At 29.2% G+C, this 72,089-nt stretch overlaps 8 protein-coding genes across 8 annotated transcripts; 3 read left to right on the top strand and 5 right to left on the bottom strand.

Moving 5' to 3' along the window:
* The first annotated feature begins 515 nt into the window (after positions 1–515).
* On the top strand, positions 516–1,926 carry LOC124943942 (tabersonine-19-hydroxy-O-acetyltransferase-like). The gene is made up of 2 exons (XM_047484398.1): positions 516–863; positions 952–1,926. Exons 1-2 carry the CDS (start codon positions 516–518, stop codon positions 1,924–1,926), a joined length of 1,323 nt encoding a protein of 440 aa, XP_047340354.1.
* Positions 1,927–17,828: 15,902 nt separating this feature from the next.
* Positions 17,829–19,218, top strand: LOC124943941 (pelargonidin 3-O-(6-caffeoylglucoside) 5-O-(6-O-malonylglucoside) 4'''-malonyltransferase-like). The gene is made up of 2 exons (XM_047484397.1): positions 17,829–18,173; positions 18,250–19,218. The coding sequence occupies exons 1-2, from the start codon at positions 17,829–17,831 to the stop codon at positions 19,216–19,218; spliced, it is 1,314 nt and encodes a 437-aa protein (XP_047340353.1).
* Positions 19,219–23,193: 3,975 nt separating this feature from the next.
* Positions 23,194–24,225, bottom strand: LOC124943940. The gene has a single exon (XM_047484396.1). The coding sequence runs from the start codon at positions 24,223–24,225 to the stop codon at positions 23,194–23,196; it is 1,032 nt and encodes a 343-aa protein (XP_047340352.1).
* A 4,607-nt stretch (positions 24,226–28,832) lies between these two features.
* LOC124943939 lies at positions 28,833–29,777 on the bottom strand. The gene is made up of 3 exons (XM_047484395.1): positions 29,311–29,777; positions 29,196–29,259; positions 28,833–29,009 (listed from the first exon to the last, which is right to left on the bottom strand). Exons 1-3 carry the CDS (start codon positions 29,775–29,777, stop codon positions 28,833–28,835), a joined length of 708 nt encoding a protein of 235 aa, XP_047340351.1.
* A 15,377-nt stretch (positions 29,778–45,154) lies between these two features.
* LOC124943938 (E3 ubiquitin-protein ligase RING1-like) lies at positions 45,155–45,928 on the bottom strand. The gene has a single exon (XM_047484394.1). The coding sequence runs from the start codon at positions 45,926–45,928 to the stop codon at positions 45,155–45,157; it is 774 nt and encodes a 257-aa protein (XP_047340350.1).
* Positions 45,929–50,852: 4,924 nt separating this feature from the next.
* LOC124942825 lies at positions 50,853–51,378 on the bottom strand. Its single transcript, XM_047483389.1, has one exon. The coding sequence runs from the start codon at positions 51,342–51,344 to the stop codon at positions 50,919–50,921; it is 426 nt and encodes a 141-aa protein (XP_047339345.1). The 5' UTR covers positions 51,345–51,378; the 3' UTR covers positions 50,853–50,918.
* Positions 51,379–56,761: 5,383 nt separating this feature from the next.
* On the top strand, positions 56,762–58,791 carry LOC124943937 (non-specific lipid transfer protein GPI-anchored 14-like). The gene is made up of 4 exons (XM_047484393.1): positions 56,762–57,109; positions 57,193–57,327; positions 58,596–58,681; positions 58,783–58,791. Exons 1-4 carry the CDS (start codon positions 56,782–56,784, stop codon positions 58,789–58,791), a joined length of 558 nt encoding a protein of 185 aa, XP_047340349.1. The 5' UTR covers positions 56,762–56,781.
* Positions 58,792–61,810: 3,019 nt separating this feature from the next.
* LOC124941809 lies at positions 61,811–64,138 on the bottom strand. The gene is made up of 6 exons (XM_047482162.1): positions 63,811–64,138; positions 63,630–63,716; positions 63,255–63,545; positions 62,950–63,171; positions 62,722–62,868; positions 61,811–62,308 (listed from the first exon to the last, which is right to left on the bottom strand). Exons 1-6 carry the CDS (start codon positions 63,991–63,993, stop codon positions 61,931–61,933), a joined length of 1,308 nt encoding a protein of 435 aa, XP_047338118.1. The 5' UTR covers positions 63,994–64,138; the 3' UTR covers positions 61,811–61,930.
* Positions 64,139–72,089: the final 7,951 nt, after the last annotated feature.

Genomic DNA, 72,089 nt, shown 5'->3' with positions numbered 1-72,089 from the left:
ATATTAAGGATAAAAAATAATAAAATTATTATATTAGATATAATATGGAGAGAAAAAATTGTTATATTATATATAATAAAGAGATAAGTAATATATTATTATATAATATTGAGAAAAAATTTTATTATTATATATAATATTGAGAGAAAATAATTATTATATTATAAAAAATTAAATATAAAAAGAATAAATAAAATATGATATTATAATAGATATTTTATAATATATAATTAATAATATAGATAATAATATTTTATACTTGGAAAATTTTGACCCCTCTGATATGCCTCGAAACCCATATTTTGGGTCTTAAAACTCTTATTTCGGGACCAGAATATATTTCTTTATCCAAAATGAGCCTAAACATTTTTCTTTTTTATGAAATTTTTGTTGAGTTTAACCTTTTTCATAAAAAAAAATATAAATTTAAAAGGGGTTGGTTTGATGAAGAATTCAAAGGTTATATATGAACCAGTATATTTTTAGGTTTCCTCGTCTCTCTCATTCATTCATCAATGGCAGCAACGAAAAAGAAGATTCCTACAGTCGAGATTATCTCAAAGGAGATGATAAAACCATCATTACCCACTCCCTCTCATCTCCGCTCCTACCAAATCTCTTCCCTCGATCAAATGTTCAATCTCAGCTACGTCCGGGTCGTTTTCTTCTACAATCGTCCACTCGCCGGCGAGACTAATGATGTAATTGTTCAAGTTCTTAAAAGTTCACTATCCGAAACCTTGACCCATTACTACCCTCTTGCCGGAAAGTTCGTGCCGGAGGATGACTTGATTGACTGCGACGACTCCGGCGCTGAGTTTACCACCGCCGTCATTGTCGGCGGCGATGATGGTGTTTTTTTGGTGAGTTTTGATAATATTGAGTTTTAGTTTTAAGATTTGGTAATTAATATGGGTTATAGATGATTATTGTTTCAAACTTTTATAATAGGGTGCAATAGAGAATCCAGATATAGATTTCCTTGATAAACTAGTTAGTAAGGAGAATGATGATAGATTGAAATCAGAGGAGGAGGATGTGATTCTAGCTATTAGAATAACGCGATTTCCTGGAGGTGAAATCGCCGTCGGAGTTTGTATTTGTCACAAGATATCAGACGCAGCCACTTTATGCTCTTTCATGAAATTATGGTCGGCGGCAGCAAAAATCTTAATCTCCGGCGAAACGAGTTTCAAAGAATTGACCGGACCTGTTTTCGATGCTCCGAGGTTATGGCCTTCCGTTCCCGGATTTACCCGTCCATCAAGCAGCCTCAAAAAAGAGAAAATAATAATGAAAAAGTTTGTTTTCAATTCTTCAAGTCTAACAAGACTGAAATCGGAGTTGTCGAAAGTAGAAGGAGTGGACATCGTTCCAACGAGAGTAACATCTATGATGGCTCTCATTTGGCACGCCGTAATGAATTCTTCATCCGAACCGCCAACGAATCACGTGCTTGCATTGCCAGTAAACATTCGTAAAAAAATGTCTCCACCTCTGCCCGATAACACATTAGGGAACGTAATAAAATCAGTGGCGGTTGCGAATAGTGTGGGTGGTGTTACTCTTGGAGTGGTTTTGGGTCTGATAAAGGAGGCGATTGGGAAAGTGGATGAAGAATATGCTAAGAAGAAAGGGGTGCCATTACATGAACCATTTTCGAAAGTGTTTTCTTCTTTGTCTAAAATGAATATGACTATAATGATAAGTTGGTGTTGGTTTCCTTTTTATGAGGTTGATTTGGGACTAGGCAGGCCGGTTTGGATGACTTGTTTAAGACATGCTGCTTTATCAGACATTTTATTAATTGATGGACCGGATGGAGGAATTGATGCACTGATTGGGCTAAATGTGGAGACAATGGAGAAGTTTGAGAAGAACCCTAATATCATTTCTTTTTGTGATCACTCCATTGCTTATGGATGATTAATTGTTTTGGAGATTCTTGTTTGTTTTAATCATGTTTTTATAATTTGGGTTTTATGTTGATGTATTTTAGAATTTGGGTATGATGCAACTTGTGTTATCTAATCTAAATTCCTAATAAAATCATGGGATTCGACTATTCATAGATAAATGTAATACTAATTACAATGGAGATTGAAAATATGTTTTAACCTAAGTAATTAGGTCATTGGAATGTAGAAGATTCCAACAGTGGCATTTTTCTTATTATTTCTGTTAAGACAAATTGATGTTTTTGAGACTCAATAATTCATTATGAGAAACCTTATTAATTTTTAATAATTTTTTTTACAATTTTAAATAAACTTTTGATTTTACGAATTTATCTTGCCCGGCACCATATGCTAAAACATTAGTGTTTTTAAAGCAAATATAATTACCCGATGATTTCAAGTGCACTGTTTTCAAGTCCCAACTTATTTCTTTAATTTTTTCCCTATATTTCTCTGCCCAAAATAATAATAAAGCCGAGCATAACATTAATTTAATCCCTTAGTCCAAAGCATCACTTTAAACCAAGCCCTCTCCAAAGCTTAAACTCTGTTCTTTTGGACCTTTAATTAATATATTTTCAAATGAATCTAAGTAAATGACGGATGGTTAAGCTAAATTTGTAGCAATTTAAAAGAAAAAATTAGACAAATTTTCTTTGTTTTTCTAATAATATGATATGAAAGTACCTGCAGAAAAATAAAGCATAATAACTTGATATTATTATGTTTGAAATTTGTTTTTTATCAATTCAATTTAATCTTAAGTAATGTTATTTGTTAATAAAATGTTATATTAATCTGTTTTAAAAAATAAAATTTCATAAAAGAAAAAATAGAAACTTCGGTTCATAACTTACTTAAGACTTACAACTAAGAAGATATAATTATTTTTAAAATACAATTAAATGAAGTTAGGTTTTAATTAACAACATTGTTTAGGGGTATTAATTACACTACTTTGTTAAAAAAACAAATGAAGTTAAAGGAAATTTTGTTTAATAAAATAACGTTATTAGTTTTTTTAATATATAAATATAATTAAATATATTATAAACATCGTCTTATAGAAATTAATATTGTACTTAAAAAATGTTTTAAATTTTTTATAATTTTCACACAAAACCAAGTGATCATAACCTTGTATAGTCGTGACCTAATTTGTTTTCTAATTTTTCGGGATTTTTAGATTTAGAGTCTAAAAATTACAAAAAAAAAAAAATAATAATTTTGGATTTTGAAAAGTGGAACTAAACAAGTCATAGGACTGGAGTCCTAGGGTTTGGGTTCAATTTTATCGGTCTGGGTCCGGAGACCGTCGATCTGGACTCGGGAGCTCTCGGTCGAGGTGCTAAGGACTCTCGGCCTTAGCTGGTCTTACTAGTCTAGGTGTAAAAAATTATCGGTCCTGGACTAGCCTGGGGCTATGTTTCTCGTTCGAGGTGTATAAACCTCTCGGTTCGGGGCTAGCTCTAGGCTAAGTTCCTCATTTTTTGACTCTATCCCAAGGTTAGACCTCTCGGTCCTAGGTCCTGGGAGTCTCGATCTCAGGTTTGGATTTTTTGTTCATGAGTCATGAGAGTCTTGGTCCCAAGTCAGACCTTTCGATCCTAGGTTCGGACTTTATCGGTCTTAGGTCCGAACTTTATCGGTCCTAGGTCGGGCCTCTCAGTCCTAGGTGAGAATCCTCGGTCGAATTCATCGGTCTTAGCTCAAGAACATCGATCATAGGCCTCGATCCTAACTCAAGCACATTGGTCATAGGTCTCGGTCCTAGCTTGTTTTTATCGGTCCTTGGTTTCGGTCTAGACCGAGGATCCTCGGTCAGATCTCTCGGTCATAGGCTCACAAGCCTTAGTCATCAAGAACACAAGTGCATGTTTTTTTTAAAATTAGTTTGTTTAGCTCTAATTCTTTGATCTAAGAACTTGGGTAACTTCACAAAACTTCCAGTAACATGTTGATCATCATTTTAAGGTATGGATCGACCTAGATGATGATCAATTTGTTCAAAACATTTTATGATCAAAAAATCGGGTTTTTGATTTTAAGGCTATTTTGAAGTGTAAAGAGTTATCCAACAAATTCATTATACTATATATACTTGATTGGTACCAAAACAAGAACATTGGCTGTTCGTTTTGACCAAATTAAGAACTCAAAATTTTTATTTATTTTGAAAATTTTGATATTGATCAAACATGATCGGGATGGATCAAACACGATTCAAATTAATGTCCAACATGTTTACAATCATGTTGGGAAGCTTTCAGGGCTGTGATTCAATCGAATTAACCCAAAAACAACAAACCCGATTTTTTAATTTTTGAAATTCAAATTTGAGTTTTTGTTATTTAGATCGATTGATCGGTTCTATCATATCCAGATAGTTTATAGATCATCTATGGATGAATTCTCAACCATAAAACATCATAAACAACAAGTATACAAGTTTATGCAATTTGAAATATACAAATTTCAAATTCAAACTATAAGTATGAATTAGAAGTTGATTGTAACCTTACCCAGGATTGAAGAACACTCTTTGATCTTTAGGAAAGCTTTTTGAATGCACAGATCCAAGTTTTAATGCCTAAAACGGAAAATTCAAAAATTTTGAAGTTCTGAAGCTTTAATGGCGCATTTTGATTTTCTTCGATTTGAGGCTTCTATATTGGTATGGAGAAATGATCACCATCATAGGATGATCGTTTCAGGCTTTAAATGAGCCGAAATGGTAGACTATGGAGGAAGTTCCAAAAAGGAGAAATCATCCAAGGTTGTTCAGGTTTATCTAGACGGCGTTCGCGTTGGAGACAAAGGTGGCGCTCAAAAGAACGTCGTTTTGAGTGCTTTACAGCGTTGCGTTTGCGTTCCGTCAGTGTTTGGAGGAACGAAGCTAACGTTCGTGTTAGCTGATCCCCTGCAGCCCGGGCGCACATTTCTCCGGATAAAACCGGTTACGTGGGATGTTCTTGGGCGCTAGATGAAAATCCAACGCTTATACGATGGCCATAAATCCTGTTCAGCGAATCTTCCAGATTTCGACTACACTGGATTATTGATTTATTTATTTTTATTAAAACCTTAAGAGATTATTTGAAACTGATTTTTCTTTCATCCTTTTGGCTTTAATTTTGATCTTTTCAAATACACAAATATTAAAATAAATATAAAAAATATTTTACCAATTTATTTTATTTTATATTTTTAGGATTTATAAATAATTCTCTTTAGATTAAATGGATACAAAAATTCATCAAAATTATTTATTTTTGTCCTTTAATTTTTCTAAAATTATTTTGAGACATTATGGGTACAACATTTATCCCAAATAATTTATTTTTTGATTTTTGCCTTAACTCTTAATTAATTTGATTAATTAACATAATAATTAATCATAATTAATTGTTTTAAATAGGTTTTGACCATGTGGTTAATTATTTTGATCTTATTTATTTAAAAATAATTCAAAATAATTATTTTAATATTTTAAATTGGAGTGTAGATTTTTAGTGGTTACAATGACAACGCAATATTAAAAATATGATAATACAGTATTAAAAATATGACAACGCAATATTAATAACATAACAACACAGTTATAAAAATACATGACAACGCAATATTAATAACATGAAAACACAATATTAAAATCATGACAATATAATAGTAAAAATGTGACAACACATTATTAAAAACATGACAACACAATAGTAAAAATATGACAACGCAATATTAAAAACATGACAATATAGTAGTAAAAACATGACAACACAATATTAAAAACATGACAACGCGGTAGTAAAAAAATATTTAAAACATGACAATGTAATATTTATAACATGACATTTTCAAGTATTAATAACAATATCATAAACATGACAATCAAATATTAATAGCAACACAATGAAGTATTATAAACATGACAATCAAGACAATTTAATATTGTTGTTATTTGAGTGCAAGATTCTCTTAATATAATGATTACTCAACCAATGAAGCTTTTTCTTCGAATTTACAAACGTGATGCCACACTGCCAATTATTTGCCTCACCCTTATAGATGGTATTATATTGCCATGGTATAGTTATCATCTTCATCTTGTACGTGGAGAGCATATCAGCAATGTGAGATCCTATGAACTTCAAAAAATCTATTAGCTTCTTCAATATGGTTAGAATCAGGCGAAATTTGTTCTCGGGGACTGTCTTAATGTCAATTATTTCAATTTGTTGTTTATTTTTTTGTATACGGGAAGTAGAAATAAGAACATGCACATAGAGGCACAAAAATATGCACACAAACAACATCGCAACTTAGTTAATAAAGCATGACGATGCAGTTTAAACAACATGATAATGCAATTAATAAAACATGACAAAGAATTTTTAATCCTTACAAGGTCTTGATCGAGGTCTTAAAGCGTAATATTGAATGCCTTAACTTCATGGGATAATGAATCATTATATAAACTGTCTTCACATTCAAAGATGTCCTATGAAATATAAAGAACATGTTAAAAACCATATAGGTGCAACAAAATGAAATGACATTTGGAGTATGGAGTATAACTTACATTTTGTATGGATGAAAAAAAGATTATTCGATTGCTAGTGCTGACCTAGTTTGTGCATCTACGTTCATTTCCATTTTCCATGCATCAATTATATTTTTGTTTAGCAAATTGAATATATATATATATATATATATATATATATATATATATATATATATATATATATATATATATATATATATATATATATATATATATATATATATATATACTACTTTATTATCTTTTTATTAAGGGTCTATTTTAAAAGTAAAATTTTAACATTTTAATTTTTATTTTCCATGCATCAATTATATTTTTGTTTAGCAAATTGAATATATATATATATATATATTAATGTTTACTTTATTATCTTTTTATTAAGGGTCTATTTTAAAAGTAAAATTTTAATATTTTAATTTTTAATAAACATAACTAAGTTGATTGGTTAATCATAAAGTGGTCTCATATATTCATTATAAATAATATTCTTTGTTAATTTGATTTATATATTAGGTATAATTTGTTAATCATTAAAAGATGAAATTATAAGGTTTAAAAATATTAATTTGACAATTAAAATGAAGAAAATATTGATTTTTTAAAACTATTTTCGAATTCAGATCACTTCTTTAAGTTTGATAAGATTTTAATTAATATAATTTTTGCGATTTATTAATTTTATTTTATAAAAGTAAGAAATTAGCGTGATCCATACTTGAACTACCTTAGTGAATTTGTGGTTTGTTTGTTAAAAAAAATTTTAATCGGCCCTCAATATAAATTATGTTATTATATAATATGAATAATTTGTTATTTTTAATATTCATACGATATGATATAAATGATAACCGTTTAAACATAAAGACAAAAACAATATAAAAACATTAGTGTTCACTTAATTATCCAACACACCCAAAACACAACGAGATTAAACATTTGAGAGTAACAATGAAATTTAAACAAAAAAAATGATCACCAACAAACAAACATAACATAAAATCTAACATTAACAAGCTTAAAGATACTAAAGAAGGTCACTAAGTTCGCCGACCATCTCCATCAATTTTTTTAGAAGAGATCTCCTGTATCGTCATAATAATAATATTGTGCAGTAAACGCATTGGTCGAGCATGATCACTGAACGTCCTATATTTCTTTTCAAGTCAAATAGTCCATCAAATAGTATGAATAAATTGTTAGTCGTTAAATTAAAACATCTATAGATATTAAATAAAAATAGTTTTGATTATTCATTTGATGTGATGTTAATAATAAAATGACATTAATTATTAGTATGTTGATATTCATTTATTTTATTTGGGAAGACTTTATTTTTAATGACACTAGATTATAATTTTAATTAATTATGAGCCATTAAATTTATTTTTCTAAAATTCTTGTACAAGAAACATCAATCGATTTGCATTTAAAATTAATTATTTTAAAAGATGAATTACTTTATTTTTTTTATAATGAATTAATTCTCAATTAAACAACTAGGAGTTACATTTAAAAAAAATTGACGATCAATATATTAAATTATAGTAAAACAATTTTCAAAATTAAAATTCTCAACAAAGAATATCTAACCATGATCAAACTCATATGAGTTCCTACACAATGAGTATTGAAGTATATCAAGTCGAACGAACCAATTAAATGGTGTCGAAATTGTTTATGCCAAATATTATGAGCTAAAATTGAAATTATTTTTTGTCGATTGTTGTTAAACAATGCCGAAAAAAGTTATGTCAAATAATAATTGACAATCTACATATATGTCGAAAAATAAGAAATTTGTATAAATTATGAGAGAATACTTGTAATATAGTCTTCATATGAAATATGATATCAAATAATTCATTATTAAAAATATGAAAAACAATCCTAGATCTGATACTTTTGTCTACTTTGTTGCTAAAAAGGGGACATGTATGAACTTATAAAAAATTACAAACACAATTGAATGTATGGGCACCAATTGACTTACCAAAGATTGATAACCAATTGACTTACCAAAAATTGATAGTATTATTTGGATCACAAAATTTAGAATAAATTTTTTTATCTAGCTAAATAAAATGTTGAATCAAACAAAACACAACACCAACTAAAATTTGAGTGGTGAAAATAGAAACATAACACTTTCTAATGTTAGAAAAATCATTAGAGGAGCAAAGGAAATGTATTTTCAACATATTTTAACTTTTTTCTAAACTTATAAATGAGAATGTCACCTTATTTATCTCTCTATATAATTTTAAACATAATTATTAATGATGTTTAAAGTCAACAAAACACCACAATAATCCACGTTATCAATTCTTTTTATTAATAATTATTTTCTCTCTCCTAATTAATATATATATATATAAAATGATGTTTAAATTCAACTATATACCATAAAATAATAAAGTTATTTCAACAATCTTAAGTGGTCTAGCGGTTAAAATGTTCATATTTCATGTTTAAGACCAGGGTTTGAATTTCGAACATGAAAATTTAGATTTTCAAAAATGCATTTTTGACTATTATATATGATGGCGCAACTTTTAAACAAAGAATACGAGACAACTTTTATTATACATTTTTTTCCAATATATATATATATATATATATATATATATATATTATTTTTCATCATTAATTTTATATAAATACATTTTATCTTTTATATATATTTTTTCTCTCATCATATACATATATACATACATATATATATATATATATATATATAATATTTTCTTTATTAATATAAATACTATTTTGATTAATATAAAAATTAACTAATTTGTAATAAATATTAAATACAAAATATATATACATACACAAAATAATAAAATTATTTCAAAAATCTTAAGTGGTCTAGCGGTTAAAGTGTTCATATTTCATGTTTAAGACCAAGGTTTGAATCCCAAAACATGCAAATTTAATTTTTCAAGAATGCATTCTTGATTATACTATATGGTGGTGCAACTTTTAAACAAAGGATACGAGGTCGGAATTAATTGTTAGTTTGGCAAGCATTTGAAATTGTGAGGGCACAAGATAGAGGTCAGGTGGTGGGTGATTTGTCGAGTGTGAGGTCGGAATTAGTGATTGGTTTAGCGAACATTTGAAAGTGTGAGGTCAAGAGATAGAGGTCGTGTGGTGGGTAGTTTGCCGAGTGTGAGGTCGGAATTAGTGTTTGGTTTGGCGAGCATTTGAAAGTGAAGGTAGGGTGGTGGGTAGTGTGTCGAGTGTGAGAGGTCAGAATTAGTGGTTGGTTTAGCGAGTATTTGAAAGTGTAAGTTCACGAGATGGAGGTCGGGTGATGGGGGTTTGTCGAGTCTAAGGTCGGAATTAGTGGCTAGTTTGATGAGCATTTGAAAGTGTGAGGTCACGAGATGAAGGTCGGATGGTGGTTAGTGGTTAGTTTGACGTTGGATAAGAGTTCTATGATCAATTGAGATTGGTTTTTGATTTATTGAAGTGAGAGTAAAATAGAGGTCAACTAAGATTGGTGAGTGGTTTGTCGAGGGATAAAGAGACATGAAAAAGTGGGAGTCACAAGATTATGGTTAGTTGATGGTTTGCCGAGAGGATAAAGAGGCATATGAATATGTGTCAGTCACAAGTTGAGGGTCAAATAGGAGTTAGTGGTTGAGTTTGACGAGAGATAAGAGATGTGTCATCAATTGAGGTCGACTAAGATTTGTGGGTGGTTTGCCGAGGGGATAAAAAATGGATATATGAAAAAATATGAGTCACAAGATGTCAGTCAATTAAGGGGTTAAGTGGGGTGCCGATGGGATAATATATATTAACATTAAGTTTAAGATTAAACTTAATTTTTACAAACTAAAACCAATTTTAAATTAATTAGATTTGAATAATATTAATTTTATCTAAAATATTTATAGATAAACAATATTTTGTATATATTCATATTCGTACAAATTCACCGGATTCGTGCTAGCTATGAATTAATGATATCTAAATACGAATTAAAGTTTAAAATTAATTACTCAAAACCATTAATGTGAGATTATATATTTAAAAATTTTGTTTATAGACATTTATTGTTAATTTTATTGGACTAAAATTCTAATAATAGTGTGCGAATAAATCATATTTAATCTTGGGTTCTAAATTTTGATTTAACATTTTTTAAATAGTTAATGTATATTAAAAATGATAAATATTGATTAAGCATAACGAAAAATCATGAAATTAGAAAATAAAATTATATAAAACGTAGATAATATAATGAACCACGTTACCCAATTAGTTAGGTTCTCAAAAAGAACAATTAACTCCCTAACTAACTCCACCGACTTTTCGAAACTAATTTTAAAAAGCGTCATATTAATAACATCATGATATTAATCAGACGACTACGGTTATTGAATGTTCAATTATTTTTCTCAAACCAGATAGTCCACTAAAAAATAATTGGGATGGTAACCCAAATATGTATGCCTACCATATGAGCCGCATCAATCCAAATTTCTTAGCAAATATGTAAAGACTCGGACATCACCTAGTGAATCGTAATAATACATCACAAAAGACTCCAAATAATAGTCGCCCCTAAACAATGCAAAAGTAAGTGAGTTACCGATTCAACCTCTTCGTGACACATACGACACCGACATAACATAATACTACTTTTTTTCATGCACATATCATTTGTAAAAATTCCACCGTGAATAGCATTCCATCTAAAGAACGAGATCTTGGAAGAAATCATTAACTCTCAAACTTTCTCCCAACAAAAATTATATGTAGCAATGCCCACATGGAAACTATCCATATTTTTTCAACGCATAACGTCTTGTTCAGATGTGGACACTTGTTTGCGTCATATCAAATGTAAAACTTGATGATGAGAAAACTCTCTATAATGTTTAATCTTCTTTTATATCTAATTCGGCTAGTAAAACTAGTAGATCGAGGATCAAAATATCCTTACTTTTGACATTTTTACATATAACAATGGAAACAAATTAAGGATACGTTGCAACTAGACTTTTAACGTTACACCAAATACCGTCCCAAAGACTGATCGAAGATCTATCCCCACAATAAATCTAGACTACTCGCGAAACTTTTCCACATAAAATAAATTACCTTATAAATGCTACACCCCGTTGAATAATTTTATATTTTAGTGAACCAACCAGACCAATTTTGACCATACTTATATTTTATCATTGATGCCCATAGATTATTTGGCTTTGTTGCAAATCTACTACATCATTTCGATATAAAAGCCTTATTAAAGGAAACAAGATCTCGAACATCTTTGATCTTTAAAAAAATTTAACATTATCTCATCTAACTACATGACAAAACAATGAGTTATAAGATCTCCAAATAAATTTACATATTAATCTTTTCATTTTCACCGTCAAAGTTTTTGGGAGAATGAATAAAAACATTATATATATATATATGGACTTAGAAGACAACACTCTCGAATGAGGATTAGTTGATCCCTTACGAGATTATTTTGTTTTCCAACTAGTTATCTTACATTATATTTTAGTGATAATCGGGTCCAAACAAATTTTATATCATCTAGTGACATATCAAAATATATTGACGGAAGAACAACAATTTTGAACTCCAAAATATTTGTCCACCTCATATTTCTCATATTCAAAAGAGAATTTGGAAAAGATATGTGGGACTTAAATAATTTTAAGTTTGAAACCAATTTCAATTACTAATTAATATAATCATGGTTAAAAATATATCTTGTAAAAAATATGAATATATTTGAAAAATAACATCAAATTTACAATAAATAAAAAATTGAAAATACTCTAGAATGAATACACGAAGTTTATGAAAGAATCTTTATATTCTACGAATCATTTGATAGTACACTATTAGAGTTTGTGGCCCGAATTCTTGTTGGGCCAGCGGGCTTTGCCCGCACTATATGGACTTGTATTCTTAATGAGTCTGACCCCTTTTAATTTACATCGTATTTTAGGGTTAGACAATATATAGAGAATACAGTCATCTTTTCTCTCATTCTGTTTTATCTTGTCCACCAAAATTTGTATAATCTTCGATATAGTGAAACCTTCTCTTCTGCCCGTGATTTTTCACCCGTAAGGGTTTTCCACGTAATTATTGGTGTTTGTTTTTCCTTTTCACCTTTATTATCGTTTATTGTGGTTTGATTCTAACAAATTAGTATCAGAGCCAAGTTTGTTTGTTTTATTTTTTGTTCATGACCACTATGAAGTACGAAATTCCGTTGTTGGATCGTAACACAAGATTTTCGTTATGGCAAGTGAAGATGCGAGCTATTTTGGCACAGATGGATCTGGACGATGCGCTATTTGGCGCTGACAAGATGTCGTCTTTGTGGACTAATGAAGAAAAGCAACAAGCGGATCGTAAGGCTCTATCGCAGATTCATCTACATCTATCGAATCAGATCCTTCAAGATTGTTTGAAGGAAAACTCAGTTGTTGCGCTCTAGCTGAGATTGGAGCAATTGTGTATGACGAAAACTTTGATTGACAAACTACACTTGAAGCAACACTTGTATTCCCAACGATGTCTGACGATACGTCTATAGAAAATCACTTAACTGTTTTTAAAAAAGTAGTCTATGATTTGGAATCTATGGAGGTTAAGTACGATGAAGAAGATTTAGGTCTGATATTATTGTGTTCACTACCTCCTTCATATGCAAATTTTAGAGATACTATTCTCTATAGTCGTGATACTCTAACTCTAGATGAGGTTTATGATGCATTGTTCTCGAAAGAGAAGATGCATAAACTCGTTGTTGGTTCAGATAACATGGCTGAAGGCCTCGTTGCACAAGGCAGACAGCAGGATATGTATTATGGCAGTAATAATCATGGCAGGTCGAAATCCAAGAAGAGGGATAAGACGTGTAGGTACTGCAAGAAGAAAGGTCATATTGTTGCTGAGTGTTATAAGTTACAGAATAAGAATAAGAGGGTTGGTGAGGATCATAAGAGCAATCAACCAGAGAAATATGGCGAAGCTGTTGTTGCTAAAAAGTACAATGATGGAGAACTCCTTGTTGCGTCAGATATTGATTCGAAACAGAGCAGCGAATGGATTCTTGATTATGGATGCATGTTTCATATGTGTCCTAATCGGGACTAGTTCTCAACATATGAAGTGGTCTCTAGAGGTACTGTTGTGATGGGTAATAATGCATCTTCCAGAATTGCTGGTATTGGTATGGTTAGAGTTAAGATGTTTGATGGCACTATTCGAACACTTGGAGATGTAAGGCACTTTCCTGACATGAAGAGAAATCTGATATCATTAAGTACTCTTGATTCTAAAGGGTGTAGGTACACCGGTGAAGGTGGAGTTGTGAAGGTCAACAAGGGGTCTCTTGTTGTGATGAAGGGACTCAGGAAAACTGCAAGTTTATATGTTCTACAAGGCTCTACGATTACAGGTGATGCTGTTGCCGCTAGTTCATCTATGTCTGATTCCGATGCTACGAGATTATGGCACATGCGTTTGAGTCACATGAGTGAGAATGGCATGGTCGAATTGAACAAGAGAGGGCTTCTTAATGTTCTTAATGTGCAGAGTATTACAAAGATGAAGTTTTGTGAATACTGCGTTTTTGGTAAGCATAAAAGAGTTAGGTTTTCGGTTGGTATTCATAATACGAAGGGGACGCTAGACTACATTCATTCTGATTTGTGGGGGCCTTCTAGAGTACCATCTAAAGGTGGTGCGTTCTATATGTTGACTATTATAGATGATTTCTCCAGGAAGGTTTAGGCATTCTTTTTGAAACAAAAGAGTGACATGTTTTCTACCTTTAAAGAGTGGAAGTTCATGATTGAGAAGCAGACAGGGAGGCAAGTGAAGCATCTCCGAACTGATAATGGTTTGGAGATTTATTCTAATGAGTTTAATACTTTATGTAGAACTGAAGGTATTGTGAGGCATCATACAGTTCGACATAATCCTCAACAGAATGGAGTTGCAGAGAGAATGAATCGGACTTTGATGGAGAAGGTGTGTTGTATGCGCCTTAATGCTGGGCTACCAATGTCGTTTTGGGCTGAGACCGATGCGTATGCATGTCATCTCATTAATCGCTCTCCTTTGACTACTATTGATAAGAAAACTTCACAGAAGGTATGGACTGGTTCTCCTGCTAGTTATTCTGATTTAAAAATTTTTCGGATGTCCTACATATGCTCATGTGGATAGTGGGAAGTTAGAGCCTCGTTCGGTGAAGTGTGTGTTCATAGGGTTCAAACAAGGTGTGAAGGATTACAAGTTGTGGTGTCCTGAGACTAGTAAAGTCGTCATCAGTAGAGATGTTGTTTTTGATGAGACTAGCATGCTTCAGGGGTCTCCGTCTTCAACTCCCTCCGAAAGAAATCAACAGAAGTCAAGTATTGAGGTGGAGCTTGAGATTGGGTTGAAACCTACACCAGAGCAAACTCTAGGGCCTATTCTAGTTTCTATGGATGATGCTAGTTCCTCAGAAGCACCTCCACAACATTTAATTGCTAAAAATATGCCTCGTAGAGAAATTAGACGTCGTCAAATATATGCATAGGCTGATTTTGTTGCGTATGTATTAAATGTGGCTGAAGAGATTCATTCAGAAAAAGAACCTGCGACGTATTTAGAGGCGGTTACCTGCGAAAACTCTGGTATGTGGATGATCACTATGTAGGAAGAAATGGAATCGCTTCACAAGAATGCTACATGGGATCTAGTGAAGCTACCAAAGAGCAAGAAGGTTGTTCGCTGCAAGTGGGTGTATAAGAGAAAGGAAGGTACACTAGAAATTGAAAAAGTCAGGTATAAAGCCAAGCTTGTTGCAAAAGGATATAGTCAAACTCCAGGTGTTGATTTTACTGATATATTTTCTCTAGTTGTGAAGCATAGTTCTATTCGGGCTTTACTAGGTATTGTGGCATTCCACGATCTTGAGCTTGAGCAGTTATATGTAAAAACTGCATTCTTACAAGGAGAACTTGAGGAAGACATCTACATGCAGCAACCAGAGGGATTCATAGTCTTAGGAAAGGAGGACTACGTATGTCAGTTGAAAAAGTCTCTTTATGGTTTAAAACAGTCACCGAGATAGTGGTATAAGAGATTTGATACATTTATGACCACTTGTGATTTCAAGAGGAGCAGTTACGATAGTTGTGTCTACTTTAAAGTATGTGATGATGGGTCGTTCATTTACCTGTTGTTGTATGTTAACGATATGCTAATTGTCGTCAAAGATCAGAGAGAGGTCAAAAAGGTGAAAGCACAGTTGAGTAGCGAGTTTGAGATGAAAGATTTATGTGTAGCAAAGAAGATGCTTGGAATGGAGATTCTTAGAGATCGATCGGCTGGTAAATTGTACATAAGTCAAAAGAGGTACATCGAGAAAGTTCTTAGTAGGTTTAACATGCAAAGTGCCAAGCCGATAAGTACTCCACTAGCTACTCATTTTAGACTTTCGTCTTCTCTGTCACCACAGTCAGATAGTGATGATGATTATATGTCGCGAGTGTCATACTCTAGTGTCGTTGGCTCCCTTATGTATGATATGGTTTGTTCATGGCCTGACTTAGCATATGCAGTTAGTGTTGTTAGTAGATATATGACAAACCCTGATAAGGAACATTGGAAAACAGCTCAGTGAATACTCAGATACTTATGTGGTTCTACTGATGTTTGTTTACAGTTTGGGAAAAGTAGAGATGGAGTTGTCGGTTACGTTGATTCAGATTACGCTGGAGATCTTGATAAGAGAAGATCATTGTCTAGTTACATTTTTGTGTTGGTGGTTGCGCTATTAGTTGGAAGGCTATGTTGCAGGCTACAGTTACTATGTCTACTACAGAGGCAGAGTACATGACTATTACAGAAGCTTGCAAAGAAACAATTTGGATGAAAGGCTTGTTTGGAAAACTTAGTGATGATTTGCATATTTCTACAATCTTTTGTGATAGCCAGAGTGCTATTTTTCTGACGAATGATCAGATGTTTCACAAGAGGACTAAGCACATTGATGTACGGTATCATTTTGTGTGTGATATGATTTCTCGTGGTGATATTGTTGTGAGCAAGGTGAGTACACACAATAATCCTGCAGATATGATGACCATGTCACTTTCTATTACCAAGTTTGAGCATTGCTTGAACTTGGTTGGTCTTCATTGCTGAGTTATGCCCTTAGGGGCTTTGGTGGAAGAGGTTTGATTTTGTGGTTATGCTATCAAAGATTGTAATTCGTTTCAAGGTGGAGATTGTTAGAGTTTGTGGCCCGAATTCTTGTTGGACCAGCGGGCTTTGCCCGCACTGTATGGACTTGTAGTCTTAATGGGTCTGACCCCTTTTAATTTACATTGTATTTTAGGGTTAGACAATATATAGAGAATACAGTCGCCTTTTCTCTTATTCCGTTTTATCTTGCCCACCAAAATTTGTACAATCTTCGATATAGTGAAACATTCTGTTTTGCCCGTGATTTTCACTCGTAAGGGTTTTCCACATAATTCTTGGTGTTCGCTTTTCCTTTTCACCTTTATTATCGTTTATTGTGGTTCGATTCTAACATACACTAATAAATACAGTTAACTGGTGGATACTTTAGTGATAAGAGTCGATTTAAAAGAATAAAATGTCCCCGGTTCAATTTTAAATAAAAGCGTTTTAAGTTGAAATGGATCATGACAGTTGGGTATTATTAGTTCTTCTCTCTTTATCAGTATGATTTCTATCACTATCTCTATTCTTCATTCAAAAATAAAAATACATTTAAGTTGGTTTAAGTTGGATGGTTATCTTCATTTTCCTATGTATAAGCATATTTTTTATAAAAACCCAAATATAAGTTGTTTTCTTGAATATTTTCAAAAATATCAGTTTTTAGTGTTAAAATACTAAAAAAAAAAAATTTCTCTTATAGATAAATTAATAGTTCAATTTTAAATAATTTTTTTTAAAAAACCCTAAAATGCAAAGATCAAACAAACTCATAAGACAAAAGTTACCGCTTTGATTTTTTTATAATATTTAAAGATATTATTCTTTATTAGAGGCAAAATTTAGGTTCTGATGAATTTTCTCTTTCTTCTTTATTTAAGAACACATATGTGTACTGCATACATGGTGATGACTCAAAATAATAAATGGTGATGCGACGCATGCTCACATTAATATATATATATATATATTAATAGTCTCTCTCATCCTTATCTCAAAAAAAAAAGTTGGTTTGATGAAGAATTGGAAGGTTATTTAAGGACCTGTATATTTTTAGGTTTCCTCGTCTCTATCATTCATCAATGGCAGCAACGAAAAAGAAGATTCCTACAGTCGAGATTATCTCAAAGGAGATGATAAAGCCATCATTACCCACTCCCTCTCATCTCCGCACCTACCAAATCTCTTCCCTCGATCAATTGGTCGATCTCAGCTACATCCGGGTCGTTTTCTTCTACAATCGTCCACTCGCCGGCGAGACTAATGACGTTATTCAAGTCCTCAAAAGTTCACTATCCGAAACCTTGACCCATTACTACCCTCTTGCCGGAAAGTTCGTGGAGGAGGATGCCTTGATTGACTGCGACGACTCCGGCGCTGAATTTACCACCGCCGTCATTGTCGGCGGCGAAGATGGTGAATTTTTGGTGGGTTTTGATAATATTGAGTTTTAATTTAAGATTTGGTAATATGTGGGTTATTGATGATTATTGTTTTTAATAGGATGCGATCGAGAATCCAGATATGGGTTTTCTGGAAAAACTAGTTAGCAAGGAACATAATTTAACGAAAAAAGAAGATGAGATTCTAGCTGTTCAAATAACCCGATTTCCTTCCGGGGAAGTCACAGTCGGAGTTTGTATTTGTCACAAGATATCAGACGCAGCCACATTAAGCTCCTTCCTGAAATTATGGTCGGCGGCAGCCAGAATCTTAATCTCCGGCGAATCGAGTTTCAAAGAACTGATTCCTCTAGGACCTGTTTTCGACGCTCCTAGAATATGGCCTTCCGTTCCAGGATTAACCCGTCCATCGTTCAACTTCAAAGAACAGAAAATGATAGTGAAAAAGTTTGTTTTCAATCCTTCGAGTTTAACAAGACTGAAGGAAGAGCTGTCGGGAGGGGACATCGTTCCGACGAGAGTCACATCTTTGACGGCGCTCATTTGGCACACCATAATGAATTGTTCATCCGGACCACCGACGAAGCACATACTTGTATTACCAGCAGATATTCGCAAAAGAATGTCTCCGCCTCTCCCTTCTAACACATTAGGGAACATAACAAAAGTAGCAACGGTGGATGTTGTTGCTCCACCGTTGACGGTGGAGGTACGGGTGGTTTTGGGTCTGATAAAAGAGGCAATAGGGAAAATGGATGAGGAATATGGCAAGAAGAAAGGGCTGCAAATTTCGAAAGAGATTTCTTTTCCATCTAAATTGAATATGACTATAATAATAAGTTGGTGTTGGTTGCCTTTTTATGAGGTAGATTTGGGTCTAGGCAGACCCATTTGGATGACTTCTTTAAGAGGACGATCTATTTTCAATGACATTTTATTACTTGATGGGCAGAATGGAGGAATTGAAGCATTGATTGGGCTAAATGCAGAGACAATGGACAAGTTTGAGAAGAACCCAACTCTTCTCTCTTTTTGTGATCACATCACTACATTACATATGGGTGATTAATTGCTTTAAGTTTGGGGTTTTGTGTAATGAATAATTGAATTATGTGTATTTTAGAAATTGGGTTTGATGCAACTTGCGTTTAATTAAAGCAATATTGGATTTGATGGGCTTTTTTAAGTAAATTTTGATAATGTTGGGTTAAAGTCAAAATGAAGGTTGTTATAATCTCATGTTGACAACGACTATGTTTAAGTCAATAAATGAGTATTTTCCTAGTGTTACTATTGTGGCTAACAAAATACTAAGTAATGGAGAAGTTATGAGTGATTGTATAGTGGTTGAAAAGATCATGCGAACGTTGACAACCATATTTATGTATGTTATGGTGTCCATTGAAGAGGTAGAGATTATCGGAAAATGATATTGATGAACTTAGAACTCTCTTGTTATCGGAAAATGATATTGATGAACTTAGAACTCTTCTTGTTGTACACGAGCAAAAGTTCAAGAAATTAGATAAAGAAGACCACCAAGTCCTCAGAGTCTCAGAGTTAGCACTGAACGGCGTTCAAGAGGAGGGAGTATAGACACTCATTTTTCACCCTCAATTTTTATAGTTTATAAGTAATTATTTTATAATCGAAATGCCTAATTTATAGCAAGTGAATAAGGGCAATTTTATAATTGAACTTTAATTGGGCTTTTTAGTAAAAGACGGAATTGGCCGTCTCTTAACTAATTGGGTTGTTCTTGTACAATTTGGAAAGCCCAGATCAAAATACACAACTTTAAAGTTGTAATCTTCTTTAAAAATCGAACACATTGCACGGCATTCGTCAATGAAGGAATTTGACATGATTTTTGCCTTCTTCATTTCGGCTAAATGGACAGTGGTCTTATTCGGACTCTCATTGTCGATTCATGATGAATTAGAGGCGGGGATTAGTACCATTGGAAAGGCATGGACCTTAGCTTCAATTTTAGTAGCAATTTCGTTGGATGAGATGGGTTGTAACTCCTTCAATCGTCGGATGAACACAAGTTGTCCATTTTGAACACACTTCAGTATGGGAGACCTCACGTGGTTTGTGGGTCGAACTGCGTAGACAACTTGGTGTCAAAAGAAAGGTAAGAGGCAAACTTTTTCAATGGTAGGTCACAAATCTATATTGGTTGAGTGTAACCAAAATTATGGCCTTGAGAAGTGGAGGCGTGGAGCCTATCTTAGATTAGCTCCTAGGCTGGAAGCCTGAACATGCATCACTTTGTGTTTGATGCAAACCCTTAATCAAGGTATTGAAGGTTGACACTGATGTCATTCGAACGGTATGAATGTTATCTAACTTCTCCAATTGGGAATCACCATGTTTGGATTACTACAATTGTAAAGTTTTAAGTGAAGTAATGTCACTTTGAGTTTTGAAATGGGCAGCTAGCCTTGTTTTAAAATTTTATGTAGATCTAAAATTCTAATCATCGATCCGTTTTCAAAGAGATGTAAAGGACTCTCATAGATTTCCAACCTAACAAAAATCACTCAAAAGAATAAGAAATAAGCTTTGAGTGGCCATTTGAAGTTGGGGCAATTTGGTTGGACTTTTTGGAAATTGGATGACCAACTCAAGAGCATCTTCAATATGTTCTTGAGGATTTCCAGAATCCGGTTGAAGGCCGCGGCGACGCTGTTGACAGGGAAGATGATGCAGCGATGCGCATAAATTTGAATTTCCCTCCAAAATTCAATTTTTTGTTTAAGAGTATATTTTATTTATAAAAATTCACGGACCATTTTTCTGAAAAACATAAAGATAAAATAGTATAGTCCAAGCAGATAATATTGACGCTAGTACATTGTGGATACGAAAAAATGTTGTGTTTAGTTTCAAAGAATGGCCCCTGAGGCTCTTTCGTTGAAAATTCCGAACAATATTATACTTAAAGTTTCACTTTTTTCTAGTCGGTTTTGTGGACAGATCTGTTTGCTCGAATTTTGAGTATTTTTTAAAAATGATGTTTGAATCAACTTGAAATAGGCTAAGAAAAGTCGATTTGCGGATTAATTATTTATTTTAAATTTTATAGCAGAGTATTTGTGAATGAACGTTATATTAGATGGAATATATTTATTTTAAATATTTGAGTATAAAAATAGGTCGTCGATAGTACGTATTAATAACCTATAAAAATAAAATTCTGAATATTTGATCCTTCAATCTATAATCAGGATAGAACCGGACTCTTTTTGTATTTTTTTTATTTGGTTCATATATATTAAAAATGATAAATAAAAATTGTTTAAGAATAATGATAAAAATTACATGAAGATAAAAAAAAAATATAAACATGAAAATAAGAAGAAAAAAAATACAAATTCGTTACCCAATAAGTTATTAAACACGTAAATCCTCCATAAGAATAAATAACTCTCCGACCGATTTAAGCGACTTTTTAAAATAAATATTAGAAACGTCATAATAAAGATTTATTATGAATGATTCGAATTATATAAACTTTTAAATATTTATTATATAAAATAAATAGAAGAATAAAAAGTATCATAATCCGTTATATATACACTAACTAAGTAAAAAATGACTTTTAAAAGAGGAAAATCTCTCGTTAAAGTCTACTTATTGTTGGTGATGATTTTCACTAAGGAGACAAATACTCTCGAAAAGTGTCATAATTCTACTGTCGGTGAAAAAAAATAGTATTATTGAGAGCACTAATCAATCAAAGTGATAATTTAATTTTTTTTTCCGAGAGTTTAGAGAATACTTTATGTGATATTATCATTAAATTAAGGATGAATAATACAAAAGTCACCGCTTTCTTTTTTTTATAAAACATATCTATCTATCTATCTATCTTCAATATAATACTTCCAAAATTTATTTATGATGCCTAATGAAGATAAAAGAGAAAATTCCTTCATCTTTAATTAATAACACCACGGGCTGATAAGATAAGCTAAGGGGTAGAACAAAACCAACACATATGCCTGTATCGGTTTGGAATATTTAAATAATCTAAACTCAAAAAATATCTTTTCACTTAATTTTTGTTACCACTTTCCTTTCTCATTCATCAATGGCAGCAACGAAGAAGAAGATTCCCACAGTAGAAATCATCTCAAAGGAGATGATAAAGCCATCATTACCCACTCCCTCTCATCTCCGCACCTACCAAATCTCTTCCCTCGATCAATTTGATGAACTCTGCTTCATTCGGGTTGTTCTTCAATAGCGACGTTTGTTCTTTAGTAGCGACGATTGTTCTTCAGTCTTTCAGCGCTTCTTCAAGGGATTCCGGCGCATAAAAGACGACGCTTCCTCCGCTGCTGATTGACTTGGCTGTTTTACTGACGCTCTTCTAGGGCCTACTTATAATAAGTCATAAGGCTTTACCGAGGTCGTAACTTGGATGACCCAAAATATTAGTATAAAAGAGAGCAATAACAACGAAAATAACGTCGTTATTGATCGATTCTCCGTCGCTAAAAGAATCTAGCTACGATAAACTAGTAGTCTGGGTGAATTTTATGAAAAAAATACAATCCCAGTAAATTTCAAATCTTAGCTTCGCCCTTGGTAAGTCCGATTTGAATGAGCAAGCTAGCCAACTATCTAGACCCACCCATCTTGCGATCCCTACAAAAGATTTTTTTTTAATTTACCATACTAAGGTTCAACCAAATAAAATTTTAAAAAAAAATTTAACCAACTAAACTAGATTATTATTTTAAATTTAATACAAAATTATTAATAATTTTAATATAATAAACTAAAAAAAATTAAGAACAATTTTCTTTTTTTAATTACCACTCAGTCTTTAGCATCCACAATATATATAAAAATACAATTACATTCTTATACATTAAATAGAAAAGCAAACAAATTAGAATAGAATGAAAATCAAACAAATTGGAATGATCCATTTGTAAATCAACACAAAATGATTAAAATTTTCACATTTTATTTTTTTTTTTAAAAATTCTTCCAAAAAAGGATTATTTGAGTGGATCCAAACAAGGCCTTAAAGTCCCCCAAGGCCACCAGTTATATCCATTCCACCACCCAAAAGAGAACTTGGATCCATTCCACCCAAAACAGAGCTCAGATCCATGCCGCCACCTCCGCCACCACTCAAAACAGAGCTTAGATCCATGCCGCCACCACTCAAAACAGAGCTTAGATCCATGCCGCCGCCACCCAAAACAGAGCTTTGATCCATGCCGGCGCTGCCGCCACCGCCACCCAAAACAGAGCTTAGATCCAGGCTGCCGCCTCCGCCACCCTGCAACATCTCCCCTCCACTCCCGCCGCTGCCCTGTAACAATCCGCCAGAAAGCAATGAAAATAATTGCTGACCAGCCTCCTCCGATACACCCTTCATAAGGCCATGAGTGATCATGGTCATCACGTTCGGCGACTGACTAGGAGGAGGAATTGGTGTTATATTTGGGATATGTACTATAGTTGGTCCAAGACGGTTTTCGTTTCTCGAAGTGGCACAATTCAAATGAACATCGAATTCACAATGATCACATCTATATAACCACGAATTCAATCCTGGGTTCTTACAAACATCACATGAAAACCCTTTATTTTTATAAGGTGGAAAGAAAGAGAGACGAAGTTCATGGGGGTGAGAATGGTGGGAAGATGATAATGGCATGGAAGCACATAGAAGATGAAGATCGATAGTACAAATTCCGCAATGATAAGAAAATCCATTTCCTTGTTTACAGCAAGCATCACATTTGAAATAACCTCCTGGGTAAAGAGGAACAGGGAGAAGAGAAAAGACATGATTGTTGTTGCGATCAAAAGGATGTTTGATGTGTTGTGGCATTTGAGTGCATTTGAGATGAAGAAAGAATTTGCAGTAATGGCAAGAATAAACTGAGCCGGAAATGGGGAGCTTACAGGCAGAACAAGGGGAGTTAGATGGGTTTAGGGTTTGAAATTGATTGTTTATGTTTGTGAGATGTAATGGATGGATATGGCTGAAATGGGTTATTGTTGTTTGTTCATGTTCATCTTGTTTAAGATTCAACCTCCCCATTTTGGATGTGGTATCTTGGAAATGAAACTTAGGGCCTACTTATAATAAGTCATTTTGATGTCTTTTTTAAAAAAAAAAAAATAGTAAAGACTATAAATATTTTTTAGTCATTTGTTATACATAATAAATTTAGATAAGAGGTCAAATACAAAATAATCAAAGAAACCCTAAGAATTGGAAAGTGACCAATTCTTTTTATTCATTGTTTTTGTTGGTATGGTCTTGGTCATTATACTTTGTTGTGTCCTATAAACTATAAAGATGTGGGGAGCTTGTTTCCATTTGTTATATTTAGAGTATATTCTAATGAGAAGATATGTTGAAAATAATAAAGAAAAGGGTCTGAAAAAAAAATATGTGTGCATCTCAACTTAGATTCATTTTTGTCAATTGTCATAAATATAAATATATATATATAATTATAAATATGTAAAACTCATATTAATATACTTTTTGACATCCCATCAAATAAATCCCATCAAATAAATGGGACAAAGAATTAAGCATATAGTTCGCAAACATATTTATTAAAACGAAAAATTTGTCGTGTCTGATGGACTCGAAACCGGAATCTTAAGGATGTTGAAAATATTCATCTTTTATTGGCTGAGCTAGAATGGGATAACTTAATATTATACTTAGTGATAACTAAATAAGATACATTTAATTTTTTTCAACTAGAATTTTTTTACTTTAAAGTTTTGTAAAAAATAAATTATTGTTTAGTTTTCAACCCTTAAATTTATGTGTTACTCTCTACAACAATTTAAAGTATTTAAGGTTTTATTAACTTTGATTAGAATTGTTTTTGAGTTCTCCCTAAAATAATAAAGTCATCCATTGAATCATTAAAATGAATCACTAGAATATTTTTTTCAATGAAAAATAATGAATTATAAATATAATTTGGTGTGATTGTATCACGAAATATGGCATATTATGTAGGGTCGAATCTATGTAGGAGTTCGAGTGAAGTTGAAGCCCACCCCGAAAATATAAAAACTTAACATTTTTTTTACTGTAAACTTGTGACCTCACCCCCCTAATCTTTTTTAAAATATTAAATATAATTCATTGTTCGTTTATTTAATTATTATTAAAATAGTAAAACTTATATTTATTCACTCGTTTTATCTAAATTGTTCTCGCTATTTATTTAAGCTCACCGTATTCACTCGTTTTATCTAAATTGTTCTCGCTATTTATTTAAGCTCACCCTAATATATTAGCTTTTTTGTTGAAACTTTTCCGTTAGGAACCCAAATACTTGTTATCTTTAAGATATTCTATAGAATATTATTCAACAGAAGAATATAAATATAAGACACAATTTTGAGATCTTTCATGTTTTTCTCGTATGTTTATCAAACCTAACAGCATTTCGTCCAAATCATCTAAGCGAGCATAAATCGCATCTCTACATGTTACAGAAAAAATTAGTATTCTGATTCATCAAAGAAATATTGTATTTCATCTATGTCATATTTAAAATTAGAAATAGCCTGTGAATAAAAAAAACTCAATGCTAGTATACTCGTGTTACGAGAAATAGAGATGTGATGTTATTCGATATATATTAAAATTACGAGTAAATAAATGTACATAAATACCACAATATCAAAAAAATTACAAATAAAAAAAAGGATTTCAATATATATATCAAAAAGTAAATTACAATTTATAGATAGAAGAATGACTACCTATTTGAAACTCCAAATAATGTCATATATTTAAAGGTAAAGTAATATACTTAATTACTTCTTATTTTATGAGAGACTACCTTAAACACACTTAAACACAATGTGAATCACTATAACTCTATATCAGTGTTATATCATTAAAATCGTCCTATTGAATTCACGACACTTGTTACAACAAATTATGAACTCTATTCAATTGTTATGGGGTTTGTTTTACTTAGTTTTTATGAGTATAATTTCGATTTGAACATAGGGCCTTTGTATATTATATTAACTAGCCTGAATTTTCGTGTATTGGCAAGATAAAAATATAAACAAAATATGTTTATCTATTTTAGATAAAATGAATATTATTTAAATTTAATTAATTTAAAATTAATTTTAAATGATAATAATTAAGTTTAATTCAAAATTTAATGTTAACATATATTTATAAAATTTATTAAATATCTAAAGTTCAAAAAAAATTATGAGTTTAAAAAACCCTTTAAAGAATTGTAAATTTCTTCTTAATAAAAATCAAGTCAATTACATCATTTATCTGGTTAGTTATTATAGATCGATCTAGAGATTTTACTTAAAGTTGTGTCATACATTTTGCTCTTATCTAAAATAATGTTAGACGTGTTTTACACTATTACCAATCTCGTATCCATTGTTGTGACCTTTTTTACCACCACTTCGACACACAATGTGACATCAGACACTTTCGCACACCTATTATATTTTTTACCCACACTTTAACAAATCAACAACCAATTCCAATTGATCACACATATCTTATTCTCTCGTCAAACCAATCACTTATCCTCTAATTGACCATCATCTTGTGACTCAAACTTTTTCATGTCACTTCACTCCCTAGACTGAACAACCACCCACAACCCGACTTAAATCTCATGACCTCACACTTTCAAATGTTTGTCAAACCAACCAATAAATTTGATCTCACACTTTCACATGTCTTTTATCCCTTAATTAAAAGTTATACTAAAGAATGAATTCTTTAACATTGAACTCTCAAATAGTTATATTATTCACTTTTAAATTTGCAGTTTTTGGGTTTCGAAACCTAGTCTTAAACATGAATGTGAACACCTTAACCGTTAGACCACTTGAGATTGTTGAAATAATTTTATAAATTTGTGTATGCATATATATTTTGTATTTAATATTTATTACCAATTAGTTAATTACTCGACATCTTATAACTCACATTTTTTCATATGTCTTTTTATCATATTTCCACACGTCTTTTATCCATCGATAAACTATCACCAATTTCAATCACATTTTCAAATGCATGTTATTCCTCATAAACCAACTACAAATCTCAATCGACCTCTAATCTTGTGACCTCACGATCCTTTGTTACTCACCTCTTATCACTTGGCAAACCACATCACAATCACACATTCACGCGTTTATTATTCCTAGGAAAATAAACCACCAATCTCAATCAACATTTAACCTCGTGACCTCACACTTTGGTCAATCAAATATTTAATTCATACTTTTTAACCACTCACATTTGTTACCAACCTATTATCCCTCGGAAAACTACACTCTAATCACACTAGTTAAATGTTTGTACTTGTTTTGTTAGGTTGCAAGTTCGAAACATACATATAACATTTTTAATTTTAATTTTAACCGTTTCAAGTTTATGGATGGGTCAACACACGATCTGACCCAAGTATCTATTTATTCTCACATATATATCCAAATTAACAACATCTCTCGACCCGGCAAACCAAACAAATTCAAATTAAGCATTATTATTTTTATATATATTAGTTAGTTAGTTAAAAAGTTGAACTTATATTGTTATAAATATTATAAGTTTATCAAATTTGGTGTTGAATTTAAAATATAAGTCTTATTAGCTTAGTTGGTTAAAGAGTTGTACTTGTTTTGTTATGTTGCAAGTTTGAAACATACATATAGTATTTTTAATTTTATTTTTAACCGTTTCAAGTTTATGGGCGGGTTAACCCACGATCCGACTCAAGTATTCATTTACTCTCACATATATATATTCAAATTAACCACTCAACCCGGCAAACCAAACAAGTTTTTTTATTTATAAAAGAGAAATGATTAAAGCAACGACCGACCAAGGGAGAGAAATTTAGCAAATTTTATTAGAAAGGAAAAATGATTAAAGCTATCCGAGTTATAGCCCGGATGTCCCAAAATAATACTATAAAAGAGAGCAATAACAACCGAAATAATGTTATTGATCTTTTTTCGTCGCTAAAAGAAACTACATTTTAAATTTATTTTAGTCTAGGTGAATTTTATGAAAAAAAATTTAGAGCTTAGCTCCTCCTTTATTAAGGACGACCTCCAAAAGAATTTTTTTTAAATTTATCATAGGTTTCAACCTAATAAAAATTACTAAAATAGTTAGTTAGGTTAAATATAATACAAAATTATTAATGTTTATAATATAATAAATTTAAAAAAAAAAAGAACAATTATTCTTTTTCTTATTACAACTCAAACTTTAGCATCTCAATGCATATAAAAATACAGTTACATTAATATACAAATAAAAAAATGATTGGCATAGAATGTAAAACAAACAAGTTGGAATGATCCATTTGTAAATCAACACAAAATAATTAATTTTCATGTTTTATTTAAAAAAAATATAAATTCAACCAAATAAAATATTATTTGAGTGAATCCAAACAAATCCTTAAAGTCCCCCAAGGCCACCAGAACTTGAATCCATACCACCAAAAACAGAGCTTAGATCCAGGCCGCCGCCGCCACCCAAAACAGAACTTAGATCCATGCCGGTGTCGGCGCCGCCACCCAAAATAGAGCTTAGATCCAGGCCGACGCCGCCACCCAAAACAGAACTTAGATCCATGCCGGCGCCGCCACGCATAATAGAGTTTAGATCCGGGCCGCCGCCACGGCGCCACCCAAAACAGAACTTAGATCAATGCCGGTGCCGGCGCCGCCACCTAAAACAGAGTTTAGATCAATGCCGGCGCCGCCACCCAAATCAGAGTTTAGATTCTGGCAGCATCTGCCACCCCGCAACATCTCCCCTCCACTCCTGCCGCCGCCCTGCAACAATGCAACACTTAGTATAGTTGATCCGAGATATAGAACAATATGCTACAATATTTTATGTTTAAAGATCATAAATTTATCTGTATATCATATATATTTATCCATATATAAATTATATATTTTATTAGATGGGCTGCTCGGGGAGTGGTCTGCCCTAGCACGAGGACTTGTCGGGCTTACCCTAAGGCCGTCCCTGGTCATAGTGGCACAATTCAAATGAGCATCGAATTCACAATGATCACATCTATATAACCACGAATTCGATCATGGTTTCTTACAAACATCACATAAAAACCCTTTATTTTTATAAGGTGGAAAGAAAGAGAGACGAAGCTCATGCTGGTGAGAATGATGGAAAGATGATAAAGGCATGGAAGCACAGAGAAGATGAAGATTGATACTACAAATTCCGCAATTATAGGAAAATCCATTTCCTTCTTTACCACAAGCATCACATTTAAAGCAACCTCCTGGGTAAGGAGAAACAGGGAGGAGAGAAAGAAGATGATTGTTGTTACGATCAAAAGGATGTTTGATATGTTGTGGCATTTGAGCACATTTGAGATGAAGAAAGAATTTGCAGATATGGCAAGAATAAATTGAGCCAGAAATGGGGAGCTTACAGGCAGAACAGGGGGAGTTAGATGGGGTTAAGGTTTGGAATTGATTGTTTATGTTTGTGAGATGTAATGGATGGATATGGCTGAAATGGGTTATTGTTGTTTGTTCATCTTCATCTTGTTTAAGATTCAAACTCTCCATTTTGGATATGATATCTTGGAAATGAAACTTTAGGGCTTAATTATTTATAATAAGTAATTTTGATGTTTTTTTTTAAATATTAAAGACTATAAATATTTTGTAGTCATTTGTTATACATAATAATTTTTTTTATAAGAGGTCAAATACAAAATAATCAAAGAAACCCTAAGAATTGGAAAGTGACCAATTCTTTGTATTCATTGTTTTTGTTGGTATGGTCTTGGTCATTGTACTTTGTTGTGTCCTATAAACTATAATGATGTGGGGAGCTTGTTTCCTTTTGTTATATTTAGAGTATATTTTATTGAGATGATATGTTAAAATAAATAATGAAAAGGTCTGGGTGTGCCTCTCAACATAGATTCATTTGGTCAATTGTAATATATATATATATATATATATATATAAATTTATATAATTATAAACATGAAAAATCCAACTACAAATTTCTTTTCTCATCACATTCAGATATTTTTTTGTTTCTTATTTGTAATATTTGCGATTTGAAAGTCTCGTTTAACTGCTGATTAATAGAACATAAATGGTATGGGGTGGTTTTTAACCTAAGTTAGTGAGAACTAAATAAGATACATTTAATTTTTTTCAACTAAGACTCTTTTTATTTTAAAGTTTTGTAAAAAATAAATTTAAAAAACATTGTTTACTTTTCAACCCTTAAATTTGTGTTACTCTCTGCAACAATGTAATTTAATTAAGGTTTTCTTAATTTGGTCTATCTATTTGTTCACATGTAGAATTGTTGAAGAGTTCTCCCTAAATAATAAAGTCATTTATCAAACCATTAAAATGATTAACCAGCATCATTTTTTCAATAAAAAATAATGAATTATATAACATAATTTGTTATCACAATTACATAAAATAGTATCACCAAACATTATATATGATGTGGATAGCTAACAAAGTAAAATTAAAATTAAATTATCATCATATTTGACTTCCAAAAATCATCAACCATTTCTTTAAATGACGATATATGATTTTATAAAGACGTAAATCTCTCATACAATAAGAATATACTTGTTGTTTCAAATATAATCTTGTGGTGATATTCGTCGTGCATATTCGTTATGTTTCAACAATAACCCAATAACGCTCGTTTTCTTTAAAATGTTCTATAGAATATTATTCGACAAATGAATATAAATATGAGACACAATTTTGAGATCTTCATCTTTTTCTCATATGTTTATCGATGAACTGAAAATCTCATCGAACTCTAACAACGTTTCGTCGAACACAAATTGTAACTTTACATGTTATAGAAAAAATAGTATTGCGATCCAACAAAGGAATGTTGTATTTCATTTATATCACGTTTAAAATCAGAAATAGTCTGAGAATAAAAAAACTCAATGCTACAATCCTTGTGTTATGAGAAATAGAAATGTGATGTTATTCGATATATATTAAAAATACGAGTAAATAAATGTATATAAATAACACAATAACGACAAAAATTACAAATAAAATTTTTTTAAAAAAATTCAATATATATCAAAAGTAAATTACAATTTATAGATAGAATAATAATGACCTATTCGAAACTCCAAATAATGTCATATATTTAAAGGTCACCTAAACAACTATTAGAAACTCTAAATAATGTCATATATTTAGAGGTCATGTAAAATATTTACGTTTCATATTAGGTTAAACACAATTGCAACTTTATATTGGTATTTTATCAATAAAATCGTCATGTTGAACTCGCGACACTTGTAACAACAAATTATGAACTCATTCAATTATTATGCAGTGGTTTTACTCGGTTTTTATGAGTATAATTTTGATTGAACCTAGGGTCTTTATATATTTTAGTAATTCTTCCTAAATTTTAACCCTATATGGTTATGTATTAATTATGTTTTTTTAATTATAAAAGAAAAAATGATTAAGGTAGCGACCAACAAGTAATTAAGAATGACAATTTAAAACCGCCCCGCGGTAACCGAATTGAATTGTCCCATTTGGGACGATTTTTCCCGAAACCGAACGGAGATGGGGCGGGAATGATATTTGTGTCTACCTCCTCGACTCGACTCGACCCGATCTCACCCTAATTTTTCCCTGAATACTGTAAATACAATTAAATATATAAAATCACCAATATATTTATATATTTATTATATTTTATAAGAGTTGTAAGTTTATTTTTTTATAATAATATTAAATTTCAATATATATTATATTAAAAAATCCATTTATATATTTTTTTTGTATAATTTTTTTATTTTTTTAAAAAATATTTTATAAACGGTGCCCGCGGGAATTCCCAGAAACCAAACGGGGCGGAAATGATATTAAAAAAATCTACAAAATAAAAACGAGGCTAGAATGGTAAATGCATTCCACGCCCTGTATTGCCTCATTGTCACAAGAGAGCAAAATGTAATGAATTTTATTATAATGGAGAAATTATTAAGGCTATCTAGGTTGTAGTCGGTTAACTCAAAATATTATTATAAAAGAAGGCAATAATAACGAAAAATAACGTTTCGTTATTGATAAATTACCAATTGCTAAAAGAAACTAGCTAATTAGATTGATTTTTTTATATATATATTAATATGATTGTAGTTTGGGTCAAGAGTTGATTCCAAATCTTAATTCTTCCTGGTTAAGGTCAATCTGAATGAACAAGTTAGCCAATTATCTAGGCCAACCCATCCACGATCCCTTAGAATTTTTTTTTTTCAAATTTACCATATTATTGTTTTAAACTACAAAAATTACAATAAAAATTTAACCAATTAAACTAGATTATTAATGTTAAATGTAATACAAAATTATTAATATTTGCAATATTAACAATTTTCTTTTTTTATTACAACTCTTTGGCATCCAGAATACATATAAAAATACAATTACATTGTTATACATAGCCAAAAAAAAATTATTAGAATAGAATGAAAACCAAACAAATTGGAATAATCCATTTGTAAATCAACACAAAATAATTAATATTTCACATTTTATTTAAAAAATATAAATTCAACCAAAAAAAAGATTATTTGAGTGGATCCAAACAAGTCCTTAAAGTCCCCCAAGGCCAGCAGTAATATCCATTCAACCACCCAAAACAGAACTTAGATCCAGGCCGCCGCCGCCACCCAAAACAGAACTTAGATCCATGCCGGTGCCGGCGCCGGCGCCGTCACCCAAAACAGAGCTTAGATTCAGACCGCCGCCACCCAAAACAGAGCTTAGATCCAGGCCGCCGCCTCCGCCACCCTGCAACATCTCCCCTCCACTCTCGCCGCCACCCTGCAACAATCCATCACAAAGCAATTAAATAAATTGCTTACCAACCTCCTCCGATCCACCCTTAAAAAGACCACGAGCGACTATGTTAATCACGTCCGGCGACTTTCTAGGAGGAGGAATTGGTGTTATATTTGGGATATGTCTTGTTGATCCAATACGGTTATCGTCTCTCGAAGTGGCACAATCCATATGAACATCGAAATTACAATGATTACATCTATATAACCACGAATTCGATCCTAGGTTCTTACAAATATCACATGAAAACCTTTTATTTTTATAAGGTGGAAAGAAAGAGAGGCGAAGTTCATGGGGGTGAGAATGGTGGGAAGATGATAATGGCATGGAAGCACAGAGAAGATGAAGATCGATTGTACAAATTCCGCAATTATAGGAAAATCCATTTCCTTCTTTACCACAAGCATCACATTTAAAGCAACCTCCTGGGTAAGGAGAAACAGGGAGGAGAGAAAGAAGATGATTGTTGTTTCGATCAAAAGGATGTTTGATATGTTGTGGCAATTGAGTGCATTTGAGATGAAGAAAGAATTTGCAGAAATGGCAAGAATAAACTGAGCCGGTAATGGGGAGCTTACAAGCAGAACAGGGGGAGTTAGATGGGTTTAGGGTTTGGAATTGATTGTTTATGTTTGTGAGATGTAATGGATGGATATGGCTGAAATGGGTTAGTGTTGTTTGTTCATCTTCATCTTGATTAAGATTCAATTCGATTTCGCAAGTTAATGTTTCAGGTATTGAATTTTCAATGCTCACGTTTTCATATAAATCATACCCCTCGGATTGAATTGATGTATTCCTGTAATGGAGAGTGATTGGTTCCATGGGTGCAGGTGCTACTCCTGTAGTAGCAACCCAATCACTATTTTGTTTGGTACTAGCAACCCATTTACTAACTTCCTCGTTTAGACGCAAACATGAGTTTTCTTCTCTTCTTTTGTTTGGTTTACTAATATGTCATTTTGACTTTCAAACAAATCCTGCTGAAATACCGGGAATACGTCAAGATGATCAATTTCTGGAATTACTTCACCTTCTTGAGTTAGGTTTGTAAGTGGTGACTTTTCTACTAAAGAGACACACAATGGAGTGCGATGTTGGAGTGAAGTCGACGTTTCTTCTAAATAAAACATCACATCCATATCTCGTTTGATAACAGTAGGAGGAGAAATTTGAATACCCGGCATGTTATACTTGACTTTAAACACTAAATCATATCTAAATTTGTCCACATTAATAGCATGATAGATGATATCAACTAATTCGGCATATGTAGTATTTTGAGGTACTGTCACACCTTGAGATGAATTTGCAACAAAAGAACTAACACCATCAGCAATTTTCCACTCTCCATCATAGAAAACAATTACTTTGTGAGCTGCAATTGAAAACAGTGAATGGATAATATCAACTAATTTGTGACGCATATTGTAAAGTGCGTGACGCGAATTGTATAGTGCGTCACAAGAATTGTATAGTGCGTCACAAGAATTGTACAGTGCGTCATTCGAATTGTATAGTGCGTCATTCGAATTGTATAGTGCGTCATGCGAATTAGTTGGTATTATAATGTCACGCGCTATACAATTCGCATCACGAACTATACAATTCGTGCACGAACCAATACATAATTGTGACTAAACAACTATAGTATTCTTCACGAACCATAGTATTCAGATCATTAACAAATCGTCACGAACCAACTAACTATAACATAAAATGCACATTAAACATACTCATTTTCACGATGGTTGTCTTCTTCAACTGCTGCTGATATTGAACTGAAGTTGAATGGTTGTCTTCTTCAACTGCTGCTGATGTTGAACTGAAGTTGAAGAGTCATTGGAGTTGAAGAGTCGTGGGGATGAGGGAGAAATCACTGCTGATGTTGAACGGGAAGTTAGAGAGTTGTGGGAATGGGGAAGAGAGTAGAGTTTATAGGGAGAAGGAGAAAATGTTGATGATATTGAACGAGAAGTTAGAGAGTCGTGGAGATGGAGAAAACGTTAATGATGCTGAATGAGAAGAGGACTTATGGTTTTTAAGGAGAGAGAAAATGAAAAGAAGAAATGAGGATGGTTTGACACCCAAAACCCAACAAATAAGATATTAAGGACAATATGAACATTTCACATGTTCAAAATATCATTTTTTTTCAAACATTATTAAGTTTTGGTAATTTTTGAAATTTCACCTCTATTAGTCATTTCGTCAAATTTCCCCAATTTTAGATATGATGAAATGAACCTTAGGGTTAATTTATAGTAAGTCATTTTGAAGTTTTTTTTTAATATTAAAGACTATAAATACTTTTTAGTCATTTGTTATACATAATAAATTTTTATAAGAGGTCAAATACAAAATAATCAAACCCTAAGAATTGGAAAGTGACCAATTCATGTTATTCATTGTTTTGTTGGTATGGTCCTTGTCATTGTACTTTGTTGTGTAGTATAAACTATAAAGATGTGGGGAGCTTGTTTTCTTTTGTTATATTTAGAGTATATTCCATGTCATTGTACTTTGTTGTGTCCTATAAACTATAAAGATGTGGGGAGCTTGTTTTCTTTTGATATAGGTAGATTATATTCTAATTTTAAGATGATATGTTGAAAAAAATAAGGAAAAGGGTCTTAAGATTTTTATATTTTTTCGTGTGCTCTCAACTTATTCATTTTTGTCAAATATATATATATATATATATATATATATATATATATATATATATATATATATATATATATATATATATATATATATATATATATATTTAGAGTATATTCTAATTATAAACATGTAAAAATTCAACTACAATTTTCTTTTTTTCATTCCATTCAGATTTTTTTTGTTTATCTTATTTATAATATTTGCGACTTGAAAGTAGGGTTGTAAACGAATCGAAGCGAATATTACTGTATTCGATTCGTATTCGTGAAACTATTCGAATATTCGTATTCGTATTCGAAATTTTTTCGAATAATTAATGTGATTCGTATTCGATTTGAAATTGATGTTCGTATTATTCGATCTGATTCGAGTATTCGATTCGATTTTTTTTAAAACATATTTTATACAATTTATTCAAAATTTTAAAAATTAATATTTTTACATAATATATAACAATATTCAATAAAATTACCTAATAAAAATTAAATAATAATGTTCAAATTACGATTTCAATATTCAACTTCCAATGCAATACAATGCAATGCAAGCAATTAATTAAAACTTTCGCGTAACATAACATAAACAATAGTTATCAAAAGAGCATTTCATTAAAGTGGTTTGTAAATCAATATTAGAATCCTTCGTGGCTTGCAAATCAAGTGGTTTGCAACATGACATCGATCGGTTGTTCTTGCTCATAATATTTATAAAATTAAAATTAATAAAACGGTATATATATATAATTGAATATTTAATCGAATATTAGCGAATACCGAATCGAATATCTTGATTTTGTATTCGTATTCGTTTATTAGTCGAATCGAATCGAATATTTTTATTCGAACTCGAATCACAAAATTATGGATACGAATATCAAAATTCGAATACGAATACCGAATCGAATCAAAAGTATTTGAATATTCATTTACCACCCTACTTGAAAGTCTCGTTTAACTAGTGCTTAATAAAACATAAAAAGTGTGATGATGATTTTTAACTTATGTTGTTTTTGGTAAGAACTAAATCAAATACATTTTAAAAAAAATCATCAACTACTCTTTTTTTTTAGAGTTTTTAAAAAAATAATACAAAAACTAGTTTTTATGTTTCATTCCTTAAATTTATGTGTTAATCTCTACAACATAAAATATTTAAGATTTTCTTAACTTTTTGAACTCTCGTAAAATAATAAAGACATTTATCGAACCATTAAAATGATTAACAAAAAGCATTCTTTAATTAGAAAATAGTGAATCATAAACATAATTTGTTGTGATTATATCAACATTATACATATTTGACTTCCAAACTCCTCAATCATTTACCTTTTCTGTAAATGATGATATAATGTTTTATAAAGATATAAATTTCTCCTACAATTATAGAATATACTCGTTTTAAATAAAATTCTTATTTTGTGAAACTTTTCATCATGCATATTCTTTATGTTTCAACCATAACCCAAAGACACTCATTTTCTTTAAAATATTCTTTAGAATATTATTTGACAAAATGAATATAAATCTAAGACACATTTTTTAGATCATTTTATCTTTTCTCATATGTTTATGAATGAACTAAACATCTTATCAAACCCTAACAACTTTTCGTCCAAATTTATCTAAGCGAGCACAAATTGTATCTTTACATGTTATAGAAAAAATTAGTGTTACGATCCAACAAAGAAATATTATAATTCATTTATGTCGTGTTTAAAATCACAAATAGTACGAGGATAAAAAATCTCAATATTACGATATTCATATTATATTATGAGAAATAAAGATGTGATGTTATTCTATATATATTAAAATACAAGTAAAAAATTGTACATAAATAACACAAGATATACATATTTAAAGGTCATATTTACGTTTTATTTTAGGCGAGACTCTCTTAAATACTTAAACACGATGTGAATCATGGTCCGTTCGATGCTACCATACATGTATGGCCTGAATTCAATTATTAATTGACCCGTGTCACTCTTTAAATTTCTTTTTCTCAAACTTAACTCATAAACCTATGAGAATTTAAAAGGAAGAAATGATATATTAAATTATTATATATTTTGTTTTTACTAAAATAACGTAATCATCTTAAATTATTATTAATTAAATATATATATTAAATTATTGTTTATATATTTTTATGAAAAATAACACAATAATTTAAAAAAAATATTACTTCATCTATATTTAATGACATGTAAATGTTATATAAATTATTAAATATTTTTTAGGAGGTATAACATAATAATTTTAAATTATTATTAATTAAATATATATATATATATATATAATTAATAATAATTTAAAATTATTATGTTATATCTCCTAAAAAATATTTAATAATTTAATGTATAATTTACTCTTTTAAATTCTCAACACACCACCCACACCACCGATAATATTAATGTAATATATATTTAATTAATAATGATTTAAAAATTTTATATTATAATTTTTATGTCACTAGTAAATAATATTAATGTGATATATATTTAATTAATAATATATATTTTAAAATTATTATTTTGTTCTTATTAAATATATATAATAATAATTTAATGTAATATTAAAATTATCCGTACAAAAACATATATAACATTCATATTTCATTAATAAATAATATTAATGTGATATATTAGAATTATTATATTATTACTAGTAACAAAATATATATAATAATTTAATATTAATTAATTAATAAGGATATAAAATTATTATGTTATTTTTAATAAAAAAAAAAATATATAACATAATTTAATATATTTTTTTTTAATTTTTTTTAATTATAGTTAAATTTATAAGTTAAATAGGAGAGAAACTGAATTAATAATTGGATTCAGGTTCTGTTGTACTACTTGTAGGTCTATACAACTCTGTGTTTTATTATTAAAATCGTCCTATTGATTTATGCACACTTGTTATGGGGTTGTTTTACTTGGTTTTTATGAGTATAATTTCGATTATGAAAAATAAGCACTTAAAATCCACTGAACGAAATTCAGAGGTAAATTACACAATCTCTTCTCGCAGATTGTAATGATCATACGCCGAATACTCTTTCAGATTTTCCAGGCGGAATCTCGAATTTGGAGGATTCAACTCAGAATCGAGACGATTAGCTTTCTGGATTGACGAACTAACGGTACGAACTATTATTAATCTTCGTTACAGTCTCTACATGTAATCTTCTCTGCGTTTCGAATTCCTTAGAACATCATGATCATACGGCGATACTCTTCATGATTTTCCAGGTGGAATCTCGATTTGGAGGATTCAGCTCGGAATCGATTGACGTACTAACGGTACTGTTATTAATCTTCGTTACAGTCAATACAAGTAATCTTCTATGCATTTCGAATTCCTTAGAACATCACGATCATACGGAGATACTCTTCATGATTTTCCAGGCGGAATATCGATTTGGAGGATTCATCTCGGAATCGAGACGATTAGCTTTCTCGATTGACGAACTAACGGTACTTCTATACACGTAATCTTCTCTGCGTTTCGATTTCCTTAGAATGTCTAATAACAAGCACACTAAACGATTGTTTGTTCTCTGCGTTTCTTTCTTTACTTGGATCAATTCGATTAGAGTGTTTCATCTCATCTTATGATTGTTCTTCTGTGATGATTATGCCTGCTTCCATTTCATACTCCATTCATTGATGCTGACAGTGGATTCAATGATGATTTAATCTGCGATTTTATCGTGAAAACCTAATAAATGTTGCAAAGAACTAGAATAGAATTGTAATCAATTTGAAGTTATAATAAACGAAGAGGTTTACAAACATTAGAAACTACATATACTGTCAAATCTATGCTTTCAGAAAATAGCAAATCCCAATAAGTCTTCCATTTCCTGTGAAGAACTATCCATGTCTGCAAAGAGATCATCAATATCCAAAATCTGATCATCACCTATCCATGATTCTTCACTTTCCTGCTTGATTCTTTGTCCATTACTTTTGCTTAATTCTATTCTTGTCTTCTTATCAGTAGTAGATTGTCCTGTAAGTTTCTGGACCAATTCGCGAAAATTCTCCACATCAGTCTTTATGATTTCAGGAGCAATTACATGAATTATTCGTATCTTTGGCTTCAATCTTGATATTGTTCTTGAATCTTTATGTATTGTCAGTAAGGATGGAACTGCTGCTATTCTGGTGCTGCTTGAATGTGTCTTCATGTTGGCTAACTGAAAGATTTGGAGAAATATGGGATTGCTTGTCTTCTCAGATGAAAAGGAAACTTATATTTATATATAAGTTGAAAGGTTAGTACTCCCCACCACTGTCTATTTGTTAATTTAAAATGAAAAAAAAAATGCCTTTTGGGGGTTAATTATTATTAAGATTGGATATATTTTCTTATAATTCAACATTCAACCACATATATTCATGTTTGCCTTTTGGTTGCATAATAAATTATAGATATATGGCTGGCAACTTGTTCATTGCAATTTGTTTTTTCAGATTTTTTATGCCCACTTGTTTAGGTCAAAGTCTTATGGGAATTGCATCATATTTGTTAATTGTAACATAAAACCTTAAATTAGTTAAGGTTCTTTTAAAAACACTTTCTAGATCAGGAGGAGAATATACAAACACTCATGAATATATGTCTAATTAAGTTATGTTTTAGAATTATGATAGCTCAAGTGGTAAGAGTCTAGATTAAATATTTTATGTTCAATTTTCACTAAAACACCTTAAGTTGAAATGGAATAAGAACGCCATAAATTGAAATGGGATGTCGTGTTAGTTTCTTAATTTTTTTTTTTTTAAATGTTATCTTTCAAACATTATCACATCTAAATTAACATTTGGATGAAATACTACAAAAATAAGTGTTTCCAATAAAATTTATGAATATTTTTTAGTCCAAACTCATACCCAATACATACTTTAAGCTTTTTCTAGAGTTAAGTTTTGACTAAAAATTAAAAAAAATAACTTAATTAGACATGTATTCATAAATTAGACGATGTTTTATCGTCCAAATTCGGCTTAAGAAAGTATTTTCATCTATTCCATTAGGAATTGTTAGTTTTTTTAGAATTTAAAAAGTTAATATAATCCTTTAGTCATGAGAAAATAAAATATAAAGTCATAAAACATGAAAATAAGAAAATAATAAAACCACGTTATCTAACACGTTATCAAACTCGTAGATCTTAAAGAAATAAGATTACCGATCATCCACGTAGGTTATCAAACTCATAAATCTCTTAAGCAAAATTCTTGACAGCTTATATATTTTATTGTCTTTTTTTTTAAATTAAATGATAAGTTGAAAAATGATAAACAACAATGTTTGATTTTAGAAAAATATTATCATATTTTCAGTAGGCCCTACACATTATTGGATCAGCCCATAACTTTTCTCCCTAGCATGATATACATGTTTAATTAAATATTAGAGGATTAATAATCTTATGATTGAAGATGTGCATATAATTATGTGTTTAGTGGTAGTATTCATGGTCTCTTTCTTTACTCAAGTTGTGCTTATTTAATTAAATGCATTTAATTTGTTAATTTGTTTTTAAGCAACTAGGAAGAGTGAGTAACCACCAACAACAAGTTGTTTAGATTGATAATGTTTGACTTTGCTTATAAATTATAATTAATCATATTTAATAGAGAATATATTCCTTGATTAGCTAATTAATCTTAGCATTTGGGATTATTATAGATTTAAATTATTTTCAAAGTCTTAAAGTCTTCCCTATTCAAGGATTTATGTTGTTGAGACTTGGAGAATTGACAGATCATGCTAATGATTAATTAATTAGTCTGATAAACAGAATAATTATGTCCTCTGAGTACCTTGGAAATGAGTATTTATAAGTTTGAGATCATGGGTAGTTGTCACAAATTAACTACATATAACTTGTCCCTATTAGAAACTTCAATTATAATTGGGTTCTTTTAGTATATTTATATTTATTTGTCTATTTATCTGAATTATGTTTTAAAAAAAAAATCTATAGTCATGTACAGATAAAAAAGTTAGTGTTGGCTCAGTTTGAAAAGTTGTAAGGTGGGTTTAAAAACATAAGAAAAAATTAGGAATAAAACTAGTAAATGAATGTATTTTTTTTAATTTTTTAATTAAAGAAGCAAATAATTAATTAAATTAAAAAATAAAGGGTTAGTGTTACATTTTTACAGTAATTTCTTTTTTTCTAGGAGCCCTTACTAATAGAACCGTACTTGTTTATATTTATGGTTGTCGAAATTTCAATTGATATAGAAAAACAAATCTATAAAATATATGGAAAAAAATACAATAAAAATTACACAATAATCTAAATTATCATTACAGGATAATTTAGATTATGATTCTAAATAAATGTTTTGCTAAACCAAAAAATTATAAATAGGCTTAATATTTTTTATATATTTAAATATAATTTAGTGTACCTCATAACTAAATTTAAGAATCGATGACTAAAATGTTATTAGTTCGAGTTTTCAACTAAATATTTAAATAAAAAAATTAATTCTAATATAACCCACAAAATCAACTCAAACAAAATTCATAAGAGAGTAGCAATTCAAAAATGCACACATTTAAAAAAATATGGAAACCCAACATAAGGTATTAAGGCCTTTCTTCTTTTTTTTTTAACGACTATTTATTAAATTTCATAGTACAACTAATCCTACGAATTAAGCCTGTAGACTCAACCCATGAGAGCCAGGAAAATAGTGAATATTCACTTTTTATTTATTTTTTATTTTGCTTAAGAGAGGTTTTTAGTTAGACTTTGTTTAGAGCTACAACAAATCAAAATCACCTTTAAATCTAGATTTTTCAACTAAAGATAAATACAGTCTCTATTGGGGATTCTTATTAGAATTTAAAAATAAATAGATGAATTCAAACAAAACCTCTCAATCAAAATTGTCTTTTCAATGCAATAGTAAATGGTAGATGTACATATTAGTCCTCCTCGATTAAAAAAAATTGTAGATGGTAGGTGTAACAACACACTATTCAACTATACTTTTAAATGGAGAGGTATAAGAGCATCTCCAGCGCTTGATCTGTGCCTGCATGGGACAGCGTGGAAAAAGACAGGTCATTGATTTTTTTCATTTTTTGCATCGTAGATAAAAGCAAAAAGAGGGCAGTGTCCTCTATGCCGGTCATGCCCTCCTCTGACTTTTTAATCATTATATAATATAATATATTATATAATATAGGAATATTAGTTATATATTTAATTATAATATTTTTTACTACTATTTTTAAGTAACATTATAATAATATTAAATAAATATATATTCTAAAGTTTTACTATAAGATAGGAATATTAATTATATATTAAATTATAATAATATTAATTATATATTTACTTATAAAAATATTATAATATTTTATTATAATATAGAAATATTAATTATATATTCTTAAATTTTTCTATAATATAGGAATATATGTTATATATTCTCAAATTTATTCATTTTTAATATTATAATATATTTTAAATTATAAAAATATTTTATATTTTTTATTATTTATATTAATATGTTTTAAGGGTGAAACTTTAAATTCTCCTATAATATATATAATACAGGAATATTACTTATATATTTAATTAATAAATATATTTTTTAAATAAATTAATATATTTTTTATTAATTATATTAACACGTGAGTTTAAAATCTCAAATTTTCCTATAATATAGCTATAATATAAGAATATTAGTTATAATATTCCTATATTATAAATTAGTTATTTATTTAAAATATTATAAATAAAATTTATTATGTAGATAAGAGGGCGGGCAGAAGCATTAGAGTGTTTTGGCCAACTACAATGTGTGCCCGCTTTCTGCTGATGTGGAATATTGATTTCACAAAATAAGAGGGCAGAGGTCTTGTGCGCTGATGATGCTCTAATTATTCAGTCTTTATTATTTCTTTTTGACAAAAGTTTTAAATAATTTAGGAAGCTAGCTATATTGTCATGCCCCCATCTCAAATTAAAGCTTTTTATATTTATTATTATTTTTTTTAGTAATATGGAATTCATTACAATAAATTATTTAATATTTTTAATTAAAAAAAAGCTGTCATGTTTAGAACACTTTTTTTCTAAATATTACCATTTATTCATGGTTATTTTTTTTATTTATTATTATTATATTTTAGTATAATTATTATATTTTTTTATATTTCTCTCATGCACAAATGACACGTTAGATTCATGATCTTTATTTCGTTCTCAACTTAACTCGTTGCCCTGTTACGTCTCTTAACTAATTTTAGATTAATTATTTCAACTTTAAGAATCTAACTCAACTCAACCCTACTTCAGTTTAAGGTATTTTGTTTTTGTCAAAAACTTGAACCAAAGTAGTGGATATTATATACTATCCAAAATTTGTATTTTCAATTTCTAATTAAAGCACTTTAAATGAAGTTTTAGTTCATTAGTGTAGTTAATTAATTGAACTTGTAATTCATTGATAGAGTTAATTGAATGTACTAGACTCTCTAAAATTGATCTCTAAACATTGGTAATATTTGTAAACACACTTCACATTAAAATATTTTGAAACTGAACTTAGTCGCCACATCACAAATCTGAATTCAGAAACATAAGTGTTTCTCCACTGAACAAATGAAGTAGTAAAGTAACAAAAGAGTTTATGAAATTAACATCAACCTTATAAGAGTTTAGTGCATACAACAACTTACAATAGATAAAACATATAAGCAAAATAGTGAAATGGACGTCATAGAACATCCATAACACAAAAACTAGGTACCATTGACATCATCATAGGATTTATTTATAGTCATCATCATCGGATTTATTTATCGTCGTCTACAAACTTTCCTTATTCAACCTCATTACGCAAAGTCCACCTACAAGATAATGAAAACAGTTCATTCAATGTTAAACTAAACCTACTTTCATAACAATAGAATCGAAACTTAGAACCCTTAACATTAGATGTTAAGGACTCTTACCATTTAAACTGGTTATGATTTGAATCCAAAACTTGTTGAAAAATAGTAAATAAATATACGAGTTTGTATCTTATTAAGTTATGTTTCTAAACATGATCTCATTCCAATGAAATTTTGAAGGATTTCTCATCTAAAATTGAAGAACTCATATACAGATCCATAAAGTGTTTCTAAATGTGTATTAGTCTACAAGCTAAGGGATTCTTAAATACTAAAAATCACGGATTCAATTCTCATTTATATCGCGTTAGGATTGTTGGGTCATCTTCAGAGTTTTACATCAAAACAATCCTATACTAGAACAAGGAATATAATGCCAAAGCATATTATAAGATGATCACAAATTAACAATAAATGAAAGGAAAATCAAACCTTAATTTTGAAACCCATTAGAAATGACTACTCGACATCTTCATCTTCGTCTCCATCTCCATTTCCTCCTCCATTACTCCCACCTTCAACTGGAAAACTCGAAACAGTTTCAACCCTATTTGCAGCAAAAATATTCTCTCCACTCCAATCCGGAAAATCAAGCATATTCCTCCTAGCAAAATCTCTCAAAGAGTTACCAAGACCAGCCATCTCCTCTTCCTCCATCATCAACTCTTCAAAACTCATATTCTCAAATCTTCCTCCACCTTCATTCCTCATCACCTTCACCTCATCTTTCTCCATAGGTAGAGGAAATCGACAAAGTGGACATGAGTTGTTCTCAAACAGCCATGGTAGAATACAATCAGAATGGTACAAATGCTTACAAGGTAACTCCCTAGCTTCATCACCAATCGAAAACTGATCTTTACAGACTGAACAAGTAACAACTGAATCAAGTTTGAGTATTTCTTCCGATATCTTCACGGTTGGGATTGATTCAACCGCGGTTTTTGAGACTGGTGATGGGTTTTGATCGTATGGAGATGATTCGAAAGGATCAGATCGAGTTAGATGTTGGATTAGGTGATGAAGATAAGGACTGTCGTGTAGGGAATTGTCGTCGGATGTGTTGTTAGTTATGGTCTGGTTCTCAGGCATTGGTGGAACGTACAAGGAAATTAGATGTGAGAGTGTGGGATCGGTGCCGGTGCCGGAGACATTGCCGGTGCCGGAGCTAGAAGAACGATTAGTTTCTTCTACGGCGGCGGCGGCGGCGTCGACGGCGGAGGTAGTGGACATAGTTGTGTCTATCTAGGAGAGAAATTGTATTTGCAACTTGATCAGTTTGAGAGTAAGAGTAAGAGATTTTCTTGATCAATAAATAAATAACTAAATGATGACGTCATCCTGTCTATTATTTTTATTTTAAAAAATTTATTAACATGTAATGGCTTAATTGAATTAAGGAAATGTTTGGATCAGATTTTCTCTATTCTCACTAAAAAAATGAGAATGATGAGATACATTTAGTTTAATTACCGCGGGTTAAGCATATAACATGCGGGTTAAGCATATAACATGTAAATACACTTATTCAATTTAACTCAACGAACGAAATTTGGATCAAACTTATGACCTCGAGGAGGCTAGCTAGAGATATCAACTTATGGTCTAACTTTATATTGTCAAAATTTGGGATCATAATATAATTTCAGTTATATATGTTCATTTTATTACACATTTTGTAAAAAAAAAATAATAATAATAAATAATTAATTTTAGTTTTAAAAAATTTCAATGGAATTGATTCTATCAAAAGTTTGTTATAAATATATCTTAGATGGTAGTTTAATTGATAAGAATAGAGAAACTATTAAGAATTTGTACTATTTTTAAAATTAAAAGAAAGAAAAAAAAAATTATAACTTGGGAACTTAATTATTTTGATGTTAATTGTTTTTCTCCTTTTTATGTTTTATATTTTTTTTGACCAGTTTATTTGTAAAAAAAAAGCTAACAAAACATTATAGTTTCATAAATATATATTCTTATTTTTGAATGAGACTAGCACGATCTCTTAATTGATACTTTTGTAAGTTAATATTTTGTGTCATCTGGTTCTAAAAAATAAATTTCTAGTTATGCATACCACTTTTAGCATCTTTTACTATACATTTTCTTATAAAAATCTCATTTGATATTTCTTCTAAATTAAATAAATTAATTATTAATCTCAAATATAGATATAGTTAGGTGATAGGCTACTAAAAGGATATGGTTGGGCTGTCGTACTAATTTTCCTTTAATTCGTATAAAAAAGGGTTATATTTAATTGTTGGATTTGTTGTTAATTGATTTTTGGGAGGTTTGTTCTTAGTAAGTTCAAAAACCATTGAGCCTCAAATCTCAATCATGAATATAAGATCATGACTATCATAAAACATTGTTGAGTTTTATTAGTCCAAATTTATAAATTTAGTTTAATTGTCTGTTCCCAATTACTTTGTTTATGGTTATAATTAGTATTGAATATTAATTATGCAGGTCAAGTAGGTGGAGAAGACTATACCGGAATTCTCGAGCTATTGATTAATGTTAGTTACAAAATGTCGTGGGAAGAGTAATAACTTGTTGGATGTTGTTAATATAAAAACGAAATAAATTCATATGTTGATTTGTGATACTCGACAAAGATGTAAGTACATTTTTTTCCAGCATGACAAAATGTTTCATAGACGTGTAATCACTAGAGGGTTATCATGCAGGTTAACATAGACCGACAAACCGACAATTCAATAGGTTTAGTTGTTCGGTGAAAGAATAATGCGTATATATGTTCAAGATTTAAGACTTTTAAATAAGTGACAAATCCTATGACACTTTGACATAAGCAAGTTAAAAATATTTCAAAATTTACAATATTTAACTTTAACTTCTCTTAATACTTGATATATAACTTCTAATTATTATAAAGTTGATATTATCATTGAGTACCATTAATAATAAAATTGATATTAAAACTTACATGCTCTAAAAATAATAGTTAGTCTAATTGTTCTTTTTTTTTCTCTTCATTTTCACTACTTTTTTTAGATAAACTTTTATTCTTTTTTTCAGAAAAAGCTAACACATGCACCCTTATATCAACATTATTTCATAAATATGTGTTTTGTTATAAGATTTATTTTTTGGATGAGACTAGTCGATAAGGCTCCACTTAAATCAAAGATTTTTAATGGGAATTAAATTTGATGGTTGTTGTCTTAAACAAAACTCTTTACACCTAAACGAGTGTTTGTAGGTTTATGGTGTATTGATATCAAAATATTTGTAAAAATAATTTCAAGATATGCATACCAATTTTGGCATCTTTTACCATACATTTTCTTATAAAAAATATACTTCCAAACTAAATAAATTAGCTATTAATCTCAAATAAATATATATATATATATATATGGTTATATAATAGGCTACATTTTCGCAGCTAAACAAGTTCATATAGTAAGTAACTAGATTTGCTGCTAATACATTTTTGCAAGACTTGTTGTTAGTAAATTTAAATCCTTGAGCCTCAAACCATTAGTATAAAATCATAGTGCATAACTATGATTATTGATAAACAATGTTATTAACATTTAATATTAATTGTGCATGTCAATTAGGTGGAGTATTGTTTTACTGAAATTCTTAACATATCGACTAATGTTAGTTACAAGAAAGTCGTGGGTGAGAACAATAACTTGTGGGATGATGTTAATATTAAAATAAATGAATTCGTCAATGTTAATTTGTGTTATTCGACAAGGTTGTAATATTTTAGTCTAGCATGACAAAATGTTTTGTAAACATGTTACCAGTAGAGGGTTACCATGCATGTTAGCATAAACCGACAATTCATTATTATGTTTAGTTGTGCATGTCAAATAGGTGGAGTACTATTTTACTGAAATTCTTAACATATTGACTAAGGTTAGTTACAAGAAAGTCGTGGTTGAGAACAATAACTTGTGGGATGATGTTAATATTAAAATAAATGAACTCGTCAATGTTGATTTGTGCTACTCGACAAGATTTAAGTAAATTTTAGTCTAGCATAACAAAATGTTTCGTAAACGTGTTACCACTAGAGGGTTATATAAACCGACAATTCATTATTATGTTTAGTTGTTAGTTGAATATAATGACGCTTGCATATGTTTTAAAATTTGGGTCTTTTAAACACGTGACAAAATCTTTGACATTTTGAGTAGGGACATTATGGACATTTGAAAATTCTCAATGTTTAATACTTACACTTACAAACAATGGTGAGTTCTTACACAACTTTACACAACTTGCAATTTTTATAAAGTTGTATATATTAATGACAACCATCAATACCAAAATTGGCACTAAAACTAATTACATGTTTGAGATATAATAGCTAGTATAATAGGCATATAGTTATTTGTTGAAAAGAAGAAGTTATGCATTAATTGAATTAGAAGATATATTCTTAATCTAGAACAACTCAATAGGTAATAAGCATTTTTGTTCAATATGTGTTCTTAAGATGTTATTAGAGCTTCTAATAGTAAGTATACTTTTGGTTTTTGGTTCAGCAAGGCATCTTTTAAAAAAATAAAATTAGTGATTTGAGATGTATTTATGTGTATTGAGCTCATTTTCTACTCCATTGTTCTAGTATCTCTTCTATTGGAGTCTATTAAAGGTGTAAGAAAACCGAACAAACTACTGAATAAGAACTAATTGAATTAACCAAATCGAATAGCTGACCAATTTTAATATGTTGAACCAAATTAGCAGTTCGATTGGTCGACTTAACAATAGACAAATCGCTCTACTCATATATTATTTGTAATAAGATGTGGAAGACTCATAAGAAAACATCATAGTTCAAGTAATGGTTAGATTAGTTATAAATTATCAGAAAACACAACTCAAGATAAATTAATATACCACCAACAATTGTAATCAAAGATCTCAAAACAACTATTTATTCATCTATATGGACATTCTTGTTTCAAGAGATAACTATGAACACTAATCTAATTCCTACAATAAATATACTTACATTTGATATGAATATACTCAGTTTAGCTATATTGTCATTCTATAAAATAGTTCATTTATAAGACAATGAAATAGAAACTAACAAAATTAACTAATATATAACATTTTTCTTAGCGTTAGTTACAGGGCCAACTATTAAGGTGGGTAGGATGGCCACCGCCTAGGGCCCCAAAATTAAGAAGACCCAAAAAATAATTTATGCAGTACTAAAAAAAATAATTAAGTTTTATGTTTCTTTCTATTCGGCTCTCTTCTTCTAAAATCCTTCTCTCAATAGTGACTCAAAAGTTTAATTAGATTTTTGAAATCCTTCTCCCTCTAAGTTTATTTTCTTATTAAATATTGTTTTTAAATTTAAAATTTAGGTCCCAAATCTTAGATCGTCCGGACCCCTAAAATGAACGAGACAGCTACCTTATCCATGCATCAAAACCGACCCTAAGGTGATGCAAATTGTACAATTGCATATGGACCCTTTTTAGAAATTGTTAATGTCATTGACACAATTTTTTTTGAATTTATTTTATCAATGCTATAACTACAAACTCAATATAAGCCCAAGTACAAAAGTCAAAAAAATTAAAAGTGAACTTTAAGTCCAAGTACAAAAGTCACTATATATAGATGTATCTATAATCTATTGGACCAATATCTGAATTTTGAGACATCATAGTCTTCTTAAGAATTTTGAGACATTATAGTCTCCTTAACATAGTGGCACGAAAACTCGACCTGAAATTAATAACAAAAAACTAAGTTAACCTACTTTTGAATTTGGGTTGAAATTAAGTTGACCATTTAATCTAAAAAAAATTAAATTAGAGACCTTTAATTTTGAAATCGAATCAAAAATTAATAAACGAATCTAAATGACCCAAATTAGATTCACCATACTATTTACAAATTATATTTTAAGTTAATTTGTGATTTAACTTTATTTTTTATTATGTCATTCAAATCAATTAGAACTCATTAATTCGGGTTCAAGTCAATTTCAAATAAACAGGTGAGGTTTATGATATAAATTTTGAGTTGAATTACTAAGATATCACGTTTATGTTAATATCGTTCAACCATCCAACAACCGAGAGCAAACACTTGTACTATATTGTATATATCTGAATTAAACTTATCCATAAACAAACACTGAGAATCAAACAAATTCTCTTTATTTAAAACTATAATTAACACAAACCTCATAAAATCAGTTCAATCATGATGATGATGAAAACTTCGATGCTTCAAGATCCGCAGCATGTTTGAGGAAACTCTGTTCATCATCTTCCAAAGCCATCTGAATTGGAGAAGATCCAAGACCATCAGCTATAGCTAATAGAATCATTTTCATCTCGTTCTTAAACTCATCTAGATCCACAGTTCCGTTGTGATCGAAATCGAACTTTTCAAAAATGGAATCATATAGCTTTGTAAGTTCTTCAGGTGGAGTAGAGATGTCGACTCCAAAGTGGGTTTCTAGTAAACGCATAGATTCAAATGATTTCCTCAATTCTGACCTAGAAAGAACGCCGTCTGAATTGATATCTAGTGCTTTAAACGATTCGTTTATGCTTTTGGTGAATTCATCTTCGTCTTCCACGAAAGACCTAATTGTTGATCCATCGATTATCACTACTCCCATTTTTTTCTCTCTCTATTTTATCTTTTGTATTTCAGATCGGTTCAAAATAGTATAATTATCAGTATTATCAGTTTAACTGAACTGACTTAAAAGTCCTCATAAGAGTGGGAAATTTACAGATAGGTCACTCTACCGACATAGTAGACATTGTATCTAGCCCTATTATTATTGTATTAGTTTTTTTTAAAAGAGTTTGACTGTTCACACAACTAAAAAAATTATAAAAAAATATATAAGAAAAATGTTCATATTTAATTATTGATTTTATAATATAGAGGAGTGACAAGGGAGAGAAATTGAGGAGGGATTGGGAGAAGGAATGACTTAACATCTCAAAAAAATGAAAGGTGGGAGGAACGCCGGGTCTTTCTCTTGTTCCCTCACTCAAATTCCCTCTCTTAATTATTTTTCTATAATCTAATACTAATGTTAAAATAATATTTATATAATGTATATAATTCAAAATTTTATTTTATTTTTTTCAATTTAACTATTTCAAATTTTACATTAACATTAATATGTATAAAGCAAATTTTATGAAAGACCTAATTGTTGATACATAAATTATCACCACTCTCATTTTTCTCTGTATTTTATCTTTCGATTTCAGATTTGAATCGGTTCAAAATACAACAATTATTAGTATTACTGAACTGACTTAAAAGTCCTCATAAGAGTGGGGAATTTACAGATAGGCCACTCTACCGACCGATTAGACTTGGTCAAAGATGAGAGTGAACTAATTTACATTATCATATCTAGTTTAGTTTTATTTAATTTATTATTAACAATATATAAATAAATCCGCAAATCTAAAATAATTTTATATATTATATAGTTATCTTATTATATAAAAGTGTATAAATAGATATTTTAATCAACATATTAATATTAAAAAAAAAAGTTTTCTAACACTATTATATTATATTTTTTAAAGAGTTTGAAAATTATTCACACAACTAAAATAAATTATAAAAAAAATATATAAGAAAAATGTTCATATTATATGATTCAAAATTGTATTTTATTTTTTTAATTTAACTATTTTAAGTTTTGTGAATGGTTTAACCCGTAAATTAACAATTTGAATCGTTTAATTTAATAAAAACGGTATATATGTATATATGTATTAATAATTAATACACAACTTTATAATATTTGACACATTTATCAAATTTTATATTGATTTAAAAAATATAATTTTATTAATTTAATAGTTAAAGCATTATATTTATATTATTAGGTTTTAAGTTCAATACGACACATTTTCTTTTTAACCCAATGGATGGTGCATTTGCTACTATACAAGTAATTTTAGATGTTGGATCAGAGAAAATGATGATGATTAACGATGATTTTAAGAAAGTAAAATATATTTTTGATAAAAAAAAAACTTAAAGTTATTAATATATGATAAATAAAATATAATATAATAATTTAAAATATATATGATATTTTAATGTTTTAGTTAATAAAATAATTAATTGGATGAATAAGAGAGAATAAAATGATATTTAATTTTTTATTTTGAATAATTAACACAAAAAAAAAACCTTATAATCACCTAAAACATGTGGACTGATATGACTTAAAAATCCTCATAGTTTTAGCAATTTACAGTATTGAAAAGATGAGAGTGATCTAATTTTCATTATGAGTTATTTTTTATTATTATTATTATTATATATTCATAATAAATCGTGTATGTCAAATAAAAAGAGTATAATTAGAATTGTCCTAAAATTTAGAATTTTAATTTGTTTTTCTAAAACTATAATTTATTATATATTTAATGATGTTTTATTATTTTATTGTTCTTTGCTACAACTATGTAAAAATAAGAAAAAAACTAATTGCTAAATTTATTTGTTTGTTTAAGTTGTTGTAAGAATTTATTCATTATTTATTTATGAAAAATGAACTGAATCCTATGTTATTTGAAATTTAAAAAATAAAAGCATTCGATTAATTTGTTGAGCAATAAATAACATAAAAAATTAAATCTTTTGAAATTACATCCTCAATTTCAATAGTGTTAACTAATAAGTAATAACTATTTAAGATGAATTGTGTTGGTATTGTAAATTAAAAATATAAATATAAATTTTGAAACTTTTTATTTTATTTTTATGAGAAGATATTTTTGTTTTGAAGATTTTTACATCTTAGACGAAAAATGAAAAACATATATAAGTATTTATTTATATTGTCTAGTAAAAATTTATTTAAATAAATTTGGTTTATTTAAAAGATGGTGGTGAGTGTTAGGTTTGAGAAAGTAAATATTTTATATATTTTTTTAAATATTAATATATAATGATAAACATATTTTTTTAAAGATAAATATAAAATGTTTTTTAGTGTTTTTATTAAAAAAAAATTGAATGATATTATTGATAATATAATGGAAGATAAGTTTGATTATGGTTGGATTTTTAAAAAAATGAAACAAAGTCTTAGTTTGTTCTAAGCTTCTTTTTTTATCTCTTTTTAATATATATTTATCACTTTTGTTACATAGATATATTTTTTTAGGAAAATGTTAGTTGTTATTTGTTTTTGATTTATTTTATTAAGCAAATAAATTTTGTGATTAAATATGTAGATTATTATATATACCAAACTTGACAATATATATATATATATATATATATATATATATATATATATATATATATATATATATATATATATATATATATATAAAGAAATTATATTTTATACTTAAAATCTTTTTAAATATGAGTTTTTAAAACAAATAAAAATGGCAATAAATGTAAAAATATAATATTAGTTAAATAATGTTTTTTTCTTTAAATCCATTTCATACTCCAACCTAACCACATTTATCGTTTAACAAAATTTTGTTTCAAATAATTTAGATATTTCTGATTCATAAGTCATTCAATTTTACAAAAATGTTACTAAATAAGTTAATATATCTAGAATTAAAAATATTACTCACAAACGAGGGTTTCTTTTCTTTAACTAATTTTTTAAAAAAAAAATTAGTTAAACTGGCAAATAAAATATTAATCATGGATCAAATTTTCACTAAATTTGTATATATTAACACCTTCACTTATTTTGTGAAACGGATAATTTTTTATTTTCAATTTTAAATACCAAAATTAAAAGAAAACAAATATCTTGTCCATTTTAATTTTTAGTATTTCTATTAAAAAAATTATAGTTATTAATAATTTATATTTACATTTACAATATATATTTTCTTGTTTTAGTAAAATTTTCATTCTTATTATAAGTCTTACATAAAAAAAAATGATTATGACGTCATATCTATGAAAAAATGACATCATCTTAATTTGCAAGACACGTGGCAAGGGCCTATTGATCGATAGTGGAAACTGAAAACACGTAAACACTCATGATTGCTCCTCTTTTATAAATCCTCATGGCTAAAGTGGGTTGGTTGAGAAATCATACACCTACCCCTATTTCATTTTTAATTATTTTATTATAATTTGCTTAATTTATTTTTATTACTTTAATTATTAAATAAATTTTATTTTAATTTTAATTGTTTTCTAGAAACAGATTAAACTTGAGTGTAGTTAAGTTTGAAAAAATAAGTTATTAATTAAATTTGTTAATATATATAATTAAAGTATATAATTCAAAATATTATTTTATTTAAATCAATAAGCAAATAAAATTTTTGAAAAAAATAAAATAAATTTATTTTTGTACAAATCTAGATAAGTTTGTTGTTATAAACAACTCAATTTAATATTTTGTTTTTAATTATTCATTTTAATTTAGAGCGTTCCTGTAAGTTGAAGATAACGTTTTATCTAAAAATTATAATTATTAAAAAAATTATTATTATTATATATATAGTTAAAGAAACAACCAAGAAATAAATAAAAACTAATAATGAAATAACAATAAATAATATGACAGAAGACATTGGTAACAAAGTAACATTGTTCTAATATAACTAATTTGATTTGAATCAAAAGTCCAGAATACATTCTTAAGCTAATGAACAGAGAATTACTATAAATGATACTATGCTTTGTTTATATGGTTTCCAAAATCTACTTTTGTAGCTAGTCTATTTCTATAAATTAAATAAAAATAAATGTCATATTCACTATCTCTATGTGCCTACCATATTTAGCTAGTACTCTATTTTATAACAAATTACAAAAAATCACATTGGCAAGTGAAATTCTAAGTCTATTGATCTTAAAAGAAATTTCCAAACTAGTTTGTTTAGTTAAGAAGTAAATTGTCTATTTAACATACTTTTATTTTATAACCCTCTAATTTTTATTTATTTAATTATTTTTTTTATAACTCTCTAATTAAAAGGTAATGGAGTGAAATGTTATGATAGTCCTACAGTAGAGACTAGGGAGTACAAATTAGAGATATGGTAGGGTTAAATAAAAATTTAGATAGGTTTGAAAAAAAGAAAAGAAAAAATGATGAATGAAACAAATAGATAAATATGAATTTTTTAAGTATTAAAAAACAAATATTAAATTAAATTGAAAAAATAGAGGTAATCTCACATTCGCTCACAACTATAATTTTACACAAAGTCCTAACATTTTTTTCTGATTTGATTAGTAATTGATTAAGATATGACGGAGATCATATTTGTGTTTCGAGTCTTCACTCCGTCTCAATCTCATCTCGATTCTACTTCAACTCCGTATGATGACTCTGATCTTACTCTGATTTTGCCCATAATACTAATAAATACAACTAAATATATAACATCACTATTATTTTTATTTTTTTTTATAATTTTTAAGAATTTTAATTATATTTCTTTATAATCATATATTTTCAATAATAAAGAAAAACTGATTATATTATTTTATCAAAGTTTTTTTTTATATTTCTTTTTAAAGAATATGGTATAATAGTATCTCACGAGAATTTTACGAAACCGAATGAGAGTAATAATTATAGTGAAATTATTTTTTAAAGTAGAATGAGACGGGAATAATAAATGCATTAACAGTTCCGATTTGCCCATTTACCTAAACCCGCAAAATAGCCCCGTAAAATAATAAATTCTGATAAAAAGAATAGAATTTTTTTTATCAAAATTATAAAACTATTTAACTATCTAATAAATAATAAAATACAAATTTTAGTTCTAACTATCAAAATAGTTGATCTATATTGAGATAACATTTTCTTGAACAATGAACCATTAAATTATTTAAAAAGTTAACCAAATAATTTACATTACTATAAAAAAACAATTCAAAATTATAATTTTCTTTCAATTTTACTATTCAATTCATCAAGATATTAAACTAAAAAAAATATCAACAACCAATAAGAATTACACAAATGGGTCCCACCACTTGAAAAGAAATGTTTTTTTATCATCATCTTCATCCTTTTAAATCTCAGATTCCTTCTTCCTCAAACTCTCTACAATCAAAAATCAATGGATTCAAAACTAGGGTTTATCATTCTTCTTCTTCTTCTTCCATTGACAAATCCAGTAAATGGAGATACAAACAAGGATTTAGCTGAATGTGGTCAGTCGTTGATTAGTCTCTCAACCTGTCTTCCATTTGTCTCCGACAAAGCAAAAGTTCCTACGCCGGATTGTTGTACCGGTCTTAAACAGTTATTGAAAAATGATAAGAAATGTTTGTGTGTGATTGTTGAAGATAGAAATGATCCTCAACTTGGACTTACTATTAATGTTACTTCTGCTCTTCAACTTCCAATGCTTTGTAAAGCTCCGGCTAATGTTTCTCAATGCCCAGGTTCTTGTTCTTGAATTGATTTAATTTGATTTGATTTGATGTTTATATATATATATATAAATGGGTTTTGTTTGTATTTGTAGAACTTCTTGGTATGGATCCGAAATCGGATGAAGCTCAAGTGTTTTATCAATTGGGGAAGAAGAACTCAGGTGGGTCTGTTTCTTCTCCGGCACTTTCTCCAGCGGGACCTGCTACTGCTCCGGCTCCACTTGCTGGTATTGTTAAAACCTATTTTGTTTGGATTTTTTTTTCAAATTCATGAAAAAGACACTTTGATTTTTATTAAATATTTCCTTTGGGTTTTGGAAGAATATTGGTTTAAATTTAAAACCAATAAGATAGATCAATGTTAGATCAGATTGAAGACAATAGAAGAGTTAAAAAAAAATTGATTAAATTTAGAATGACCCTATACAAAAATTAATTAATTCTCACCAACAAAATCACTCATTTTATTAATCAAAATATTAAAATAATCTTTATTTTAAATTATTATTTTTTATTTTATTTATATATATTAATATATTTTAAGTTTTTTTACCAAAAATAATTATTACTTATTTAAAATCATCATCTAAAATTCAATTTTTCTCTCTTTGATTTTTAAAAATACCCATAATCGAACAAGACCTAGGTTATAATTATTTTAATTTTTTTTTTTTATATAATTTAAAATAGAATTACTTTGATTTTAGATTTTGTTATATATATATTTATTATATTATGTATTTTATTTTTTTAATTATTTAATTAAAATATTAAAATATAATTTATTTAATTTTTACAAGATTTAAATTTATAAAATAATTTTACAATAATTTAACTAATTAAAAAAATAAATAATATATTTTGTTCAAAAATACAATAAAATTTTCAAATAACTCAATATCAAACAAGCTTTAACTCTTTATTTATAAATAAATCACTTTTCTATATAAAAAAAGGAGAAGGTTCTAGCTTCTTCTTGTAGATGGTGATTATTTTTTATCAATTAAATAATTTAAACTATTAATAAAATATCAAATTACCCATATATAATTTTAATAAAATTTAAATATTAACTAAAATTTATTTTTTATTACATTGGCACTGAATTTTTAAAATAAAAATTGAGAGTGATTTTATTTGTAGTTAGTATGAAAATTATGCTTAAAGTTATTTTTTGTAAGTTACAAAATATGATTTTTTTAAAAAAATTATATTATGCAACCAAAATTTCTTTTGATAATTTTCCTTTTTGCCAAACAAGATTAAGCTTTTTGAAATATTTAATAATGAAAAAGTTAAATTTACAAATATTCACGTATGATCCAACATGCTTTCCCTTTAAGATTTAAAAAAAAAACTTTGAATTTATGATCTAACTCTCTAGTAAGTGAGTTAAGTAATTATATTTACTATTTTTTTTACAATATATTAAAAAAAGCTTTAAATAAAATAGCTTATAGTTATAATTTTGTTTGTTTGTTGTTGAATGTTGAAGGGAATGCAACTACTAAGGGTAAAAATGGAAATGGTGTGGACGGAAATGGTGGGAAAATGAATTCAGTTCTGTTTGGTGGAATATTTGTATTATTTTTTGCTATTTTCATTTAATTATTTTGCATTCTCTATATTAAATATAAAAAATGGCTATTTATCTATCTATTTGTAGCTTATGAGTATTGCAGAGATATTAAAATAAAATTTCCTTTTCTCTATTATTGCCTGTGTTATTTGGATTTAATCTATGTTTAAAGATAATAATTAATTATCTTTAGATAATTATTAGTTTATATTTATTTAAATACAATTAATTGACATTATTTTTTATATTTAGTAAACACAAATTATAGTTGTTAAGGGATCAATTTAATTTAATTTTTGAATAAGTTAACATAATTATTTATTTATATTTCTTAAATGAAGTATATGAGATTTCATCTGAAAAATAGGTAAAAGGGGGTTGGTGAATCTTTGTGTTTGTTCGTCTTCATTAGTAATAAGTTGAACATGTTTTTATTTACTAATTAATTTTGTAGTTATATCATATCGAATGGATTTTTTTATTTAACAATTTGACAACTTTAAAACATTTTTTTTTTTACTTTTCAATCTTCAATTATAGTTTTTCTATATTAAATAAATAAATAAAATTAACTCCTTATTTTGAAGATTTTTAAATGCGTGGCAAAATAATTTTCCATCCAAATAAAGTGAGTTTGTATTTCTACCTTACAATGTTTATAATTAGATATTAAAATACTGTTTTGAAACTTAGATTCAAAAGAACATATATCATATATAGCTATTTGAATTTTGTTTTCAAATTATGCTTATATTTAATATGAATTAATCAAACATTATTTTTATTAACCAAACAAAAAAAATGCAAAATATTACAATATGCAAAGGTGGCTCTTTGCATTGTATGAATAAAAAAATGGAGAAGATTATTTGAGATGGTTTGATAGAATTAGAAAATTGAATGATATTGATTTCGGTCCCTTATCATGGTAATAAACCGAAAATATCAATTTACTTACTACACGGTCAATTTAAGATTTGACTTTGCGATTGAGTTTAAAGTAGGTGGCTTTCCACGTTTAACCTTAATCATATGACCCAAAACTTTAACGTAATATTTCACAATTTTCTTGAGTTTCAACCCTTCCAAACCTTCTTCACGAGTATGAACCACTATTTGCATCCTCTCCTTTTCTTCCTTCGAGAATTCTTGTTTTAACGAATTTCTTCCGTCAATAAGTTGTTTCAAACTTCTACGATTACTTTCCTCCCCTCCGCTGCTTGATGAAGTACTATCCTCTACCTTTTCTTGTACGCGTTTCTCACCATCTAGAAGGACATGGATATTTGAGGGAATCCCATTTTCTTCTTTGTCGATGTTTAATGGCTTGCGGGTTCTTCTTGATAGGGTCGGATCGTAAGGGCATATGTGTCGTTTGATTTCACATGATTCCTCCATTTGTTTATATGGTTGTGTTTGTTGGTTGATGCTTTTTATATGAAAGTGTTATATCTTGCTTAGTGATGAAATTAGAGGAAAGAAAGGTGAAACATCAATATTTTATGGTTTATTTGTCACTAACAGATGTATTAGTTTTCCAACAATTAATTAGGAATAATATATTTAAAGATGAAGCTTCCTTTTTTTATTGATGGCATTATTCTTAAATTCCTATTTTAAGACATGGTACCTTGAAGCAAATTGTGAAAGTGATGAACCCTAATCAATGCAATTGTTTTAATTGTAAAGTTTAAATTAAAGTAATTAACCCTTACACTTCCTCACATCTTTTTACATTGTTATATTTGGGATATTTACTTTATGGAGATGTTAATCCATGGTTTTAATATATAAAATATTATGTAATGTTTATCTAGGTGGGTGTTAGTCCATTGTTTTAATAGATCTAAAATGAACTTTTATGGAAAATGATATTTTTATAGATTAAAATTACAATTATTTTTTAAAATTAATCAAAGTAAAAGTTATTTTATTTGGATGAGAAATGTGATTGAATTATATAAAACTTTAACTAATAAATTTATTTATTTTTTTACCATTTTTTAAATCTATGCAAAGTTGGAAAAATGTTATTATAAAAATAATTATTATTTATTTCGATGAGTTTTAAATAAAATAAAATAGTTTAAGTGACCAAAGTCATACCCCTCAAACGTATTAAACTAAAAATAGAACTAGAGATGACAAATTTGTCCCGCGGTTTTCGATCCAAATTACTTCATTAGGGGAGATTTTTTCCCAAATTGACCCGTAAGTGACCGGGATGGTATTTGTGTCCCAAGTCCCGAGTAGGACTGAAAACGAGCCGAGTCGAACTCGAGTAGTGGTCTACTCGAACTCGATCGAGCTCGATCGATACTAAAATTAATACTCAAACTCGAATATAAAAGTAGCGCTCGAGCTCAACTCGATTAGCCTAATTTTTAACCGAGCTCTCAAGAGCTCGTCTCATTCTTAATTAACTCGATTTCTAGTAGCTCAATAGCTCAACTCGTTTCAAGCTCGAATTCGAGAAATTGAGATAATTTAAAATTTTAATAATATTATAAATATAAATTTAAATTTTAAAAATATAACAGCGAGTTAGTTATATAACTACTCGAACTCGAATTTGATCGAGTTCGAGTCGAGTATTGATCGAGTTACTCATGAGTAGCTCACAAACTACTTTATTCATTTTCAGTTCTAGTCCTGATTCCGCCCCGAACACTAATAAACACAATTAATATATAACTTCGCTAATATATTTATTTATTTTTCATATTTTATAAGAATTAAGTTTATTTTTTTTATAATAATATAATTTTTTAAATATATTATAATATTAAAAAACTCGTTTATATAATTTAATTAAAGATTTAAAAAAAAATTGGTATAAAAGTGCTCTTATGGATTCTCCTCAAACGAAATGAACAAATAATTTATTAGACTAAGATAAACAAAGTCCTCACTCAAATGTCAGTTTATAGAAAATTTATGCACCGCACTCTTAATAATAAGAATAAACCAATTTTTAATATAAAAATTAACAAGACCCCACACTCACCTCCACTTGTTCTAAGTTAGAATCCGAAAAAATAAAATAAAAAACAACCAAACTTATTGTTAATATGATAATAGAAATGTAACAGAAAAAAAAAATCAATCAAAAAGCTTGACCGCATCAATAATAATCTAATACCCACCATGACCACTATACTAAACAAAAGTCTATATAATCAATTCAATTAATCCTACAAATGAGAATTTGAATAATAATATGAACACTCCTATTTTAATATTTCTTTTGGTCAAGGGCAATTAGAGTTTCTTCCAGGTCCACCATAATAAAAGTAATTACCCCAATCGCCATTTCGTCCCAATTTAACGTCGTAGCAATCCGATTGCTCCGTGAAAGTTTCAATTCCCTGCGGTTGCCTAAGTTTGTTAGTACCGTCAACAATTTGAATATTCCTAAAGTAGCTAGCTTTTCCAAATCCTTCATTTGGAAAATGACCACTTCCCATTTGAGTTGTGGTGTGTTGATCGTCTTCTCCCATGTTCACAACCTCTCCTCCCCATTCTACCATTGATGCACTATCGGTTAAGTAAGTAAATAAGAACGATGGCCAATATCCTATTACATGATTATCCCCGAATTGCATCCACCAATTTCCTTCTTTCGGGTCCTGTAAAAAAACTCATCTCCTCAAGATTATAAATTTAAATATTCATATATGTACTATTTTTTTAAAAAGAAAATAGTATAGCTTTTGGCACATTATAACTAATTCATTAAAATGTAGTAGTAGTATAATATAGGAAGTTAAAATGACTCCAAGAGTCATTACTCTAAACCATGATATTTGGTTTCTTTAGAACACTTTTGACACGAGTTATCTTACCAAGTTAACTATCCATTATTAATATACAAAAAAAAAATAGAGGGAATTTAATCATTTACAAATCCTTCCTCTAAAAACTCAAACATTTGTGATTTTGAAGATATAAATCGAACACGAGACATTTGATCACTCATGTAGCTAATTCTTACAATGTCTATAGGTAAGAAAGATAATAAGGGGAAAAGATGAGCACTAACCTTCCAAATAAGAATGGTAATATCATATTGGTTTCCATTGTAAGTAGAAAGAGGGGAGATAGAAGCACCCATTGCAATATCACTATTGATCTGTATAAACCCTGAACAAAGCAGATTGTAACATCCTGTTGCCTGATAAGCATCATTCTGCAATTCAACAAACAACACATTTTTTTTTCAAATGACCCAACATCAAACAAGCTATAATCATCAGTGTTTATAACTTACTGTCCAATATGAGAAGAGTCTTGTATTGTTATCTCCATATAAGTCTGGGCTGACTTGCCAGCCAGCTTCAATACTGTTTAGATCAGATGAAAAAGAACCAGCAAGAATCCATATTTGAGATAAGCTAAATTCATTTGTTTCCTGTATTTGAGGTTCCCATACATTCATAGTTGCTTTTGCTCCATAATACTTTTCTCCTCCTTCAACATATGCTATTGCATGCTATAACCACCACATGACACAAAACATATATAAACAAACTTGAAAATGGTTTGAATGATGAGAAATTTGATCAATTTAATTACCTGATGGCCACTTTGAGTGATTATATCAGGCTCAGCAGATTTTGCAGGTTCAGATACTGTTGTTGTTCTAGTATACTTGTTCTTCATCTTCATTTTCATCTTCTTCCCATAGCTCTTTATAGAACTTGCTCTGAAAACATCATCTTCTGTTGTTCTTCTGACTGGAATAGTCCCTTCTGGACATGATTTCCCTTTCCTATGCCATAATTGATTCAATCCTCTTGATTTCTTCCCAATTGACATCTTATTTTCACCAAACAACAACCCATCTGGATGATAACTTGGTCTCATCTGCAATCACACACATATTTATATCTCTGTTTATTAACCAAACACAATTACACAATCCATATACTATGTCAAGAGAAAAGATGCCTGAATTGTGTGGTTTTGGAAGAGAGGATGATCAAAAGAAGGCTGTTGAGTGATATGGATGCAATCAATTATATCTCCATCTGGGCTCTGTTTGTTAAATTATCAAACAAATGAAGAACCAGAGTCAACAAACTAAACTATTGTATATAAAATTATAAAGAGAGAAAGAAAGAGGAGAGACCTTGATGGATTTGATGGCAGGTTTGTTCAAGAGCTGCAAGTGTTTGTTAACTTGGAGATTGTTTTGAGAAATACCAATTCTTATGCCATGAGAGAATGGTATTTCCATAATAAACAGGAATAACAGCAAACATATCACTACAACCTTGTTCTTATTCCCTATGCTAAAATGTGCCTCCTCCATGGTTACAAACTTGGAGATGCTTCTTCTGCCTGTACAAGCCTGCCAACCGCCAAAGTACAGAACAATTTCCAAATTCTCCTTTAATGATTTGGATGTCAAATGTTCAGTTTTCTACTAATCTTCTCAATGATATATAGAGAGAGAAAGAAGAAATACAGAGAATTTGTTGGCTGGTTTGGTTCCACTTCTCTGCTCCGGAGTGCTTAAGACCATTAAATACATTAAAAACTTCTTTCCCTTCTCCTTCTCATAATTTTTCTTTTTCCCTATTCTTTGTAAATCACTTTGTTTATTTAATTAAAAAATTAATACATCCCATTTCAAATTAAAACGTTTGTTTGTAGTTAAAGACGACAATTATATTCCGTGAAAATAATTAGAGACGACAATTATAATTCAATTTGAATTCTCCCGTTAAAGATAAATTTTTCTCGATTTGACCGGTAGATGACCGGGAATAAGATGAAGATGATATTCTTTGTTAAAGTTTTTTTTTCTTTGGAGAATATGGTTTAACCGGACAAAAATGATAGTAAAATAATATCTCCGAGATAGAATAGGCCGGGGATTGTAAACACATTTTTCGTCACAATCCGTCTTATTGTCATTCCTAATTTTATCTTAACTTATTAAATTAAAAAAAAAAATAGAACCGAAATCAAGACTTGAGGATACTTTCTAACCACTACTTTCTATATCTAATAATGAGTATTAGATAGTAACTTAATTAGGCAGAGATTTAAAAAATAATAAAAACTGACATTTTCAATAAAACAAACAAACGAACAGTTTTTTTCACGGTTACAAATTTATTAAAGTATTATATTAATAATTTGTTTCCCTTAAAATTAAGGCAAGAGTATGTACAATTGGGTGGGTGTAGTTTCATTTTTGAGAAAAAAATAATTAATTTGTTGACTTGTGATATGATTACAGTTGTGTTCCACTTTAACTTGAAAGTTTGGCAATAGACAGAATTGAAATATTTTATGGATTTTGTCAAATATATTGACTTATCACCCATCTTATTTATTTCCCTCATAACTTGACTTCACTTGTTTTCTGTGAAATTTTATGATCAATTTATAAGTCCTAACTTATATTATATTATCTAATGTGTTATTAGTTTTGTTATAATACATGAAACATATTTAAAAATAATAATAAATAATATAATATTATAACATTATAACATGTATTATTTATAATGTTATTGAGACAATTACAAAATATTTGTTTTTATCCTATATGGGTCTAGTTCAAATCCCTCCACACTAATTAAGGATGATAACAGCAGGTGGGGGCAATGCTATATCTCAGTTCCCACCTTTTTATTTTTATTAAAATTTATTTTCAAAATAAATTAGGACAGTAAATTATTATTCTAAAAGGCAGTAAATTAAGACATCTCAATTTCAAAGTATTAGAATTGACAAAACTGGCTTTTTTTCCCACTAAAATTTTAGAATTAAAATCTCTTAGGAAACCAAAAAATCCATTAAAGCAATTAGCATTGCATAATGCACATAATAAACAAATAAAAAGAAGCTTTATCCAATTTCCAACCATTATATTTATGGTGGTGGGAATCCCATTAGTGTTACTTGCTGAATTTGACAACCCCATTATTGATTAGATCAAACTGCACTATTCCTAGTCCCTTTTCATTATATTCATTATAGATGGTGTTTTGATATATATATATTTTAATTTTTTTTTAATTCCGAGATATACTTCCACTCTAACTTAAGGTGTTTTAATCGGAATCAAACCTCTAACTAGTGGGTTAAATTTATATTTCAAACATAATCTAATATAGATACATCTCACTACCCCAACATCCTAAATCCCAACTTTTTCTAAATGGGACAGTGACAATCTCACAATTTAAAAGTATAATTAGTAAACTAAAAATAATAGATTGAAAATGACAACTCTAACTTCCACTCGTGAAAAAGACCAAGATACATGTAAGACAACAATCATACCATTTAATGGATGTGAGTATATTTGGCTAACTAGGTAGGACTGCACAAGACGCATGAACAACATTACTTTCATTTTTAAATTATATGGACATAAATATTCAATGTTTTAAATAGCTTATTGGAAATGTTCCTAACTTATTTCTTACAAACACTTCATAACTAGATCTAGAAGTGATTGAATCAATTTTGAATATCATTTTACCAACACACCAGTTATGTGTTTAAGTGGTGGTGGACCGATTAACTAATATCGCTCAAATTGTCATAGATCGCTACCTACAAGTGCAAACTAACCAATGAAATGATAATTCTTTTGATTTTTCTTAAAACAAAATCTCATTATGATGTATAGTTAAGATAATGTTCTAAAAAAATAACTAAACAAATATTTAGAAATTTATAAAGTTTTCCATTCAAATACAAATTCAGCTTGGACCACTAGTGTATTTCCTCTACATGCAAGAGAGAGACATGTAAACATGTGGGTTTGATCCTTTTCCATTTTTTGAAAAAGTGGATAAGCTGTCAATACAATATAGATATCTATATCAAATTCATGAAAAGTTTGTAAAGACAAAAATGAAGTAATCAGGGAAATTACAAGAATACCCATCATACATGTCCCACTAAACATACCTTAATCAATCAAATGTTCATTATGAGCATAGACTGATAGACAAATGATGAAGATTGAGAGATGTATTATTATTATTATGTATGGAAGTGTCTATTGAGTTCTGAAGAGAGAGATAGTACTGAAGTAAGCCATGTGATGAAGATAATAATGTCATGTTGAGTCACGGGTTGAAACTTAGATATTGATATCAAATTCAAACTTGTAATAAGAGCTCAGAACCCTTTATTGTATTCTATTTTCTTATAGTGGGAAAGCTTATGGTGTCTCAATCTGATCCAATCACTTAAAATTCACATAAATTAAAATATGGGTTGCCCTAATTACTATTCTTATTGAAATCAACAAATTAAACTAAGAGGTTAAAGATTAGTTAAGGTACACAAAATGTATTAAAAAAATGGGCAAATTCAGTGTTTGAATTTAAACATCAAATTCCCAAACCTATGAGATTTACTAAACATGACTATATGTAATCAAGCACTTTTATACCCAATAGTCAATAGTCTTGTATACATTTTTCAAAATAAATTGACATGTTTCCAAATGGGTTTCCACTAGTACCAATTACAATGTACCAAAATCAAGAAGGCAATAAAAAGGAGACAAGACAAGAGGAAATCAAGATCTAGGATAATATGCAATTAATGTTCTTCATGTCTTCCTCATCATGACTAATTAAACCTTTTTTTTATTTTGAATTTAGGAAGCTAACACAAATACACCGTCATTGTTTTATAGGATAAGATTCTCTGCTCTCAAATCTCCTCTGTTCCCTCTCACGGAAAGGGACAAAACAGTCATTTCATAAAAATAATAATAATAAATAATTACATTTTGTCCCTCCCCGTCAGAAAGAACAGGGGGAGCATAGAGGATTTGGGAGCAGACAATCCTGGGTGTTTGTGATAGGATCCTCTGCTCCCAAATCTCCTCGGCTTCCCTGTTTTCTATCACACGGAGGGAGGCAAAACAGTCATTTCACAAAAAAAAAAGTTAATAATAAATAATTACACTTTTGTCCCTCCCTTGAGATAACAGGGAAAACATAGGCATTTAGAAGCATGCAACCCTGAGTGCTGTTTCATGGGCCCGTGACATTTGGTTTCTTAGGTACTTTTACTACTTAAGCTACCTTAATAGGTGACTAATAAGAGTCAAAATTATACTAAGATATATATACTTTTTGTTGTAATTGAATGGATGCAATCACAATATAGTGAATCTCAAACTGACTTAAAACACCATAATACTAAGCTTAATGATTTCAATATTGACTTAACAAAGGTTGGTAGATTCATCATTTATTCTCCACAACATTGATTACATAGGAACCTATTCCAAGTCTAACATACTTTGTGAAATATAACCTTTCTATACTAATGAAATCCCTAGAATTAGTTAGGTAAAGACATCAATCTAGTCCAGTCTATTTATCCTGTAAACTATCATTTCATCTAATTATGGATCATTACAGTCTTCATTCAGCTGACAAAACCATCTCAACTGGAAATTATGAAAAAAGAAAAAGTGATAACAACAGGTTGCTTGCTAGTCTATCTAACAGATGTAATGAAAGCAACAAACATTCATATGAATTGACATGCATTTTATCCTCTTGGAAATCAACAGACGATTAGTTTAGGTTTTAAGCAAAACTTGACCTCATTAGATTCAAATGAACTTAATCGTAGTAAGAATCTTAAAACAGGTAACGTTATAAGGAAGTAATCTAGAACTTGACGAACGAACAACGTTTATTATGAAATTACATTGGATCAAGAAGAGGACAAGTTAGAGTGGTGAAGATAGACCTGGAATTCGCGAAGAAATCTCCGGCGGTCTCATTTCGTCGGAAGAATATTACCGGCGGCGATCACGGACGGAGAAGACGGGACTGGTTGGTTTATTCAGGCGGGAATTATGTTCAGTTGGTTAAACCTTTATCCGGGCCCAACTTATGTACTTTATATTGAGACCGGCCCATATTGTAGATGGATATGGGCTTTAGAGATTCAGTTGAAGATTTAGTGTGAGTTAACAAAGTAGGAATTATAGGCCCAATTTCACTCCATTGACCTTGATAATAAAACAATGGTTTTAGGATTTTGATTTTTTTTTTGTCTTAGATTTCATTAAAAAAATTTGTGAATTTATCTATATGTAATATATTGAGTGAGTGATTTTACTGATTGTTTGATTAATTTAATTCAAAATTAAATATTTTAAATTTGATTAGATGTTGATAAAGGGTTAAAATCTTTTATATATTTAATTCTTAAAGTACTTAAATTATTACCGAATATAGTTAAAATATATGATTTAGTAGTTTATAAATAATTTTAATTTTACTATTTTATATAATTTTACAATAAAAATAAATTATTTTATATTTATAAATTATTTTTTATTAACTATTAAAATAAATAAATTAGGTAGAGACAATTGAAATCTTTTTTAAGATTTACGAGCTCGTTAAAATTGATTTTATGTTAGTTAACATTTTTTTGGTTTTGTATTATTTTTGTTATTATGCTCCAACGACTGTAATTTATATATATTACATGCTTTTTTAAAAAAATAAAAATAATTAATATAATTAAATTTATAAATATAATTTATTTATAGTGTAATTTATTTGGTATTAAATTTTAATTAATTTTATATTTAAATAATAAAATTTAAAAATTATTAATGCATAAAATATATATTATTTTAAATGTCAACTTTTATTAAAAATATTACAATACATTTAAACGTTACAAAGAGAAAAATAATAACAAAACAAGAAATAAAAAACATAACAAAAAATTTAAATGCAATAACATCGAAAAACTTTTTGAATATAAATAAACACAAGATTGTACCAACAATTTTTCTCTTAAAATATTTGATTATATATAAAATTAAACTCTCAATTTTAATAGTATTAGTGAGGCACATCACAAAACTAACTTATTAAAAAAAAAAAAAAAAAAAATTGTATAGATTCATTCAAGATCAATGTCCATTGGCTTGTGTACTATATATAACTTATTATCATTTAACAATAGTTTCAAATTAAATAACATATAAAATCATAGTAAGAATATATAATATAAAAACCAATCTCTAATAAATTCATTATATTTATGTCTCATTGTTAATCTTAGCCATTGACTTAGACAAATTCAAGATTTTATTAAAAATTCAAACATCACAATACATTGAAATTCATTCTTCTTGTCTGTATTTAATCTATATAAATATATTCTCATTAATTTAATCCACATTATTGTGACAGAAAGCAAATTCCTTGCACAACCATATCCTTAAAGATTATTGCCGAAATCAAATTCAATATTATCATCGAGAATGGAACAACCCGGTTTTCCGAATTCCCAATTCCAAGAATGAAAGAAATAAGGTTTGTAGAAATTGGAAAGATGGGTTCAAGAAAGTGAAGATTGCAATAATGCATAAAGAGGGTAATAATAGAATGAAAAAACCTTGATCCCCCACATGTATGATTTTTAGGAATTGGGTTTTAATTTCGTCAGCTATTTCTCCAAACAAGACCAATCATGATCAGTCCACAACATGTCTCATTGTAATCAAGTGATGTTGGAGAAATAAAGTAGATAGATTTCAGCATATACATATCCATCCATCTAAAAGTTTGTTGTTTTAGCATATACTTCCAGGAATAAACCATAATATCTAAATATATATTTTAATGAAAAAATGTCATTTTTTTCTTATCAATATGTCTAAATATAAAAATGTGTGGTTGCACATTAGTACAAAGTCTTGTAACCTTAGAATGACTCAACTAATTGTCCACCATTTTCAAGTGTGATTTTTTTTGTTAGGTATGACCGTGCCATTATGGTTGAAGTTTCTTCTTTTTGATCAATCAAAACCTCTTCCCAAACTCTACTATGAGACCACCCCAAGGACGCCTTCGATGTCAAGGTTGCGAACCGACTATAGAATCTTATTCAATAAATAGAACGAACTAGTTGTTCGCTTTCAGGTTGGACAGTAAGAATCGGAGAAGAGCAACCACTGATTCTTAAAACGAGCATTCTTAATACCAAAGAGTCTCGCAGAAAAAAACAATAATCTAATCGTCCAATTACTAGATTCTTTTTATTAAGCCTTGCCAGAATAACTTAACAAAGCATCGGTTAAAAGAACAATTATAATGAAAACACCTTTTTTATATGTATCTAAATGAATTCACAACTAGATGAGTCAAGCTTTCAATCATAATCAATATGAATTCACAACTAGATAAAAAAAAACATGATGAAATAATATTTTCAATAAATGATAATTCATTTTAAAACAATTTTGTATCAACATACAAATCTAGATGAAAAAATATAAACAATTTTTTTGATTTTGGTATAAAAATGTAACCTTCAAATATTACCATAAAATTAGTTACAGATTGTAAATCCCATTAAGGATATTTTTAGACTAATTGAAAGCACCCTTCAATTAGAAGATCAATTCTATGGCCAACACCATTATCTAAAAGACTAAATCTGTACCATAGCTATAGTTAAGTAACAAGAATCTTACCTATCACTACCACTAACAACACTATGATCAATGAGGTGGATCATGATAGACATTCTACTTCATATATTTTTTTAATATTATATAGATTGTAATATGTTGAAAATTTATATGATTATAAAAAATTAAATTTAAAACTCTTATAAAATATGAAAAATAAATAAATATATTAGTGATGTTCTATTAGTTTTCAGAACAAAATCAGAGTAAGATCGGGGCTGAGTTGAGGGGGGACACAAATATCATCCCCGCCAAACACACCCTAATAGGGCATTTCAGATCAAAAATTGTGGGACACAAATACTATCTCTGCTCAGTTACCAGACAAACCCAAAAAAAAAACCCTAATAATTCAGATCAGAAACAACTTATAATTGACAATTTGACATCCCTACTAGCCAGCCCAGGTAAAAAACAAATTCTCCTAAATTTCAAACAAAATCTTTTAAGTCAAGACAAATGTGAATGTATTAGCTAATATATATATAAATAAGTTTATAAAGGAGGACCCTAATGAAAGCTTGGTTGGAAAGCTTGTGTGGATACAAACCAGAAAAAAAGGATCTTATAAAATAATAAATAAATGAATTGTAAGCCCACCGGCCACCACTCAACCTCCATGGACCTCCCCCCACCGCCCCCAAAATAAAAATAAAAAAATTGGTTGGCAAAATACAAAGCCTGAAAGGGTCCTCCAATTCACTCCTTAAAGCAAGAGTTTGGTGAGCTGTTTGTGTGAAAGAAGACCTTTGATTGTGAGTCCCACTCTCAGATCCCAAAATCAAAGGCCATCAGCTTTCCACGTGTCATTTCTCTACAGATCCCCTTCCTCTTTTGACTTTCAAAAGTTTACCAAAAAAAAATAAAGAGTAATAGGAAAGAGAATTTGAAAGAGAAAATTGGGAGAG

Source organism: Impatiens glandulifera, chromosome 6, assembly GCF_907164915.1.
Source record: "Impatiens glandulifera chromosome 6, dImpGla2.1, whole genome shotgun sequence".
Lineage (NCBI taxonomy): Eukaryota > Viridiplantae > Streptophyta > Magnoliopsida > Ericales > Balsaminaceae > Impatiens > Impatiens glandulifera.
The sequence above is the reverse complement of the archived record's forward strand: the minus strand, read 5'-3'. Positions and strand labels throughout refer to the sequence as shown.

Bases quoted from the DNA above. Each gene is read 5' to 3' on its own strand.
- LOC124943942 (XM_047484398.1), top strand. From the start codon at position 516: ATGGCAGCAACGAAAAAGAAGATTCCTACAGTCGAGATTATCTCAAAG. The intron at 864-951 runs GTGAGTTTTGAT...CTTTTATAATAG, and splicing joins GCGATGATGGTGTTTTTTTG to GGTGCAATAGAGAATCCAGA.
- LOC124943939 (XM_047484395.1), bottom strand. From the start codon at position 29,777: ATGGAGAGTTTGAATCTTAAACAAGATGAAGATGAACAAACAACAATA. The intron at 29,260-29,310 runs GTTTTTATGTGA...GTGGTTATATAG, and splicing joins CCACCTTATAAAAATAAAGG to ATGTGATCATTGTGAATTCG. The intron at 29,010-29,195 runs GTAAGCCCGACA...GCATTGTTGCAG, and splicing joins TGACCAGGGACGGCCTTAGG to GGCGGCGGCAGGAGTGGAGG.
- LOC124943938 (XM_047484394.1), bottom strand. From the start codon at position 45,928: ATGTCCACTACCTCCGCCGTCGACGCCGCCGCCGCCGCCGTAGAAGAA.
- LOC124941809 (XM_047482162.1), bottom strand. From the start codon at position 63,993: ATGGAGGAGGCACATTTTAGCATAGGGAATAAGAACAAGGTTGTAGTG. The intron at 63,717-63,810 runs GTCTCTCCTCTT...TTTAACAAACAG, and splicing joins CTGCCATCAAATCCATCAAG to AGCCCAGATGGAGATATAAT. The intron at 62,869-62,949 runs GTAAGTTATAAA...GTTGAATTGCAG, and splicing joins GACTCTTCTCATATTGGACA to AATGATGCTTATCAGGCAAC.
- LOC124943941 (XM_047484397.1), top strand. From the start codon at position 17,829: ATGGCAGCAACGAAAAAGAAGATTCCTACAGTCGAGATTATCTCAAAG. The intron at 18,174-18,249 runs GTGGGTTTTGAT...TGTTTTTAATAG, and splicing joins GCGAAGATGGTGAATTTTTG to GATGCGATCGAGAATCCAGA.
- LOC124942825 (XM_047483389.1), bottom strand. From the start codon at position 51,344: ATGGGAGTAGTGATAATCGATGGATCAACAATTAGGTCTTTCGTGGAA.
- LOC124943937 (XM_047484393.1), top strand. From the start codon at position 56,782: ATGGATTCAAAACTAGGGTTTATCATTCTTCTTCTTCTTCTTCCATTG. The intron at 57,110-57,192 runs GTTCTTGTTCTT...TTGTATTTGTAG, and splicing joins TAATGTTTCTCAATGCCCAG to AACTTCTTGGTATGGATCCG. The intron at 57,328-58,595 runs GTATTGTTAAAA...TGAATGTTGAAG, and splicing joins TGCTCCGGCTCCACTTGCTG to GGAATGCAACTACTAAGGGT.
- LOC124943940 (XM_047484396.1), bottom strand. From the start codon at position 24,225: ATGGGGAGGTTGAATCTTAAACAAGATGAACATGAACAAACAACAATA.